This window comes from Eptesicus fuscus, chromosome 17 (genome assembly GCF_027574615.1).
Source record: "Eptesicus fuscus isolate TK198812 chromosome 17, DD_ASM_mEF_20220401, whole genome shotgun sequence".
NCBI classification, from domain to species: Eukaryota; Metazoa; Chordata; class Mammalia; order Chiroptera; family Vespertilionidae; genus Eptesicus; species Eptesicus fuscus.
The window spans coordinates 4,745,373-4,816,205 of record NC_072489.1 but is presented as its reverse complement, the minus strand read 5'-3'; the positions used below and the strand labels follow the sequence as shown (position 1 = coordinate 4,816,205).

Below are 70,833 nucleotides of genomic sequence, written 5' to 3'. Positions count from 1 at the left end.
ATTCTCCTTCATTTAAAGTGGATTTTTCAGGAAAAACATTTGAGGCAAACACGATACGAAAGGTAATATCTTTATTACTCAAAGACTCATGCGGAGTTTGAAGAACATTAAGACCTCACCAGAGGCACAGAGACAGAAAAACTCACAAAGGAAGAATCAGAGATGCAAATGACACAACCCCAGCACCAGTTAAAAAATTAATGCTCACTCCTAATGGTTAGTCTCATATGGTGTAAATTGAGTCTCAGATGGTGTACTATTTTTTGGAAAGCAATTTGGCAAAATGCTTCAAGATTCATAAACATGAGCATGTCTCTGATCCATATTCCACTTCTGAAACGCTTTCCTCGCAAAGAACCCAAGTCGGGAAAAGCATTGCCTGTTTGAGTGCATTGCGTGCAAGCTACAAGTTCAACAACAGGGATGACCTAGTGTGTTATCTGGCTTATGAATTAATATGCATCCACCAACCGGCTAGTTATGTGACTTTGGTAACATGAAAAGCAAAAAAATAGGATTCAAATGGTATATGCATCATTCCAAAGACTAGAAGAGAAAAATACATAAAATAGTATTGTTTTTCAACATACATAAGTTTACCTAAGTTTTCTCCAATTCTAATCCAACACCACAGATTTCATTTCTCCCTCTCACTTTTGATATTTGTAACTCCTGTCTCTAACCAAAATAATAGATTTAACTAACATTACTCACAATATGTTTATTTATTTGGTCCATCAAGGAATTTCAAGTTTTGTCTTCTAATTGTGTGGAGAATATGGGTTTTGTTTAGTTTTATTTTTCTTTCCTACATTCTCTCCATCCCTCGAACCCTCCCTCTTCTTCTCCCTCCTTCCTTTTGCAGGTTATGTTGGGAGATTCGATTTAATAATTACCATCATCTTGGCTACTAACAATAATTTCTTAACATTATCCAATACCCTGTTTGTGTTGAATTTCCTTGGATTTTCTATAAAGCATCTTTGTTTTAATTAGATCCACAGGCATTTCACACTTGTAAACACAAGTCCTTAGTCTAAAGCAATTTAAATACTTTATAATAGCACCCCTTTCCCATGTAATTTATTTTTGGAGGAACTGGTCATCTAGCCTGTGAGCCTCCTTCCACAGTCTGGGTTGGCTGGTTTGATCCTAAAGGTGTCGTTGGATGAATTTCTCTAGCCCTCAGATTTCCTTCCACTGGCAATGAGACCTAGATACGTGCTGATGTTTACACTCGGTGTTGTTCTGTTTTGGAAGAAACCCTTGTAGATGGCATCATGTTCTTCCTATTGCCCTGGGCTGGAAGGGCAGGGCCTGGGCTGGAAGGGCAGGGCCTGGGCTGGAAGGGAAAGGCCTGGGCTGGAAGGGCAGGGCCTGGGCTGGAAGGGCAGGGCCTCGGCTGGAAGGGCTGGCTGTGGGCTGGAAGGGCTGACCCTGAGCTGAAGGGCAGGCCCTGGGCTGGAGGCCTGAACAATCTTATTTAGGGCTCCGCCTATTTGTCCAGGTGGCCCCGTGGCCTTTGACCCAGGGACCTGTGTCCTCACCACCAAACATGCTCACAGAAGAAAGCAACTGCATAATTGGAGATAAACCCCAATTTCCCCTGCGGCCTGGCGGGAGGAAGGGCACCTGGAGGCTGGGGGAGGGCAGTGCATTGAGGGGGTGTCCGCACACCACACCTTCCGGCCGATGGCGTGGGGCTTGTACGCAGGCAGGTTTATTTTTACCCTGAGTTTGGAGAAAGCCTAATGCTGAGAGCGCTCCTCCGAGCGTGAAGTAAAGGGAAGGGAGTGCCCGTAGCATCCCACAGCGGGCGCCGGCTGCCTCCGACCATTAGGTCCCATTAAAGATGTAATATCTGTGGCGTCTCAGGAGAAATCCCCACTTATTTATGCTCAGTATTAGGGCAAGTATTAGTTAGATCCAAACAGGATGCAGTTAAGGCTAAGCTGATGTCACAGCAGAGCTTGCCTGATAAACAAAATAAGCGGCAATGACTTTCGAGCAGGACTCTTAATTTGTTCAAGGCCTCGTTCTGCGCTCATCGCCCGGCCCTGAAGGCAGGTGTCCCGGGAGAAGCGGGCTTCTCCCGCACCTTCTCCCCGAAGAGGAGGCTGGGCTGCTCGCTCCCTCCGGCTCTCCCTCGGGCGGTAACTAGGAAATACAGCCCAACACAGGAAATGAGCTTGGCCACTTTTATGGGATTTTAAACTGAGAGCTTTGCTGGGGGACTGGAGGGGCGGCTCCGCCCAGCAGCTGCCTCCGTGCCACCCCGGGCTTCACCTGCAGGAGGTGCTGCGCCCCCTGGAGAGGCCTCTCCTGAGGGAAAGGTGGGGGCCTGGAGGGGCCTGGCGGCAGGACTGGCTGCAGATGTCACAGGGGTCTGGGGCAGAACACGGCTCTCCCGCGGGACCTTGGTTTCATACTATTTGGTTTCATGCAGTTGCTTTCTTCTGTGAGCAGGCTGGCTCTCCAGGCGGCCCTCCCTCCGCACTGCCCTCTTCCCTGGCAGCTCATGGCTGCACACCTTGCTTCTTTACTCAGACTATGGCAGCTGGGCTTCCAGCACATTCTCCTGAGCCCAGGATCTGAGCCCAGGACTGTTCGCCACGGTCTCTCTCAGGTGCTGCCGTCGCGGGCACTCAGGACTGTCTGTGCCCTGTCCCAGGGGCCCCGGCGGCCTGAGCATATGGAATGGCAGCCAGAGACACTCACGCCACAAGCCTGGGCCTCCCGAGGACAGCACCCAGTCCCCCGCCAGCGCTCTAGCTTCGTCCTGGGAGGAGCAGCTGCCTGGCTCTGTGGTCCCGATGCTGATGCTGGGCTTTCTCTGGAGGAGAGATGGGCCCGCCCTGGAGCGCGCAGGCATCGCAGGCCTGGCACAGGGCTGTGGGTCTGAGTGTGCATGGGGCAGAACACGGCTCTCCTGAGGGACCTTGGTTCCACACTACACCTCTGCCCACTAAGGCCAGGGCTGGCCCATGGCATGAAAACGTCTGCCAGAACTTCCCATTCACTCCCCTCCCAGGCCTCATCCTCTCTCCACACACCTCCATCCCATCTCCTCTCTCCATCCCTTCACACATATTTTATATGCACACTTACTGCATTATCCAGTATTTCAGGATTATAACTATCCTTTCCCACTCCTTTCCACTTCTTCTGCCTATTCCATGTTCCTTTTTCCTCTCCTTTCTTGCCTTCTTTTTGATTAAGTATTTTTTATTTCCTTCTTTCCTCTTTATTAGAAAGTTTCTTACATTTTATTTTACTGATTTTGATGGTTACCCTGAAGACTGTAACATGCATCACTGACTTATTAATATAGAGTAATACCTTGATCACTTCCTGTACAATGTAAGGATGTTATTCTTTAATTACATTTATTTGCCCTGCCTGATGTGTTGTATTGCATGCATTTCAACTGTACACTGTATACCTATTTAAATCCCACAAGGTATCATTATTATTGTTTTACAGAGTCAAGACTCATCTGCATTTACTTATATTTTCTTTTTCTGTTGCTCATTTTTTTTTTTTTTATCTCTCTGCTTCTATCTGGAATTGTTGTGGAGTGGATGCGAGTGAATGACCACTGGAGCCCAGACCAAATTAAAATTTAGGGAGCCTTTATTAGCCAGGCGGCCGGGCGACCCGGCGACTGCTCTGCCATTCTCCACGCAGGGAGACCAGAGAGCAGCAGCGACTCTTTGTGTAGGACCGCTTTTAAGCACATTAACCACATCCGGTTTTTGCAGAACAAGTAACCCAAGACAAAACAGTTTTTTCCCAAGCAACGTCAGGATCATGCCAATGACGACCATGTTATTCACAGGGTCATCCTGTTCTTCAGAAAGCTGACAGTGTTCTGTGAAAGAAGGCCTACGTGCTGGGAAGGGGCCATGAGACCATATCTCAAGGCCTGGCCTGGTGTCAGCACTGACAATTCTATCTGGGGCATAGTCCATGGCCTCTCTGGAAGCATGCTCAAAAATTCCCACTCTATAACAGAATCATTGTCCTCTGTTAAAAGAGGTAAATGACTAGTATTTCCTTTAGTGTTCAGTCTGCTGATGATAAGTTTTATGCTTTTGTTTGCCTGGAAATATCTTTATTTTGCTTCTATTTTTGAAAGATATTTTTGCTGGCCATAGAATTATAAGTCTGCAGTTGATTTTCTTACAGACTTTGAGAATAGAATTCCATTGTTCTCTGGCTGTCATCATTTCTATTGGGAAGTCAGTGTTAATCTTATTGTTGTTGTGGTCCTGAAGATAATGTGTCTTTTTTTCTCCTCCTGGCTTCTTCAAATATTTTCTATTTGTATTTTATTTACTATAGTTCTACTTCGATGTGTATAGCTGTAGGTTTATTGGTATTTATCCTGCTCGAATGAACAACTACTCCTTGAGTCCATCCTCATTATTTCACTTTAGAGATTAAAAAATTGAGCCAGAGCAAGGGTAAGAGATAATGATAATTTAGGCCTTGGATCATTTGATCAGTATTTACCAACCTCTAACTGGCAGCCTCAGACCTTTTTCCTACCTTCACTATCTTCTATCTTACTCCAGAAGTTTTAGTAGATAATGTAAACAGTTTATCAGGTATGGAATAGTTCATGTTGAGGCAAACTTTTCTACACCACTACCATGCTCAGGATGGTGTGATGATATCAGATATGGTACCCCTAGCCATTCTTAGAGAAAGTCTAGATTAGTAATTAAGATCTGGCTTTGCCATCAGACTCTATGGCTCTGCCACCCTTCCCCCACTAGCTGTGACCCTGGCGGGTAAGCCCTCTATCCCTCAGTTTCTTTCCTGTAAAAGAGAAGGCACTAATAGTGCCAGCTCACAGTGGCAGTACATCATACTGTGTGCTTGAAGAAGCAAATCAGTTAATACCAAATAGTCATTTATTATGTGCAACACCCTGTCCCTCTCTTCAGGGTACACACTGTTCCTGGAGCTGGTGAATAAGTATAATGACAGACCATGTAAGGAGTCTAAAGTGGCAAAGGTCCAACCTGGAACATTCCTAGGTTCCCTGTGACCTGAGTCCAGAGCGTGTCCATGTCCCCCAGACCACATGTGTGTGCAGCATGTGTGGAAAACCAGGCCCCTGAGCCAGCTTGTCAGACATGTTGGTGACCCACTTCCAAGGAAAGAGAATTCTGTTGTCCAGACAAGATCAGTGAACCAGAGGTGTGCGTTACTTGTTGGCTCAGCCCTAACAGAGTCTCCTTTCTACATCCACCGGACACTACAACTCTCATTTCGCCCTCCAGCAGTTAATCGAGGAGACATCTAGAGCTTTCCAGGAACATGAAGAGCCACTCACAGTGGCCAAAGTGTTCCAAGTCGCGCTTATAACCACAACATAGAAATAACGCTTCTTTCTAAAGGCAGCCGCCCCTCCTGGAACACCCAGGAAACAGATGGCATCCTCAGTCCAACACTTCTGCTGGTGTTTAAACAATGTGTTTCCTTTGGAACATGATGGTATTGTGCAAGGTCCATGTCTTGGAGACAGACGTGCCCAGATTTGGACTTTGGTTCCTCCTTGTGCTAATCCGGATGAATGCCCCAGCCCTTTCTAGCCCACTCTGAGATCCTCCATCTTTGCCTCCCAGAACTGCTGGTGGGAGTGCAGCTGGGCTGTGTGGGGAAGAGGTGCTCATTGCCACTCAAACTCCAGGCAGGGGGCCTCTTCCCCAATCCCACCGATCGGGAAAGCCTCTCAGGGCGCCAGGGCCTGGCATCTTCTTGACCGTTCTGCCTGGAGGCCTTGACCTCGCTGGGTTGGGGTCTGTCCGTGCACAGCACTGATACGAGGGTGGGACTGAACTCCAGAAAACCCAGTCACACATGCACCGTGGAAATGGGTGTGGGAGGACTCCCATGAACAGCACAGTGCCAACAACTGAAGTCACGCATTGAGTCCCCTTGTGCAGAAGTCCCCACAGGTGGCCTGTCCCCTGAGCCCCCACTGCCTTCTCACGCACTTTGCTTCTGCACCTCCCTCTTCCCATCTGTATTAGGTGACAAAGGGATTTCAAATTGTTCTCCTCATATTCACATCCAAACCACTGGGCGGGTCAGCAGGCCACTTGACCCTTTATTAAACAACTAGGGGCCCGATGCACGAAATTCATGCAAGAGGCTTGGCCCTTGCAGCCCCGGCTTCGTCTGGAAGGTCATTAGGCAGTCTGGTCTAATTAGCATATTACACTTTTATTGTTATAGACATTCACCTTTCTGAGAAGACAGCTGAGAATATAAGTTGCAAAGTTCTTCCTTCTGTTATTTCAGTTGCTTTAGTTTGTATTTCCCCAGAGTGGAGCCCTAGACAAATCCTTGGTGCCAAAAATACATTTGGGAGGAGAGGCCAGGAAGCAGGGTGTAGGGCCAGGTGAGGGTGGGAAGCAGGGGTGTAGTGCCAGGTGAGGGTGGGAAGGAGGGGTGTAGGGCCAGGTGAGGGTGGGAAGGAGGGGTGTAGGGCCAGGTGAGGGTGGGAAGCAGGGGTGTAGGGCCAGGTGAGGGTGGGAAGCAGGGGTGTAGGGCCAGGTGAGGGTGGGAAGCAGGGGTGTAGGGCCAGGTGAGTCCGGGAAGCAGGGGTGTAGGGCCAGGTGAGGGTGGGAAGCAGGGGTGTAGGGCCAGGTGAGTCCGGGAAGCAGGGGTGTAGGGCCAGGTGAGGGTGGGAAGCAGGGGTTTAGGGCCAGGTGAGTCCGGGAAGCAGGGGTGTAGGGCCAGGTGAGTCTGGGAAGCAGGGGTGTAGGGCCAGGTGAGTCCGGGAAGCAGGGGTATAGGGCCAGGTGAGGGTGGGAAGCAGGGGTGTAGGGCCAGGTGAGGGTGGGAAGGAGGGGTGTAGGGCCAGGTGAGGGTGGGAAGCAGGGGTGTAGGGCCAGGTGAGGCAGGGAAGCAGGGGTGTAGGGCCAGGTGAGGCCTGGAAGCAGGGGTGTAGGGCCAGGTGAGTCCGGGAAGCAGGGGTGTAGGGCCAGGTGAGGGTGGGAAGCAGGCGTGTAGGGCCAGGTGAGGGTGGGAAGCAGGGGTGTAGGGCCAGGTGAGGGTGGGAAGCAGGGGTGTAGGGCCAGGTGAGGGTGGGAAGCAGGGGTGTAGGGCCAGGTGAAGGTGGGAAGCAGGGGTGTAGGGCCAGGTGAGGCCGGGAAGCAGGGGTGGGGCACAGGGTGGTTTCTGGAGACAGTGGAAGCTGGGCTCTGCCGTGACCTCTGAGATGCCTGGCCCACAATCGTCTGTTTGGAACTCAAGAGGCTGAGCTTTTGCGTTTTTATTCCCCAGCACTTAGGAGCTGTCCAGGAAGCAATGGCCCCTTTTCTCCAGACTGCCTATGAGCCCAGTGGGCAGTTGTCTTCCAGGAAAGCTCAGAAGCGGAGAAGGGAGAGACCCCAGGCTCGGGCTGAGCGGCGCACACTCCCTGTCCACCTGCTGTGGCTGGACACTGATGGCGGAGCCTGTGGAGGGCCCAGAACAGTGCTCTCCCTGCCTCCCACCTGCTGGCTGTGCCTGGCCGGGCGGGGCTCCAGCCGGGCTGTCTGACTGAATTTTAGCCCCTCTTTTCATGAGCTCAGCGTGTATTTGATTTACGTAGGAGCTGAAGCAAAGCTGTTTCGGTTCACAAATTGTTGGTTTGTGTCTTTGGGAATTAGATATTTGCTAACTCTGGTGAAAGGAGACATGAAACCACAAATCCCGCCAGCTACAGCCTGTGTGTAAGAGAATATCAAGTCAAACCTTTCTCTCTGTAAGCGTGCAATGTTTCGGGAGAGAAAATGGGCAGAAGGCGGAGTCCGGACTGTGCCTGGGAGGGAGGGAGAGGAGAGGGGACGCCTGTCACAGGCAGCTCTGGGAGACAGGCTGATGCTGCCGGGCACACCTCCGACCATCTGGCGCTGGTCATTCCAGGTGCATCAAAGCTTCGGAGAGCGGCCTCCCTGGACGGTGCGGGGCAGGGGCTGACCGGGAGGCCTCAGGAAACACGCCTCTAACTCATGGCCTTTTGCCCTTCACTCTCATACGGTGTTCCAGCTGACTTAGGTGAACATTACTCTTTTCCCAAACCAGGTTCCCTTTTGGAGAGAAGCAGAGGAAGTAACCCAGTCCCGGGCTGGGAGGCCGGGGGCTGAGACAGGAAACCTGAGCCGGCCTGGCCACTGATGTAAGAGCAGGCCCGTCCTGGCTCCAGGCCTCGCGTGCTCAGGTGGGTGGTCTAGGAATTCTCTCAGGTCCTTCCGGCCCGATCAGTCTGTGCTTCTTCCCCTGGGAGGGCTCTCATGGACGCCGGCTGCCGGGGCAGCAGACCCATGGGCAGTGCAGCACTAAGAAGGCCCTCAAGGTGAGGGGACCCGGTGGCAACCAGACTGTAGCAGGAAATGCTTTTGAACGTGGACGATGGAACACATTGCGTGACCCAAAGCGTCTCCCTACCCGCCAGCTCGGGATCCCCGGGTTGTTTTGTCCAGAATCCCTGCTGTGCTAACAGCTCGCACAGGAATCCACTCCTCAGGCGGCCCTCGCTGACGCGGCGCCAGTCCCGCTGCAGTCACCCCGCTGCGCAGTGGCCGCACACACTGCAGAGGTTTTAGATGGTCCCGAGAGAGCGATGGGGCGGCTGCCCGGTGATTCCTTCAGGAACTGCTGTTGAAGAGCTGACTGTCTTCAGCTGTGCTGCCTAATCATTCCGCCTGCACCCAGAGCCGCTCTGAAGATCTCGGCTTATTTGCTCTTTAGTCTAAATCCCATCACACATTTTTAGCTCAAAGCAATGAACCTGACCCCAGCTGAAGCCCTTTAAATAGAGAGATGTACTAGTACATAGACATTCTCCTTGTTTAATGTTGTGTATTCTGAAAAAGAATATGATGGAATAAAATTATCTGAGCTGAGGCTTGTATTAAGTCTATCCTGGAACTGTAACCGACTTCCTTCCCAGCGGAGAAAATGGGTTCTCAGGAAGGTGAGTGAGGCTGGGCCACCTCTGCTCTTGGCCTTGAGAACTGAGCTTGGGTCTCCAGTTTCTCCCAACTTCCTGCCTCGTCTGAGATGACTGACTGCAAAATGCCAGTCTGCCTCCGGCCTTTGAGGTGGAAAGCAGTCTCTGCAGACCTGACTCCAAGTCCGCTGGGTGAAGTGAGAGCTGAGACAATTACAGGGCAAATCCAGCTCCTAACCACCCTCCTGCCCATTAGACAACAGGTTCACAGCCCTTGCTTCTGCACCAACCCTCCCCAGGAGGAAAGGCGAGACAAGTGCACACACAAAACTCCTGGCACAGTTCCCATGCTGCAGGGGACTGGTGTCAGGCCCTGTGCTGAGGGGAATGGTGTAGGCCCTGTGCTGAGGGGAATGGTGTCAGGCCCTGTGCTGAGGGGAATGGTGTAGGCCCTGTGCTGAGGGGAATGGCTGTAGGCCCTGTGCTGAGGGGAATGGCTGTAGGCCCTGTGCTGAGGGGAACGGTGTCAGGCCCTGTGCTGAGGGGAATGGCTGTAGGCCCTGTGCTGAGGGGAATGGTGTTAGGCCCTGTGCTGAGGGGAATGGTGTCAGGCCCTGTGCTGTAGGGGAATGGCTGTAGGCCCTGTGCTGAGGGGAATGGCTGTAGGCCCTGTGCTGAGGGGAATGGTGTCAGGCCCTGTGCTGAGGGGAATGGCTGTAGGCCCTGTGCTGAGGGGAATGGTGTTAGGCCCTGTGCTGAGGGGAATGGTGTCAGGCCCTGTGCTGTAGGGGAATGGCTGTAGGCCCTGTGCTGAGGGGAACGGCTGTAGGCCCTGTGCTGAGGGGAATGGCTGTAGGCCCTGTGCTGTGGGGAATGGCTGTAGGCCCTGTGCTATAGGGGAATGGCCATAGGCCCTATGCTGAGGGGAATGGCTGTAGGCCCTGTGCTGAGGGGAATGGTGTCAGGCCCTGTGCTGAGGGGAATGGTGTCAGGCCCTGTGCTGAGGGGAATGGCTGTAGGCCCTGTGCTGTAGGGGAACGGCTGTAGGCCCTGTGCTGAGGGGAACGGCTGTAGGCCCTGTGCTGTGGGGAATGGCTGTAGGCCCTGTGCTGTGGGGAATGGCTGTAGGCCCTGTGCTGAGGGGAACGGCTGTAGGCCCTGTGCTGTGGGGAATGGCTGTAGGCCCTGTGCTGTGGGGAATGGCTGTAGGCCCTGTGCTGAGGGGAATGGCTCTAGGCCCTGTGCTGTGGGGAATGGTGTCAGGCCCTGTGCTGAGGGGAATGGCTGTAGGCCCTGTGCTGAGGGGAATGGCTGTAGGCCCTGTGCTGAGGGGAATGGTGTCAGGCCCTGTGCTGAGGGGAATGGCTGTAGGCCCTGTGCTGAGGGGAATGGCTGTAGGCCCTGTGCTGAGGGGAATGGTGTAGGCCCTGTGCTGAGGGGAATGGTGTCAGGCCCTGTGCTGAGGGGAATGGTGTAGGCCCTGTGCTGAGGGGAATGGTGTCAGGCCCTGTGCTGAGGGGAACGGCTGTAGGCCCTGTGCTGTGGGGAATGGCTGTAGGCCCTGTGCTGTGGGGAATGGTGTCAGGCCCTGTGCTGTAGGGGAATGGCTGTAGGCCCTGTGCTGAGGGGAATGGTGTCAGGCCCTGTGCTGTGGGGAATGGCTGTAGGCCCTGTGCTGAGGGGAATGGTGTTAGGCCCTGTGCTGAGGGGAATGGTGTCAGGCCCTGTGCTGTAGGGGAATGGCTGTAGGCCCTGTGCTGAGGGGAATGGTGTCAGGCCCTGTGCTGAGGGGAATGGTGTCAGGCCCTGTGCTGAGGGGAATGGCTGTAGGCCCTGTGCTGAGGGGAACGGCTGTAGGCCCTGTGCTGAGGGGAATGGTGTCAGGCCCTGTGCTGTAGGGGAATGGCCGTAGGCCCTGTGCTGAGGGGAATGGCTGTAGGCCCTGTGCTGAGGGGAATGGTGTCAGGCCCTGTGCTGTAGGGGAACGGCTGTAGGCCCTGTGCTGAGGGGAATGGCTGTATGCCCTGTGCTGAGGGGAATGGCTGTAGGCCCTGTGCTGAGGGGAATGGCTGTAGGCCCTGTGCTGTGGGGAACGGCTGTAGGCCCTGTGCTGTGGGGAATGGCTGTAGGCCCTGTGCTGAGGGGAACGGCTGTAGGCCCTGTGCTGAGGGGAACGGCTGTAGGCCCTGTGCTGTGGGGAATGGCTGTAGGCCCTGTGCTATAGGGGACTGGCCATAGGCCCTATGCTGAGGGGAATGGTGTCGGGCCTGGTGCTGAGGGGAATGGTTCCGGGCAGTTCACAGGGGCCAGAGGAGTTCCTGTAGGAATGACACCTCCCAGCACTGCCCCCACCTGGTGTTTCCCACTGCGGACGACCTGGACTATGTCCCGGCACATTAGATCACGGGAGACCTGTCTGTGAGAACCGGGTGGAGGGTGTGAGAGGCGCTCCCGACTGGCTCAGGGCTGGGGTATTAATAAAAGTTTGAAAAATACAGACAAGTTGGGAGGAGTAACGCTGACTCTCTTGTAGGCTTGCAGCCCAAACACAGCTATTCTTGCCATTCTGATATGTTTCATTCGTCTTTTCTTCCAGGCATTTTTGCGATCGTTCTGTGAAAACAAATTTTGTATGTTGTCTTCTCCCCAGATGGGCTTCTCCATGTTGTCACTTTGGAAAAAACATTGTTATGAGTGTGTGTGTCCTGATTTGTTATGCTCCTCTCTGAGCATTTGCTTTATTTCTAACTTTTCATCATTATAGGTAAGTTTGTGCATAGGGCTGTTTTCCATCTTTGCGGTTATTTTCTTAGAGAAATATCCCCAGCAGTACAGCTTGCATGCCAAAAAACACACCCATTTTGGAAAATTTTGTTAAAAATTATCAACTGACTTTCTCAAGGAGGCCCCACCGGCAGCGTTACTGTCCGCGGGCTAACGCTGAGCCTTCATCTGGTTCCACCTTACAGCAGTGGCTTTGGCGTATCTAGGCTACATTCTGATACTGTTCATTCATTCATTCATTCATGCATGTATGCACTCATTCATTCACCCCTGCTGCCACCAGAAATCGCTGTGTGTACTGGAAACAATGAATCTGACACGTCTGCTGCTCAGAGAGCTCGGACCAGAAGAGAGGCAGGTGGTGAACCAGCGTAATTTGTGTGGGTGAAGGCGGGGCCAGGCGCCCTGGCGTTCCGTCTGCCACTGCCCGGAGTCCATCATGGCTGAGCAGCCCTTGTGGAGGGGCTGCCTCTCCTTCCCCTGGAATCCCTCTCTTCTCGCCTCCTTCCCTGCGCCCCCCGAGGCCCTCGTATTCCCGCACAGAAGCTCACTTCTTCTGAGTCCATAACTGTGCCATCCTCTTCCCCCAGGCCGCCGCCCTCTGCGGACTGGCTGTGCCCCTGGCCTGCCTGCCCACTGGACCTTCTGGTGCTCAGCCTCTCTCTGCGGCCAGGCCTCCCGGAGCCGCGGGCTGGGCTCTCCGTGCACCTGTCCATCCTGCTTCGAGCCCCGGCCTGGGAGGAGGTTTGGGCAGAGGCAGCAGCGGCGTGGCCGAGGCAGCCGGACGCCCCTTGGAGCAGCCCCGCCCTGGCCGTGCCTCTCGGGCAGGCCTGGGGAAAGACGTGGGCAATGCCCCTTCAGAGACTTAAACAGACGCGGCTGTTTCAGGGCCCAGAGGACTGGTGCCTCGCAGCTTCCTTAGGTCCAAGCTGTTGGCTTGGGGTTGGAATGTTTTTTATGTATTTTTTGTCTCTGACTCTGTTTTGAGGTAGAAACTGCTCATTCCGTTGGTTCCTGTCCCCCAGCTCTGGCACTTCAGGAGAAGTTGCTCAGAAGGAAGTAGCTTCCCCAGTCCCCGGGCACGGCAGCAGTAACACTTCGGCTCGCCTCTAATTACACCACCATGACAGTTCATATGTTGCAGCAATAAAAATAACCATAAACCTCACATAATCATCAAAGTTAAGCAAACAGCTCCTCACTGCATCATAATGCACAGGTAGCTGCTAATAATCCGGGAACAGCGTTGGGGCATTCAAGGAACATCTTTCCTATCTTCACAGTTTCTTAAACAACTTCAGAGACATATTTTTATTAAGTATATGCAAGGCAGATGATCTTAAACCTCACGAAGAGTGTGCATAATAACTGTGTGCTCTTCTAATGCTCTCCGAAGACCTATTCAGAGTCCATTCTGAAAGACAATAATATATCAAGAAGTTCTGCAAACTTCCTCCTAATGAAGACGTGCCAATTTGAGACCAAGAATGCGGCCTCCGAGGACGAAGCAACCACCGCGCTCGGTCTCCCGGTGTTTTGCTACTTTATTTCAGAGTGATTCAAAATCTAATTAAATTTCTAAACTCTAATGAAATTACAGAAGAAAAATCATTTAGGATTATATTATGTACAATTACTCACAGCTAAAAATTACAGTTACCCTCTTTCACCATGACGGAGTCTCCTGGGAAAACCCTTGTTATTTATCCACCATATAAATCTGACATTTCTCCACTATTTACAGGTTGGAGGTAAAGCTGAATTAATTAAATGTATATATTCTGAACTGCAACAGATAAGTGCAGAGAGAGAAGGCATGTGGGCTGATGTTACCTATGCAAGAAAGTCTGGGGTTGGGCGAGGAAAGACGGACCCTAGCTTTCTTCTAATCGGGAAGACGCTCAGAGTCTCGGACCTCTTGGTAGCAGATAGAGTGCACATGTGAGAGGGGCCAAACCTTAGCTCACATGAGCTCAGGGTGTGGGATGTCCATTCCAAACTCCATTAGCCTTTGAGAATCTTAGTTCATTTTCCTGAAGGTATGACAAGACTGAGCCCCCAGAACTCAGCTTAGGGATGGGATCTGAATGTCCATTTTTAAAGGATTCAACAACTTCCTCAAGCATATAAATATATGCTAATATAAATAATCAGACTATTTTGAGTCTTTAGCAGCTGGTTAACTACTTCATTAAGGCCCTTCTGCTCAAAGGCCTTAATTTCTATAAATGGAGAGTTTTGAGGGTGCCTGCGTACTCACAGGGATTGCTTTGCATTGCACTCAGTTTGACTGTGAGGACCCGGACAAAATATATTTGTAAACATCTGTTTAAAGTTATCAGAGAGATAATGAGGCAATGAAGAAACATGGAAACAAGACCTGGGAGAAGAAATGAGTTTTGAAGAGCTTTTTAGGCACCTCTCAGTCCTCGTGGAGAAGGCTGTGAGGCTGAGAAATGAGAAAAGCTTTGGGCACATGGAACTCAGACCCTGCTAAGGAAGAGGACCCTGGGAACCTTCCCAACTTTGGGTCAGGATTTCTCCCTAGGAGAAATGCTGAGCCAGAACTAATCCAGCTCTCAAAAGGACCAAAGTCCCGCTTCAGTTCATCTTTACCTCTGACATTGCACTTAGGTGTTGCAGTTTTTACTAGCGAAACCTAAAAAGCTGTCAAAAGCAACACTAGCATAAATCCATCTGAAGAAAGATAACATTATCCTAGGATTTAATTACTTTATTCTTCTAATTTTTCACCTACAATATCAATGAGTCAATAAAAAAAAAGTATATGAAAAGATTAAAAAACACACTAGAAAGAAAAAATACACAAGAAAAATAATAGTCAATTGAAACAAACCCTTATTCAACCCAGGAAATTGAGCTATTAGAATATAAGTGTTCAAAAAATTATACCTACCCTGTTTAAAGATTAAAAAGATAAGATTGTTTTGGCACAGAATTGGAAAATATAAAAAAGTTTCAAGTGAAAATTGTGGAACTGAAAATTACAATGACTAAAATGAACTCAATAGATGGTTAAACATCAGATTATATGCCCCTGAAGAAAGGATTAGTAAACTGGAAGATAGTTTAGAAGAAAATATCTATACAGAAGCATGGGAGACAAATGGATGAAAAACACAGACGATAAAGTGACAGAGTCTAACATATGTGTAATCAGAGTATAGAAGGAGGGGATGAAACAGAAACAGTATTTGAAGAGATCATGGCCAACGATTTTCTAAAACTAATGAAAAATCCTAAGCCACATACTTAAAAGAAATCCTAAAAAGTCGAAGCAAAATAAATCAAAAGAAAACCAGACACATCAGAGTAAAACTGGTGGAAGTGAAAGACAAAGAAAAACTTATAAGCAGCAAGAAAATAAAAAAGACCTTCAAAAGAGCTGAATATTGCATCTTAGCATAAGAATGTTCTGGAGTCCACACTGGAGAACTGTGAGTAGTAGAAAAAAATAAGCAGGCAAGCAAGCAAACAGCATGAAGCATACAGAAGCTGGGAACAAGTCTATAAAGAACTCTTCCAAATCTTATAGCTCACACAGAAAAGAAAATTGATGTAAATTTTTCCAATTTTGACAGTAATCATAAATTTTATAAAATCCTATACAATAAAAGCTTAATATGCTAAGTGTCTAGTCACCCAGTTGGCCTTTCAACCAATCAAAGAGTATTATGCTAATGATATGCTAAGGCCACTCAACTGCTCGCTGTGACGTGGGGGCAGATGCTCCGACTGGTAGGTTAGCTTGCTTCTGGGGTCTAGCTGATTAGGACTGAACAAGATGGGCCGGGCATGCTCTGGAGCCCTCCCGTGGTCCCTCCCCAGCTGGCCAACCTCCCATGTCCCTCTCTGACCCGGATTGCGCACCAGTGGGGCCCCTCAGCCTGGCCTGCACCTTCTCGCAATCTGGGACCCCTTGGGGGATGTCAGAGAGCCAGATTCGGCCTGATCCTGCAGGCCAGGCCGAGGGACCCTACTGGTGTATGAATTCGTGCACCGGGCCTCTAGTTGCTAATAAAGTATGATGCTAAAGAAACATTTAAAAACAATTAACAACAAAATTAGATCTCAAATACGTTAGAGAAAACTTTCTCTTTACTCTTTAAAAAAAATGTTTTTATTGAGGGAGCGGGAGATAGAAACATCAATGATGAGAGAGAATCATGGATCGGCTGCCTCCTGAATGACCCCTACTGAGAATGGAACTGTCAAACTGGGCATGTGCCCTGACTGGGAATCTATCTGTGACCTCTTGGTTCATGGTTGATGCCCAACCACTGAGCAACACCAGTTGTGCTCTCTTTACTTTTAAAAATATTTAACATATGAAGAAACACAAAAAATATATTGCAAAAATTAAAGAAAAAAGTATCACACAGTTTTGTGTGGTAGTTAGGTAATACAAATATTTTCTCTTTCTAGGTTTTTGACTATGTAGTATTTTAACTTTTTATAAATTTGTAATTTTTAACCTAATTTTGTATTTATAATTTTGTATTTTTTTTTAGATAAGAATTACTAAATATTATAAGCTTCAGACTACATAAAACTTGGTTCTTCTGCTAAAGCTGACTTTTAAACAAAACTAATGAAAGTCAATGAAATAATATTTTTAAATGGTAAAGGAAAGTATTACTTATCTTAAATTCCAGCAATATCCAGCAAAAAAATCCAATAAAAATGAAATAAAGACTTTTTCAGAAAAAAAAGAGCATTTGTCATCAGTAGATTCACATTGAAAAGTAAACAGTGGATGTTCTTCAAGGAGGAAAGTGTCCCCAGATGAAAGCTGAGAGATGCAGTGAGGAGTGAAGAACAATGGATTTGTAGAAATCATCATCATCATCATCATCATCATCATCATCATCATCACCGTTGTCGCTATCACCTACATCATCATGTTTTCATCACTACAATATCATGTCACTTAGTAAGTAGAAGTATCTGTTAGGCCAAGTTCCTCTCCACCAAAACCATCATCCCTGCCCTGTCCGCATGCTCTCTTCAAAATCCTCTAACTATTCTTGGTTTTCTATTTTTCTACATAAGTATGTGAAGCTTCTAAGAATTCACCTGGAGTTTTTATCATTTTATTGAATCTATACATTAGTTTGCAGACAACTGTCATTTTTATAATGTTAACTTATTCCACATATAAAGTGGTGTTCTCTGCATTTATTGTCTTTTTTAATGTGCTTCACCAGAGATTTATCTCCAAAAGTGATTTGTGCATTCTTCATTGAATAAATTCTAGATAACTTATCAGTTATGTTACCATTGTGAATAGATATTAATATTTGAATATATTTAATTTTTTTGTTATTGTATTAAAAAAGCTATTGCTTTATATAGTTGCTTTGAATTCAAATTAGTGGCTTTGTTGCTTTATTAATTCTCACAATTGTATATTCTCTTGAGGTTTCTATTTAGGTAATCATTTCATTTGGAAATAATGACAGTTTTATTTCTTCCTGTTTGACACAAAGCAATAAAAAAAACATAACCAAGTGTTGAATTTTATTTAAATGTATTTTCTGTATCAGATGATCGATGTGGGGAAGCACAGGACTTGGTTGGAAAGTCTGTAAGGAGGATTCTCTGAAAGGTCGGGGGCCTCTAGGGGGACCTGACTGAAGGTGGCAGCCCCTGCCTTGACTTTTCCAAGCAAGTCTGAGCCCCCGGGTGTTTACTGGAATCTCTATGTTTAGACTTCAAAACGTCCTTGCTTAAAGGACACTGCAGATGCATGTGTCTTCTCAAGGATGCTTACCCTGCCGATAGTATCCAATAGTTAATGTTAGTTCAAGCTGTTGTTACCATAAAAGCCTAAGGAGGCAGGCAACAGGGCTGCTTGGTCCCTATAGCCAAGCAGCCCCTTAGCCTCTCTTTCACAGAAACGTGTGTCAGAGTTATCATTCATCCATTGCTCAGGGTCTGCTGGTCAGCCCCAGCAGATCATGTAATTTTTCTCCTTTGATTCACAAATATAGTCACTTATATTGATAATTTTTTAAATTTTAAATCATTTTTGAATCCTTTGAATAACGCTATTTGGTCATAGTTTTTATTAGTTTTTTAAGTAAGCAGTTAAATTTAACTTATTAATATTTTACATAAAACTATTTATGTTTATATTATTTATATTTATATTATCTAGATGTATATTTATAATCTTTATCTTCATCATCTTTTTTCTACTGCCATTCTTTGGGTTTTGGCATCCAAAAAATACAAGCTTTTATGAATTTAATTCCATTTTTTCTGTAAAAATTTGTAGAAGATTGATTTGTTCCTACAAAATTTGGTAGAACTCACTTATAATGGAATGTAAACATGGGCCTTTAAAAGGAAGCATGCCTTTAATTATCTATTTTATTTTTTTGATGGCTATTGGTACATTTGTTTATTTCTTCTTGTGTTAAATTTGGCATTTTATGGTTTTACCAATTTTTGTCTAATCTTTGAGGTTTTTATTTTTATTTATGTAAATATTGATAAAATTATTTTTAAAAACTCTCAATTATGCCACAGTATCTTATTTATGTTATTTCTCTTTCCCTCCTTGATAAATCTTGCTGGAGGTCTATTGTATTAGTATTTGAAACAGTGTTTTGTTAATCATTTGTAACATAGCCCTCACTTTTATGCAGGGCTCATGGATGCAAGACTATTTTCTGGCCTCTTTGAAGTTAATCTGGTCAAGAACATGACTAAGTTTTTGCCCATCTATCTATACTAATAAAAGGGTAATATGCAAGTTGGTCAGGACGCCCTCACAGTAACAACCTAATAGCAGGCTGCATGGGGCGACAAGGCCAGCAGGGGGGTTAGTGAGGGATGACCAAACGACTGACCAGCAGGCTGTGTGGGGTGACCAGGCCGGCAGGGGGGTTAGTGAGGGATGACCAAATGACTGAACAGCAGGCTGCGTGGGGTGACCAGGCCGGCAGGGGGGTTAGTGAGGGACAACCAAACGACTGAACAAGCAGGCTGCATGGGGCGACTAGGCTGGCAAAGGGGCAGTGAGGGGTGACCAGGCTGACAGAGGGGGACAATGAGGGGTGACCAGGCCGGCAGGGAGGGGGGGCATGAGGGGTGAACAGGCCAGTAGGGGGGACAGTTGGGGGTGACCAGGCCAGCAGGGGGGGCAGTTGGGGGTGACCAGGCTGGCAGGGGGGGGCAGTAAGGGGTGACCAGACCAGCAGGGGGGGGGCAGTAAGGGGTGATCAGGCTGGCAGGTGGGGCAGTTAGTGGTGACCAGGCCAGCGGGGTGGGGGGGCAGTTAGGGGCGATCAGGCAGGCAGGCAGATGAGCAGTTAGGAGCAAGCAGTCCAGGATTATGAGAGGGATGTCCGATTGCTTAAGACATCCCCCAAGGGGTCCCAGATTGGAGAGAGTACAGGCTGGGCTGAGGGACAACCCTCCTCTGTGCACGAATTTCGTGCCCCGGGCCTCTAGTCTATATATATAAGGCTAAGTGTCTGTCTGTCCAACTGGTAGCTATGATGCGCACTGACCACCAGGGGGCAGACACTCAACACAGGAGCTGCCATGATGTGCCCTGGCCACTTAAAAATAAATGGCACCATGACCTTGGCGCCAACAAACCAACACTCGGCTTCCCACAAGTGGGACCCAGGCCCTGCCACCACCCCAGAGCGACACCCCACCAAATCACAGCCCATGCTGCCAAGACTTCATGGCACAAAATGTGACCCACAGCCCAGACCAGCCTGGAAATGTTCACTGTCAGCGTTGGATAATGATGTCACGTAGTAACTCCCAGCTTCCTCTCTCTAGCAACTAGTGTCCTTGGAGTTTCTTTAGCCCAGGGATACGACTTGCTTTATAGCCAGGTTCAAACATTTTACAATTTAACCAAATGTTTGTGAAGTGTTTTCCTGTGCCTCATCTCATTTGATCCTCACAGAAGTCCTAGAGTAGCTAGATAGGAGACTCGGTAGAATCCTTTCTTTTCATTAGCCAGAAAATGGAGATTTAGAAAGTTTAGCAACTTGACCCGACTGAAAAGAAGTAAGAAATGGTGGAACTTTAAAATGACTTCAGGTTTTCTCACTGTGCAGAATATAGTCAAACACTGCTATAGCTAAATATTTTACCCTTTGTTCTCCCTGAGTGATCTACAATAATAATCGGCTTTGTGTTGATATTTACTGCTGTGTTGCTGACAATTACCTGAAAGAAATGTTGGGGTGCTTCACTGGGCTGGAAAAAGTTTAGTTAAATCAGAAAGCAGGTCTAATTAAGCAAGTTCATTCTATATTTATAATTCTGGGCTTTGCTGCTTTATTAATTCTCACAATTGTAAAAGGCTAAGTTGACTGCACATGCGTGATACCTATAAAGCTCTTGCTGGCACCAATTGCATGCGTGTGTTTCGATCTGTCATTGTCGATTGTGAATTTGGTTGACACTTCTATTACAGAGAAAGGGCAAATAGCTACATTAAAATATTTCTTCTAATTAATTTCATTTCAATGTGTACAAATCTGTGAACCAGGACACTAGTGAGATATAAGAGGAAATGATGTGTCACAAAATTCTCTCCTTGTTGAACTTAAATATTTTAGTACAAATTTATTTATGATGATATTCAACCAGTCTACTTCGTGCTTATTTTTGTCTAACTGATATCTGTTTCCAAAATAGATGTGTGACACCCTTCAACGATAATTGTTTATTTCTGCCTGTAATTATTTCAGTTGTCAAATTTTATATTTTGAGATTATATCTTTAGGTGTCTACTGTATATTATTATAATATTTTCTTTGTTTTTTAGTAGTATAACACAACTGTTTCCCTTCATGTTATTTTGCACTTTAAATTCTGTTTTATTCAATATTAAAATGACTTCTCTGTATTTTGTATTTGTCTGCTATTTTTTTTTATTTTCAATATTTATGATTTAAAAAATATATATCTTTTTAACAATATATGGCCAACATATGCAGAATTTTAAAAATCCAATATTAGGGTTTCTGTCTTATAATTAGTGAGTTACCCATATCTACATATTTAATTTTTATTGAAGTTCAATATACATACTGCATTGTATATGTTAAAATACAGAGCTCAAAGACTTTCCACAAAGAGAAAGCACCCCTTTTCCCCTCAGTCTAGTATCAGCACCTCTGAAGTCTCCCTGTGCCCCACTCAGTTAATTTGGCTTGTTTTCATACTTTACATAAATGTACCTGACTTCCTGTGCTTATGTTATGTTTATGAGATCAGTCCATATTGTTGTGTGAAGATGCTGGTGGGTCATGCTCATTACACTATAGGATCCATTTGGACGATGTCCTGGGTTTTGTTGTTGCTAATTGGGCTGCTGTGACCATTTTGCAGTGCATGTCTGGTGGCGCGTGCACGTTTCCCCATACACGTCTGTCTTGGGTACACCCCTGGAAGCAGAAGTGCTGGATCGTTGTGTGGGTATATGTTTAACCTTAGTGCAGACTGCCAAGCGTTGTTCAGTAGTGTCTGAAGAATCTGGCAGCTCTACATTTTTACTAACTATTGGTATTTTCTGTTTTTAGCATTTTAACTATTTTGGTGGGTATGTAGTGGAATTGTGTTGATATTTTAATTTGTATATCTCCGCTAACAAATGTAACTGAGTGCCTTCCCATATATTTCTTACCATTTACATAGCCTTCGTTTGGAGAAGTGCCTCCTCAAGTCTTTTTTCCATTTTTCTATTGAGAATTGTCTTGTGTTATAGAAAGATGAAGACCTAGAAATGAGGGCTGGGTCAAATACATGTATTATCAATATCTTCTTCCATTTTATGAGTTAATGATGTCTTTTGCTGCACAGAAGTTCTTAATTTCAATGAAGTATAATTTGTCAATTTTTACTATTATAATTTTTGTCTTAAGAAATTTTTGTTTATGCCCAAATCACAATATTTTCCCACTTACATTTACTTATTTCATAATTATTTTGTTATAATTTACTTCCACCATATTCTTTTACCTTCTCCTTCCAGTTTACTTTTTGTTGTTGTTTATTATTTTTATCCTGTTACAAAACTGATTTTTCTTCTGTTTATTTAAAATTTAAATAGTCGAGGTTTGTTATTCTGAAGTCTATCCCTAACCTCTCCTGATCCATCCCTATGATTTTCTCCCCATAAATTTCTTGAGCTCACCAATACCTCTGTCTTCCTTGCAATAGGCTTTGACGTGCGTACTTCCACCTGATGTGTTCTCAGTCTTTATGTTCATCCCACTTCCCACTGCATGTTGGAATATCTAGAATTTTAATCCTGAAAATGTCTGCTTGTGTGTATATCCAGCATTATTTTAAAAACCAAAAGAGAAAGAAAATGAAGAATGGAAAAAGAAGCAATTTTAGAAAAGAAATATATTTCTCTTTATTCTTTGGATATTCCACATTTGAGTAATAGACTTAAAAACATTTTTTAACACTAACTTCCATTATCTTTCATTGGTTTTTTAGATTTCTCTTTTTGCTGATGTATTTCTTGTGCGTGTTTTGAAAGAGATTCTGAAATTTTGCATGACTGGGAATATTTTTGTCTTTGCATTTAAATGAGTTTAGCTGGATATAAAATTCTTAGTTTATAGTTTCTTTTATTCAGTACTTCATTTTATGATTACTTCCATTGTATCTGTTGAGATATTGGATATAACTTGATTCTTTTTCCTTTGTCAGTGATATATATTGTCTCTCTTGAAGCTCTTAGAAAATTTTCTTTTTCTATGACATTATTTAATTTCAATAAAATATCCTATATAACAAAAGCATAGTATGCAAATTGTCCCCTAGACCAGTGGTCGGCAAACTGTGGCTCATGAGCCACATGCGAGTCTTTGGCCCCTTGAGTGTGGCTCTTCCACAAAATACCATGTGCGGGCGCGTACGTACAGTGCGATTGAAACTTCTTGGCCCATGCGCAGAAGTCGGTTTTTGGCTCTCAAAAAAAAATTTCAATCGTTGTACTGTTGATATTTGGTTCTGTTGACTAATGAGTTTGCTGACTACTGCCCTAGACTGAAGTTCTTTTGGGAGTTCAACCAGGGTGTGGGCTGGCAGGGGGAAGGGAAGGAGGCCCTGGCTGGCAGCCCCAAGCCACTAGGGACCCTTCCAGTGCATGAATTTCATGCACTGGGCCTCTAGTACTTAAATAAAATATACTGCCCCACCCTAATATATAATTCTTAACATTCCTGAGCCATTTCAGTCTGAAATCATTAATCTTTAATTCTGAGAAACTTAATTTATTATTTCTCCAGATACTCTTTTTCATTTTTTCTCTTCTTCTAGTATTCCAATTATATTGATGCTGATACTTTTACTTCTGCCCTCCAAGCTTCTAAACATTTATCATTCTTTTTCTTCTTTATGCTGTTTTCAGAGGGAGTTACTAAACCTTTAAAATCATGCTAATTAATTTTTCTGCTATATTTTTCTTCTAATCATGTCCTCTATAGTGTTTCTTACTTATACACTTTTATACTCAGTGACTCCATTTCTCCCCCCCCACCCCCCCCACCCCCCGCCCCCATTACTGCTTGTTTCTGTTTTCCACTATCCTCTCTTACTTCTCTGGGTATATTTTTTTATGCTTATGTTAAATTATTGTGTGTGTTTTTTTTTTCTGCTCCATTAACTTTAATTCCTCTGTCATCATACGTTTGGCTTTTCTACTTTTCATATTTAGCACTTACGCTTTTCAGATATCTTGTTACTTTTCCCTGTGAACTCGTATTATTTTAGGATGATCTGTTGCCTTGGTTAGTGATATAGACTGGAGGATTAGCAAAATCCTAGCTCCAATTGTGTCGTACTGAGAGGGTTGTGGACGTAATGGGTGGAGATTCCTTTGGCTTTATGATCTGGGTTCAAGCATTGCTTATTTGCATGCTTCCTCTACTCCTTAGCCATAAACTTTGGAGCCCTCATGGGACTGCTCAGTAATTTGGCCCTCCTCTCAGTTCTAGATACATCTGGCTTCCATGCTGTAGGCACCTGTGTATTGAGAGTGGAGAAGGGGCCGAGGCAGTATTGGAATGTGCTCAGGGGCAGGCCAGTCAACATCCACTTGTCATTGGTCAATTCCCTCCAGTGCTGCCCTGATGATAATGCACCCCCTCCAGCTAGCCTGCTGTATTTTTGCTTCATCCAGTTGATTTACGTGAGGGGAAGTCAGGCAGAGCACTTTCCCTGATCCTAACCTGGTGTGTGGTTCCTGGCTGCCATTTTCTACACGCACATGTTGAGACCCAACCACCTTCTGCCTCCACACAATTTCTCACAATTTTCAGTATAGACCTTAGGGATTCACCAGTTTTCTTCTGTGAAGCCCTGTGCTGGTCCCCAGGGGGCCTAATCTATGAGGGAATGTGTGGGAAGTCCCCACTTATTTTAGTCACCCTTGTATCTGTCAGTATAGATTTGTAGTATTCATTTTATAGGCCACTCACAATTGGGTTCACTTTTTGTAAATCAACATCACAAAAAATTACAACATCAACCACTTACACTTATATTTACAATGCACCAATCATTGTTTTAGGAGGAACATATGTATTTATTCACTTACTCCTCAAAACAACCCTATGAGTATGTTTTTATTTCTCTTTTACAAATAAAGAAACTAAGAAGCAGAGAGGTTAAGTTTGGGTCAAGACCATCTGGCCCCCGACTCTGTGCTCTTAATCACTACATTATAACTGACTCTAAATTTCTTTTTAAAAAGCCTGACTCAACCCCAACACTGGTTCTCTCTCCAACATTTTTGTCTTGTTTTTCTGCTTTAGTAAGCAATACCGTTTTGGGGTATTTCCCAAGCAGTTAGATTTGGGGATTTGTTTGGGTAAGAAGAGATTTTTCATGTAGGTTCATTTTTAGAATCTTTATTTAAATTATAACATTTGTTAATACAAAGGAAATTAATATTTGTACCAAATTCTTGTGATTCTGGGCAGAAACCCATCTGCAAATTGAGAATTTGTAAATGACTCAAGCCTCGTTTCCTAGGCAGAGAGCCAGGAAAGATTGTGATCCCTCCTGGCCAGATGAGGTAGAATGTGAGAGCTCCCAACATTTGCAGCCTTCTCTTAGAAGCTTCCTGATGCCCAGATAACAGACAATCCATTACCCAAGGTTGAAGTCAAGACACAGGGCATCTGCATGGTTTGCATTTTTGCTGGTCTTCAAATTTGATAAATGCTAGCTTTTGCAACCTTCTAAGAGATATGGGCTAAGAATGAAGTTCCCCTTTTCAATAGTGAGGGAAATATTGCATACACCAGAGTTTCCTGTTTCTCACACAGCCTGCAGGTGGCCAAGTGTGGGTAAAATGGAATGCCCACCGGAGAAAGATGCTCTGTCCCCCAAGCTCCCCTGAAGTGGGCTCTTAGCAGCCAGGCCGAGGTTTCTTTGGCTAAGAGCCCCTGAGCCAAAGGAGCTTTGAGCTGTTGAACTTGGCGTTAGTCCATGGCTTCCCCAAAGTCACATTAACGACCGCCCTGTTCCTCAGCTCCCATGAAGCACTGGGAAAAAATTGAAAATGAAAGTTGCTTTTGGGTTTTGCTGCTTTCATTACTTCAGGATTAATTACTTTAATAATGAAATTTGCATTAGTACCTTAATGGATTTTATACTTTTTATCATGACCTGGACATATTTGAGAAAATTTAGAATCACAATATTATTCTTGGGTCAGCAACAGAACTGTGTACAGTTATGCAGAGATAAGGAAAGAAATTAAGCTGTATGTAAAGGCATAAGTATAACTTTTATAATGAGGAAATAATAGTGAAACAACACCACATATATATGTATTTATGGTGAGACTGGATCACATTTATCTATATGATTCCCTGTGGTCTGCCCTAAATGCCCACATTTCTTTCCTTTACCTTCTTACTTCTGCTAACCATAGTCCAAGGTTGCACTGTCTTTTAATTGCAAAAGGTTTGAGGCAAGTGGGCCGCACCACTGACCACGTTTGCCTACAGCTTTACCTTCTCCTTTCCCTGGACACAGTACCTGCACCGATTTGCTTAAGCACTTACTGATGTGTGCTCCCCGCCTGCTTACTCGTTCAGTTTAGGCTGGTTCCTGACTTTTGCGTGCCATTTGGATTTTTAACTTTTAGCAGTTGAGTGATGAGCATCCTTATATTCATCCTAACACATTCAATTATTTCCTTAAACTACATTTCCTAAATTGCAATAAATAGGTCAAAGCTTGTGTAAACCTTTAAAGCTGTTGATGGTACTTATGAGTAGAATGATTGGAACAATTTAAATTTCTATTAACACAACCTTGCTGGTATTAATATTTGTTTTAATTACTTTTTAATTATGCAACCTTTAATATCAAATTCTTCATAACATATGTGGGTTACAAATAAGGAGACTACATAATTCATTATACAAACCTTCAGGCCTTTGTCAAATCTTCGAGAGTGAAAGGAGATGTTATCATAATTACACTAAGTTAATGGACATAAACCAGGACTTTTCTGGAAAAACTCAGCATACTCCCTTCCTTCTAATGAAGCATCATAGTAACACAAACACCCACGCCCCCCTCACAATCGGAGAGTTAGAACATGATCTCTGCATTTTATCTGTCTGCTCCTTCCCTTCCCCTTTGCTCTCCTGAATGTTGTGTTCGTTATCCTAATGATTTTAAAAAATGTTATTCAATGAAAAATATATATGTATTGCCTAGAGCTTTTATTGTTTAGTTTTACTTGTTTCTATGCTTCACGAAAATGATATCATTCTGTTTATCTCTTGCAATTTGATTTTTTACACAATATTATGTTTCTAAGATTTACCCAAGTTGTCTATGTTACTGAGTTCATTCATTTTTATAGCTATGTAGTATTTATCATCAATTATTTATCCTTTCTCTTGTTAATGGGTTTCAGGGTCCTTCAAGGTCTTTAGCTTTACAAATCATGTTCTATAAACACTCCCCTCGGTACATGAGCGTGCATGTCTGAGGTGTCCCCGTCCCTGACTGTCCAGGAGGGGCACTGTTGGCTCACGTGACCGAGACCTTCAGTGTCACCAGAGGACAGAAAGTTGCTTTCAGAGACGCTGTGCCCTACGTTTTCACATTCTCAACTTCCACTTAGTATAACTTAAGATTTCCCATTTTTATTCAAGTATAATTATTGAGTCTTTCAATTGTATCTGATTTCTGGTTTACAGTTGTTCATATGGAAAATAATACAAGAATAAATTCTGTTCTCATACTCACAATTGTAAACCTACTTTTGTCCCACCCTGCACATTGAAGTTAAATGTTGGTTTGATATATGTATACATTGCTAAATAATCCCCACAATCATGCTAATTAACCTTCCTATCAACTCCTAGAATGATCATTTTCTTCTTGGGTGTGTGGTGAGAACACAGTGTCTCCTTCCTAGCAAATTTCAAATACACAATACGGTATTATTAACTGTGGTCATCATGCTATACGTTAGAGCTCCAGAATGTGTTCATCTTGTGTAACTGAAACTTTGTACCCATTGACCATCCTCAGTCCTGGCAACCACCAATCTACTCTCTGCTTCTCCAAGTTTCACTATTTTAGATTCTGCATGTAAGTGAGACCATGCAGTATTTGTTCTTTTTAGTTTGGCTTAGCTCACGTGCATGATGTCCTTTGGATTTATTCACGTGTCACAAATGTACTACCTGAGATTTTTACCTAAAAATTGTAGGCTGATATTTCGCCTTGGTCCTGATTTTCTGATTAGCAATACAGCTAAATATAAAACTGCACTGACACTATAGATCAATTCGAGAAAACTTGATGTCTTTAAGATTTGAGTTTGTTTTGGTCTCCTTTAATGGTGCTAACTAAAGTTTTCTCCATGTGAGTCTTGAGTGAACTTTGTTAGATCCATTCTGTTCTAGTCTATATAATAGTCTGTTATATTACACATATATGTCTGCATACGCACATACATATTGTTGGTGATGGTAATTTAAAATTTTTTAATGTTTTCTGTTTGTTGCTGGTGTATAAAAATCCAATTAATTTTCAAAAATATATTTTTATTGATTTCAGAGATGACGGGAAAGGGAGAGAGATTGAAACATCAGACAGAGAATCATTGATCGGCTGCCTCCTGTACGCTCCATACTGGGGATTGAGCCTGGAGCCCGCAACTGGGGAATGTGCCCTAGACCAGAAATGAACCTGGGACCTTTCAGTCCACAGGCCGACATTCTATCAACTGAGCCAAACTGGCTAGGGCCCAATTAAGTTTTAAAATATTGACCTACTATTCAGCCATATTATTATTGTTATTTTTTAAAATATATTTTTATTGATTTCAGAGAGGAAGGGAGAGGGAGAGAGAGATAGAAACATCAATGATGAGAGAGAATCATTGATCAGCTGCCTCCTGCTCTCCTCCTACTGGGGATCGAGCCCACAACCCAGGCACATGCCCCTGACTGGAATTGAACCTAGGACCCTTCAGTCCACAGGCCAACGCTCTATCCACTGAGCCAAACCAGCCAGGGCCATATTATTATTTTTAACAAAGAGTGTTTGAGTCTTTGAAGTTTTCCAGATAGACTAACAAATCATCTGAGAGTATCATTTTTCTTTCTTCCCAGTTTTTATTCCTTGTATTCCCCCCTTTGAAGAAAATCTGTACTAACTAGCTCTCCAGACAATATTGGCTAAAAATAGTGATGAGGACATTCTGTCCTGTCCTTAATTTAAAGGGCATTGTATATATGTGGTTCCCCATAACCATGATGTTTGTTTGGTTTTGTGGTAAATACCTTTTATTAAGTGAAGGTATTTACCATTCCTAGTTTATTGGATTCTCTTTATTATGAACAGGAAATGGATTTTATCAAATACTTTTCTGTGCCTATTAAGATAATTGTATATTTTTCTATTTTGACTAATTAAAATGATGCTTATATCCCTTTGTATTAATACTATTATTTCTGTCTTCTCTCTCTCTCTTTTTCTTATCCTGTGAGAAGTTTGTCATATTATTAGCTTTTTACAAACAAAGTTTAAGATGTCTAGTCTTTCAGTTGTATCTGATTTCTGGTCACTCCTTTCTGCTCTCACGTTTCTCCCCGCACCCCCTGTCTCACTTTTAGGTTTATTCTTCTCCAGGCTTCTCTGACCCTCAGCTGGTCTTTGGGACCCGGGCTGCCGGCCACTGGCCTGTTTCTGCCCTGTCCACGCGAGCAGGCGGCAGGGAGGCTGTGCAGGGTGGAGAGCACCGGGAGCAGAACTCTTCGTCCTGGGACTGTGTACCCAGGTCCAGCCCCGGAGAGGTTGCGGGAGGTGTGGCCTGTTAAAATCTCTTCAAGTTAGCTGCCAACCTTCGAAAACCGGAGATTTCACGCAGACACGAGGCTTCTTTGCACCCCGGGCTGCCTCTGCCTGAGGGGCCCGTTCCCCGGGCCCAGCCCCTGCGCCCAGCGCGGCCTCCCCACAGATTCTCAGCTCGCTGGGGGGCGCGGAACACTGTTCTCCCAACGGGGTCCACGGGGCGGGGTACACGTGTGAAGGTGCACGCTTCGGGAGAAGCACGAGACGTGTTCCCTGGGGCACGTGGACACTGGCCCCGAGAGTAAGGCGACCAGATTTTAACATTGGTAAAGCGGGACACCATTGATGGGGGGGGGGGAGGGTTTCCTTGATTAAAAATTTGGTCTATATGGAGCAACAAAAATTTTCATAGAATGCAAACATAGTATTGTAATATATTTTTTTAAATTTCAACGTAAGTACAATTTACAAATATAATAAATAAAAATTATGTATAGTATTATTTTATTCTTTGGCATATTTCTCATTTGAGTGAATTTTTTTTAGTAGATTGCTGTCGTTGTTTAAAAGGTCATGAATTTGCCGTAACGTAAGTCGTAAGTGTCACTTTCAAGGCCGGCGCTAGACTTTTTGCCGCCGCTATAAAATATAAATAATACGAGTACTGTCTGCTAAATTCAAGAAAATTTATGTATTTATGAAATAAATAAATAAATTACTTACCTAAATGATCTGAATAGCTGATTTGTAATGACATCACTTGTTTAACTAGCTTACTAGCACGCAGTACGATGTGTATCGTCTGAGAGACAGTTACAAAATGTTTTCGTCGTTGCCAATCCCAAAAAATGCCATTGTTCATTAAGTCCAAACAAGGGTGGTCGAATTCTAACAACTGATCAACAATGCGAACTTCGATAAGCAGTTCTCGATAATCAGTTCTCAACAATTATTTGTTATTATTAAAGTTTAACATTATAAAATTAACAAAAATAATATAAAACTCATATCCTGGCTAAATAGCCACATGGCCACCGAAAACCGTATATTCCCTTCCCGTTCTCCCGCCGTTCCCTAGCTTGTCGTGCGTTCTTTCCAAAAATCGGGACTTTTTTAAAACGCCGCGGGACGCGGGACAAATTGTTAAAAATTGGGACTGTCCCGCCAAAAGCGGGACGTCTGGCCACCTTACTCTAGGGCTCTGCATGGAATGAAGTGGGTCTGTGTGCGTGTGTGTCTGTGTGTGTATGTGTCTGTGTGTGAGTGTCTGGGTGTGTGTGTCTGTGTGTGTGTGTCTGTGCGTGTGTGTGTCTGGGTGTGTGTGTCCGGGTGTGTGTGTCTGTGCGTGTGTGTCTGTGCGTGTGTGTGTCTGGTTGTGTGTGTCTGTGTGTGTGTGTCTGTGCGTGTGTGTGTCTGTGTGTGTGTGTCTGGGTGTGTGTGTGTGGGTGGGGTGTGTGAGTGTCTGTGTGTGTGTGTGGGGTGTGTGTGTGTCTGGGTGTGTGTGTCTGGGAATGTGTGTGTGTCTGGGAGTGTGTATCTGTGTGTGGGGTGTGTGTGTGTGTGGGGTGTGTGTGTGTGTGTGTGTGTGTGTGTCTAGGTGTGTGTGTGTGTGTGTAGGTGTGTGTGTGTGTCTGTGTGTGTGTGTGTGTCTGGGTGTGTGTGTGTCTGTGTGTGTGTGTCTAGTTGTGTGTGTGTGTCTGTGTGTGTGTGTATGTGTGTGTATGCATGTGTGTGTGTGTGTGTGAGTCTAGGTGTGTGTGTGTGTGTGTGTGTCTGGGTGTGTGTGTCTGTGTGTGTGTGTGTCTAGGGGTGTGTGTGTGTGTGTGTGTGTATGTCTGGGGGTGTGTGTGTGTGTGTGCATGTGTGTCTGGGTGTGTGTGTGTCTGTGTGTGTGTGTCTGGGGGTGTGTGTGTCTGGGGGTGTGTGTGTCTGGGGGTGTGTGTGTGGGGGGAGCGGGGGGATGGACTCTCAAGGCAGCAAAATGAAGCAACTACATTCCCCCTGAACAGCCCGCTCCCTCGCGCGCGCCCCCCCCCCCCCCCCCCCCCCCCCCCCGTTCCTGTGAGCCCCGGAGGAGCAGACGCGGCCACCAGGCGACCGGACCGCCGCACGGGGCACGGCACAGGGCACAGTGCGAGGAGCACGGGCGGCACAGCCCCGCTCTGGCGCTCACCGCTGGGCACTGCGGGTGCCACACACCGACTCAGACTCAGGGTTGTGATGGAGGTCAAGTGAAGGTCATCGGGAGAACGCTGTGTCGGCCCGCGGCGGGACGCGCTGGGAGCGCTGCTGTGGGAGGTGGCGGAGGGAGCCGCGGACGAAAGGCTTGAGTTTGGCAGCTCAGCGGGACGGGCCCGACAGCTGCCACTGCGCTGACTTCCATGTAAACAGTGGCCTTTCTCACACACTTGAGCTCGTGGCTGGGCGGGTGTCTAAAAGGACAGACGCCTGGGCCTCCATGTGTGGGGAGCACGGGGCCGGGGCTGGCGCCGCGGGTCTGGGTCTGTGGGCTTGGAGGGAAGGCCCGTCTGTCCGCAGCCTCCCCGGAAAGTCCGCCTTCCGCCCGCCCCTGAGCGTGTCCCCGCCCGTGTCAGCGCGTGGTAGCTGTCGCCCTGCCTCTTCCCGGGTGGAAATAGAGGGACACACATTTCCATGTCATAAGCGTTTCCTAAGTATTTTTATAATTGCATTTCAGTATTAGCTGGTTTCCTTTATCATCCTACACACTTTATTTGAGGGATTTAAAATAAAGCGGCCCATGGCACACACACGCTGTGGGCCGGGGAGGGCGGCTTTCTGACCTCCCCAAGGCGGGACTGACCCCTGCAGGAGCTGGGCGCCAGGCAGAGCGCCTTTGCCCACATCCACGACCCCGCCCCCAGGCCTGGGTCCCTGAGCAGGAATGTGCACCCAGCTGTGTTTCTGTCTGTGCTGTGTGGGAGGGTTACAGGAGGCCGTGCTGGTTCAAACCAGCGCCCAACGTGTCCCAGGGGCCCTGACTGTGGGCCACAGCCCTCCACCCCTGGCAGAGGCCGGGCGGGGCCTTGGCAGCCCTGTCCGCAGACAGGCCTTGCCGGGGAGGAACTAAGCAGCGTGGGCGTGGCAGTGGCTTCCTCCCCTTCCGTCCGTGGGCCTGGCTGCGTCCCCAGCAGCTCGGGCCACACAGCCTGCCGGCTGCTCTGCAGGGCCTGGAGCAGCCAGCATGGGCTGGGCGGCCGGCCTGCTGAGATCCCTCCTCCTCCTCCTGAGTAAGTGAGGGTGGGGTGAGGGGGGACGTTACCCTTGGGGGGGGTGGGGGGGGAGGGGACTGGGTGAGCCTTTGCCCACTGGGGCCCAGTCCCTGAAGCATGTGTGGGACAGATGGCTTTGCTCACTTTGATGGACAGTGAGCATTGCTCTTGTCTGGTTCATTCCAGCTGCAGCTCACAAATGCTGCCGGGCCTGGGAGAACCGGAAAGGGTCATGTGGCAGAAAGCGCTCTGGGCTTGGGACCCGGACACCTCTGCCTGGGACCGTGGGTGGCTCCACCTCCCACAGACAGCAGCAAACCTCAGGCCCGCTGACCATCAGTTTCTGAGCCAATAGAACAGGTGACAGTGCTTATCTTTAGGATAGCGTGCACATTAAGTTGAATTTAATCAAGTCAAATCAAAATAATTCCACAAGATGAGGAAATGCAGGCCTGTGGATGCCCCTCTGCAGCTGCAGCTGGTGGGAGAGTCTGTGTGTGTGTGTGTGGGGGGGGGGGGGGGGGAGGGGAAGCGGCGCCGGACTCAGACACCTTTGCTCCTAAAGTCACCTCTGACCCTGTGCATCAGAGAAGGACCAGGGCAGAGGCAGCGGCCAGTGAAAAGCGCAGCCAGATGTGGAGGGAGAAGTGGACGGCCAGCGACACAGGCAGAAGCCGAGAGAGGCAGGGGCGGAGGCACAGAGGGCGTTAGAAACATGCTAGAGGGCGGCAGCCAGACGAGGCCAGAGCCACGCAACTTGGCCAAATCCCCTTTGCCAGCAACTGTTCTCTCTTAAAAAGGCAATGGGCACCCTCATGCCGACAAGGATGCTCTTTCCCAGAGCTCGCCCTGGGCCAAGACTCGGAGGCAAGCGGGCGGCCTAAAGTGACTCACAGGGTGGGACTCTGAAGCTGGCAGCAAGCCCAAGGGAAAACTGACAGACAGACAGTCACAGCATCTACCACATTCACACGTGGGAACACTCCCCGACAGTGGCAACGAGGGACGGTGAGGCCCAGCGAGCAAGACTGGGGCCTGCAGGGCAGCTCGTGCCCAGTGCGCTCAGTAAAGTGGCAGAAGATGGCAGAGGTGCTAACCTGCTCCTGCTTTTGACCTATTTAGATCATCTGTCCTGCGGGAAAAGGACGTTAGGTTTAAGAAGCCCAACCAGAAAATGTGCAGATTATACAAAGAACTACTAACAAATAGTAAGCCTTTACCCTGCTCGAGCTCACCAGTAAGCAAAGAAGTAAACACACCTGAAGTTTTAGTGCTTCCCCGGTCTGCCGGACTGCTGTCCCCGGTAAACGCTGCCTGCGCTCGCTCAGCGCCCGCGGCAGCTGTGCAGCAGGCCCCACTCTTGCCTGCATTTACGGGTGAGGCTGCTAGGACTTGGCCGCGGTATCCCAGCTAGTGGTGCTTTCAAAACTCCTAGCCGAGATATGCTTAGGAGTGAGCCTCTGCTCTAAACCTCCCTGAGCACCCACCCTCGCCTGACTCAGCAGCTCAGAGGGGCAGGTTACTCATCTCCGCGGGGTGCAGCTTGCTCCTCTGTGGCTTGGGGATGCTCACAGCAGCACTCCCAGGGCCCGGCAGGGAATTCGCTCTGTCCCGCCTGTCGAGCACCCAGCACGCAGCCAGCATCTGACACGAGCTGCACACTCACCACTGGATGCTCAGGGAACTCATTGATCCAACCTTCCCCGAGGCAATTTGGCAATAACCCAGAAATCGCAACTTCAGGGTTTATCTTAATGAAATAATAGGGCGAAGCTCCCCAAATATTTAATAGGCTGTTACCCAGCACTGCTGACCTCAGAGAAAAGCAAAACAAGTGATGAGCAGCAGGAATCTGGCTCGATCCCTTGTGCTCTATGGTTTCAAACACAACCCAGGATGTTGAGTGAAAGACAGCTCTCCCGGGACCCACGCGCACAGGGAGGAGGGCCACGGCCACCGCTCGGCAGGCACAATGATGCGTTGTGTTTCGCGATTGTTTGCTCACCTAACCAAAACCTGACTGGCCAATGGTTAATAGCACCCTTTATTCTTTTCAGGAAATAGGATGATCAGGCATTTTTTTAGTTTCTCTGTGTTGAAATTTTTTCATAATGAACATATATATTCATAATTCCAATACATAAATTTCTGTGAACAAAATAAAATAACGCCCTAACCGGTTTGGCTCAGTGAATAGAGTGTCGGCCTGCGGACTCAAGGGTCCCAGGTTCGATTCCGGTCAAGGGCATGTACCTTGGTTGCGGGCACATCCCCAGTAGGGGGCGTGCAGGAGGCAGCTGATCGATGTTTCTCTCTCATCGATGTTTCTAGCTCTCTAGCCCTCTCCCTTCCTCTCTGTAAAAAATCAATAAAATATATATTTAAAAAAATAAAATAAAATAACAAGGCAGTCTATTGAAAGCAGCAAGGGAAAGGGTTTTCCGTTTGTGGGCTGGTGGGAGGGACCTAGGGGGTTACCCCGTACAACTTACTAATGAGTGACCTGGGAGGACAGGTGCCAGCCGGTGTCCCCGGGGCAGAGTGAGCAGTGGGCAAGGCCTCAGGGACCATCTCTGCCTGTCACCCCAATGACATCAGGGGACTCCACACACAGCAATTGGAGAGTTTTGAAAACACGGTTTTTGAATATCCTGAAAGTATTTTTTGTTATTAATCCTCACCTGGGGATATTTTTTCCATTGATCTTTAGAGAGAGTGGAAGGGAGAGAGGAAGGGGGAGAGGGAGAGAGAGAGAAACATCCGTGTGAGAGAGACTCATGATTTGCCTTGACTGGGAATTGAACCTGTGACCCTGTAACACAGGCCAGGGCTAAAATTATTTTAAAAACATAACAAACATTCATGGGCCCAACATCATGAATTAACACATTTAAAGCTTTGGTTGTTTTAAAGGTAAATGTATTTAAAAGTATCTAGATGATAAGTTGACATATTCAGCAAAGAAACCACGTCAGAGATGGAGTTGAAGCCTTTTGGCTCCCTCCTCGGTCTTGCTTCCCCCATCCCCCGCGCCGGCCCCCCGCGCCTGGGTTTGGCTGTACTTCCTTCCTGTGCCACCTTCTAGGTGGTAAAGACGTGACCAGGGTGCACACAGCACACTCCACATGCGGCAGCGGCCGCCGCGTTCTGACCACATGAACCAGCCGTGGCTGCAGCTGCCTGTGTCGTCTGTCCCGACACTGCATGTAGCTGGGCTGTCCATTCCGCTGCCAGTGGGGTTGAGGTGGTTCCTAGCTCCCCCTGAGCCCTCCGGGTCCTGCCCCGGGACTCGGTGCAGTGTGTTCCAGGAGGCGCACCTGGGAGCGGAGGCGCTGAGTCCTGGTGTGCACGGCTCCTGGTATTGGTTATTGCCAGTTGCTTCCCGCCGGAGGGCCGGCTCTGTCCCCTGCAGACCCAGCCACACTTGGTGTGATCAGACTTCTCCTTTTTGCCAGTGCGAGGACTGTGAAATGCTATTGCCAAGTTTCCAGGTTATGTGTTCCTGATTCCTAATGAGAATAACCATTTTCCTATGTTTACCACACAGTTAGGTTCCCTTTTCTGGATATTTCATTTTAGTTATATTTGGTTATTGGTCTTCAGTGTATTTTTTTTCTGGATATTAATTATTTGTCTGTGCCATGTGTTGCGAATATTTGCAAATATCTTCTCTCAGTATGTTTTTTATCTTTTATCTTTGTGGCATCCTTTACTCTGCAGAAGTCTCTAAATGTGATATAATCAAATCTATCAGAGAGAGAGAGAGAGAGAGAGAGAGAGAGAGAGAACTTTCTTTCTGAGCCATTTGATAGTAAGTTGTGCACACATTTTTTTTTTTTTAATTTTAGCCCCTAACTACACTCATGTGTGTTTCTCGGGAGATACTCTCTTATGTAACCACAGCACAGCGACCAGCTCAGGAAATGTAACCGTGACAAGTGCTGTTACAGAACCTGCCATGGCCCCGGCTGACCCGGCGCCCTGTGCAGCTTTCGCTGTGCCTGAGCCAAAGCCCGTGGAGGCTGGGCACCCCGCAGCCCCGCCCTCCGCCTCCGGTAACCTCACATCGCGGCCTTTGCTCTTCCACGACGTTGGTGTTTGAGACGCTCCCATCCCTTCCTCTCACAGGACATTTTCACAGAACCTTGGGGCTGCACGAAATCCTATGGTTAGATTCTGTTTCCCTTCCCCACCCGAGAACGGCACGCCTGCCCGTGCCCTGCAGGGGCACACGGGGAGCCGCAGGACGCCAGTCTGAGAAAGGCCGGGTGCTTTGGGCATAATGACAGGAGACTTACAACTAGGTTTTGGCTTGTGCTTGTCACAATGCTAAATAAATTATTTGCGACTTAACCATCAACCGATCAATATTTTTAAAGTTTGCTAAAATATTGCTTTAAGAATAGCGATTGAAAACATCTGATAAAGTTTCTAGACATTTTATTAGAGGTTGCACCTTCCTTTTTATTTTTATTTTATATTTTTATTGATTTCAGAGCAGAAAGGAGAGGGCTAGAGAGATCAAAACATCAGTGATGAAAGAGAATCATAGATTGACTGCCTCCTGCACACCCCACACTGGGGATGTGCCCTGACTGGGAATTGAACCATGACCTCCTAGTTCATAGGTCGATGCTTAACCACTGAGCCACACAGGCTGGGCCGCACCTTCCTTTTAAAAAGCTGGCATGTAATATATTTCTATGGACTCTAATCCAACCCATCTGTCTCCATTTGAACCCCGTTGGAAAGCACCCGCTGAAATCTATGCATTACTATAATCACGTTAATAAAAGAAATACAATATCACTTTAATTATGTTCCAGTTGCCTAAAACATCCTTCATTAAAGGAGCCAGAGTTATTGAAGAGAACAGCCTTTTCCCTCCCCTTAATTTATAATGAAAAGATGGCAGAGGCAGGGTAAAGAGAATTAAATTCGTTTTTATCTTACAAGTCAAAGTCATCACTTTATGCCTTGGCTCAGAGGTCCCTGAGATCTTTGTAAAAATCTTTCCTGACAGCTTTCCCCGGCTCCAGGCTCCTGCCAAGAGGATGGCTCAGATGGTGTGGGATTCCAGCGAGAGAGAACTCTTGATGAATTGTTTCTTTTTCTGTGTAACAAATCTCCACAAACGTGCCACAAGGAAACGGGTACCCTCAGGAAGGCAGCCTGGGGAAGGAAGAGCTGGGGCCTCAGGAAGCGGGGCGAGATCTCCTGATAGAGGGAGAATTTTCTTCATGGCTTTGCTCATTTTCTAATTGGATTGCTTTTGTGTTTGTTTTGTTTTATTTTGTGTTGTCTTTTTTTAAGTACCGAATTTTAAGAGTTCTTAATATATTCCACATGAGTCCTTAATCAAATATATGATCTGCAAATATGTCCTCCCAGTCCCTTAGCTTGTCTTTCATTCTCTTCACAGGGTCTTTCGCAGCAAAATGTTTCATTTTAATTAAGTCTAATTTATTGATATTTTTATGGATCATGCTTTTGACATTATGTCTGAGAAATTTTCACCAAGCCCTAAGTCATTAAGATTTTATCTTACATTTTCTTCTAACAGCAATATGGTTTTACACTTTTCATTTAAATCTCTTACCCACTTTAAGTGCCTTTGTGAATTTAGGTCAAGGTATTATTCCCCGTAAACGCCCAGCTGCTCCAGAACGCTGGGCTGAAAGTCCACCTTCCTCGATTGAACTGACGTGGCTCCCCGGTCTAAATTCAGGTGGTCATACTTGTGTGGACGATTTCTGAGTTACCTTTTCCTTTTTGTTTATGTACTAGAGGCCCAGTGCACGGATTCGTGCACCAGTGGGGTTCCTCGGCCTGGCCTGTGCCCTCTTGCATTCCGGGACCCCTCAGGGGATGTCAGACTGCCAGTTTTGGCCCGATCCCCGCAGGCCAGTGAGCGTCATAAGTACCGGTCAAACAGTCAAATAGTCAAATGGTCACTTAGACTTTTATATATATAGACTAGAGGCCCAGTGCATGATTGAATCATGCATGTGTAGGGTCCCCTACACACTTTTGCTTTCGCGGTGGAGCTAGGTGCCTGTCCGCTGGTGCACCAGGCCTTTTAGAAGCCTCCGGTTCGAGGAGGCTTCTGAAAGGCCTGGTGCCGGAGCAGACAGGCACCCAGCTCCCCCACTTTTGATGGTCCGCAGCCACTGAGGGGGGCTACCCTGCTGTTGAGAGGCACAGGGGGCAGGACTCCCACCCCCTGTGCCTCTCAACGGCCACTGAGAGGGGCTGCCGCGGACACCTGGCTACCCTGCGGTTGAGAGGCGCAGCTGGGTGTCCGTGGCAGGCCCCCTCAGCGGCCGCACCTCTCAACAGCAGGGTAGCCCCCCTCAGTGGCAGCGGATCCGTGCCTCTCAATGGCCGGATAGGCCACCCCGAGTCCCGCCCCTCAGCCTCCCGCCACCCAATCGTGGGCGTAGAGGAGTGATGGTAATTTACATGTTACTCTATTATTAGATAGGACTAGAGGCCCAGTGCACAAATTCATGCACGGGTTGGGTCCCTTGGCCTGCCCAGTGATTAGGGCAGAGTGGGGCCAGCCAGCCAGAGGGGAGGGACCGTGAAGGTTGGCCAGCTGCAAGAGGTTGGCTGTGGGAGCATACTGACCACCAGGGGGCAGCTCCTGCATTGAGTGTCTGCCCCCTGGTGGTCAGTGCACGTCATAGCTACCAGCCAGTTATCTGGTCTGGTCATCCGGTTGTAACCATCATTTAGGCTTTTATATTTATAGACTAGAGGCCCGGTGCACGAAATTCGTGCACTGGGGAGGGTGTCCCTCAGCCCAGCTTGCACCCTCTCTAATATGGGACCCCTCGGGGGATGTCCAACTGCAGGTTTAGGCCCGATTCCTGTGGAATCGGGCCTAAACCTGCAGTTGGACATTCTTCTCACAATCCGGGACTGCTGGCTCCTAACCGCTTACCTACCTGCCTGATTGCCCCCTAACTGCTTCCTTGCTGGCCTGATTGACCCCTAACTGCTCCTCTGCGGGCCTGATTGCCCCCAAATACCCTCCCCTGCTGGCCTGATCACCCCCATGGCTTTTATTAGTATAGATATGACCCTGCACAGAAAATTTTACTAACCCTGCTTTACAATAAGGGCTTGAGGATTGAATCATTAGGACCAGACACCAAGATTTCCTTTCTTTGAATAGTGGAGGGAATACTTATCTTGTCTTTAAGTTGCCCGGAAATTAAAATGAGATAATGACTTAGAAAAGTATAAAAGCATCACATAAAGACAACTGTCTTTTTAATGAAGTGGCAAAATGAAAAACACTTTTTATTCTCCCCTTCCTTCCTTTACAGCTTTTATTTAAACTTTGAAATTTATAAAAATTTCACTCCAATTTTCATTTCTTTATATTCAACATTATTTTGTATTGGTTTCAGGTTTTATATTAGTTACAGAATAGTGGTTAGACAATCATATACTTTACAAAGTGTTCCCCGATATTTCTAGTACCCACCTGGCATCATACCATCATTACAACACTACTGACTATATTCCCTATTTAAGTGACAATGGGTTTACAGGTTCCTTTCAATCTTTCTTTTGTGTTGCTTGTCCTTCCTTTTCTTTCTCACTTCTTCCCTCATTTTCTTTATATAGTATCTCAATTGGCCATCAAAGATCAGTGAAGGCACTGGGACACGCTTCATCCATTTTACAGACCAGGAAACTGAGGCCAATTCCAGTTGGCTGTGGAACTTGACTCAGGAAGCCCTCAGAGCACACAGGAAGCCCTCAGAGCCATGCTCTTTGCGCTTCCTAAGGGGCAGCGGCCCAGCAAACAGAACAAACCTTCCAGTCAGGCTTCCGAGCCTCTTTCTCAAGCACCTCTTCATTGCGGATGCTCCACATTCTTTCCTCTTCCCCCATTCTTTACTGCCCCCGCCGCCCTTCTCCGAAGCAGGTGGAAGGCTTCCCACTCACTGCCTAGGCATGCTCTGCTATGGGGCAGGGTGTAGCAAGCTTGCTTTTGGGTGAAGGCAGGAGCAGTAGTCACTGCCTCTGAAGTGTGAAGGCCGCCTGAGCGAGGCCCATTAGCACTGGGAGCTTCTCTGAATCACATCAGTCAGTCCAGTACCCTGCAGTGCAGCACCCCTTCACTGAGGTGGCTCCACCCCTCAACCCCCGCCTCAGGGGTGAGGGTCCTTGCCCCTCTGCCAGGAGTCCTTCCATGCCCCTTGACCCCTGGCTGGGCCCACCCACATCTTGGGGGCACTGCAGAACCTCTGTCTCTCTGCAGATGAAGCAGATCCCTGCCCTAGGTCTCCGCAAAGCTATGAATCTGTGGCCAGAGGCCTGGTCTGGGTCTCAGCAACCACATGCCTGCAATGTTCCCAGGGACCCTGGGAGGGGCTGGGCGAGTCCTGCCATGCCCCACCCAGGGTGGCGATGGCCCCCGGATCCCCCAGAGCGCCTGGCTCGGCCGAACTCGCCCCCCCAGGGTGGCGATTGCCTGGCTCAGAATGCACACGCCCCATCAGGGTGGCCATCACCTGGCTCCGGACCCCCATATGTGCCTGGCTCGAACTGCACAAACCCCCGCAAGTGGCGATCGCCTGGCTCAGACCCCCAGCAGCGCCTGGCTCGGACCGGACACGCCCCCCAGGGTGGCGATCGCAGCCCCAGACCCCCGGCAGCGCCTGGCTCGGACCGGACACGCCCCCCAGGGTGGCGATCGCAGCCCCAGACCCCCGGCAGCGCCTGGCTCGGACCGGACACGCCCACCAGGGTGGCGATCGCAGCCCCAGACCCCCGGCAGCGCCTGGCTCGGACCGGACACGCCCCCCAGGGTGGCGATCGCAGCCCCAGACCCCCGGCAGCGCCTGGCTCGGACCGGACACGCCCGCCCGGGTGGCGATCGCCTGGCTCGGACCCTCGGCAGCCCCTGGCTCGGACCGGACAAACCCCCAGGGTGGCGATCGCCTGGCTCGGACCCCGGCAGCGCCTGGCTCCGACCGGACACACCCCCCAGGGTGGCGATCGCAGCCCCTGACCCCCGGCAGCGCCTGGCTCGGACCGGACACGCCCCCCAGGGTGGCGATCGCAGCCCCAGACCCCCGGCAGCGCCTGGCTCGGACCGGACACGCCCCCCAGGGTGGCGATCGCAGCCCCAGACCCCTGGCAGCGCCTGGCTCGGACCGGACACGCCCCCCCGGGTGGCGATCGCCTGGCTCAGACCCCCGGCAGCGCCTGGCTCGGACCGGACACGCCCCCCAGGGTGGCGATCGCCTGGCTTAGACCCCCGGCAGCGCCTGGCTCGGACCGGACACGCCCCCCAGGTGGCGATCGCAGCCCCAGACCCCCGGCAGCGCCTGGCTCGGACCGGACACGCCCCCCAGGGTGGCGATCGCCTGGCTCGGACCCTCGGCAGCGCCTGGCTCGGACCGGACACGCCCCCCCGGGTGGCGATCGCCTGGCTCAGACCCCCGGCAGCGCCTGGCTCGGACCGGACACGCCCCCCAGGGTGGCGATCGCCTGGCTCGGACCCTCGGCAGCGCCTGGCTCGGACCGGACACGCCCCCCCGGGTGGCGATCGCAGCCCCTGACCCCCGGCAGCGCCTGGCTCGGACCGGACACGCCCGCCAGGGTGGCGATCGCCTGGCTCGGACCCCCGGCAGCGCCTGGCTCGGACCGGACACGCCCCCCCGGGTGACGATCGCCTGGCTCGGACCCTCGGCAGCGCCTGGCTCGGACCGGACACGCCCCCCAGGGTGGCGATCGCCTGGCTCGGACCCTTGGCAGCGCCTGGCTTGGACCGGACACGCCCCCCCGGGTGGCGATCGCCTGGCTCAGACCCCCGGCAGCGCCTGGCTGGGACCGGAACGCCCCCCAGGGTGGCGATCGCCGCCCCTGACCCCTGGCAGCGCCTGGCTCGGACCCTTGGCAGCGCCTGGCTGGGACCGGACACGCCCCCCCGGGTGGCGATCGCCTGGCTCAGACCCCCGGCAGCGCCTGGCTCGGACCGGACACGCCCCCCAGGGTGTAGATCGCCTGGCTCAGACCCCCGGCAGCGCCCGGCTCGGACCGGACACGACCCCCAGGGTGGCGATCGCCGCCCCTGACCCCTGGCAGCGCCTGGCTCGGACCCTTGGCAGCGCCTGGCTTGGACCGGACACGCCCCCCCGGGTGGCGATCGCCTGGCTCAGACACCCGGCAGCGCCTGGCTCGGACCGGACACGCCCCTCAGGTGGCGATCGCAGCCCCAGACCCCCGGCAGCGCCTGGCTCGGACCGGACACGCCCCCCAGGGTGGCGATCGCAGCCCCAGACCCCCGGCAGCGCCTGGCTCGGACCGGACACGCCCACCAGGGTGGCGATCGCAGCCCCAGACCCCGGGCAGCGCCTGGCTGGGACCGGACACGCCCGCCAGGGTGGCGATCGCCTGGCTCGGACCCTCGGCAGCGCCTGGCTCGGACCGGCCATGCCCCCCAGGGTGGCGATCGCCTGGCTCGGACCCTTGGCAGCGCCTGGCTTGGACCGGACACGCCCCCCCGGGTGGCGATCAGCTGGCTCAGACCCCCGGCAGCGCCTGGCTCGGACCGGACACGCCCCTCAGGGTGGCGATCGCTGCCCCTGACCCCTGGCAGCGCCTGGCTCGGACCGGCCACGCCCCCCAGGGTGGCGATCGCCTGGCTCGGACCCTTGGCAGCGCCTGTGCTTGGACCGGACACGCCCCCCAGGGTGGCGATCGCAGCCCCAGACCCCCGGCAGCGCCTGGCTCGGACCGGACACGCCCGCCAGGGTGGCGATCGCCTGGCTCGGACCCCCGGCAGCGCCTGGCTCGGACCGGACACGCCCCCCCGGGTGGCGATCGCCTGGCTCGGACCCTTGGCAGCGCCTGGCTCGGACCGGACACGCCCCCCAGGGTGGCGATCGCCTGGCTCAGACCCCCGGCAGCGCCTGGCTGGGACCGGACACGCCCCCCCGGGTGGCGATCGCCTGGCTCAGACCCTCGGCAGCGCCTGGCTCTGACCGGACACGCCCCCCAGGGTAGCGATCAGCTGGCTCAGACCCCCGGCAGCGCCTGGCTCGGACCGGACTCGCCCGCCAGGGTGGCGATCGCCTGGCTCGGACCCTTGGCAGCGCCTGGCTTGGACCGGACACGCCCCCCCGGGTGGTGATCGCAGCCCCAGACCCCCGGAACTAAGAGGATTGGGCACCGCCATCTTGCTCTTCTCAACGGCCGGATAGGCCACCTGGAGTCCCGCCCCCAGCCTCTCGCAGGCCCAATCATGGGCATAGCGGAGGTGCGGTCAATTTGCATATTTCTCTATTATAATGTAGGATGTGTCAGGTACTTTGCCAATAACACACAGTCTTGATTTCTGTAGGTATATGTGTTTTAAGATGGGAGAGTAACTCATACATTATTCTTCTTTTCAAAAAAGTTTTTAACAATTCTAGTTCCTTTACCCTTCAATAATCTTATCTATAACAACAAAAAATTTGCTTGGATTTTGATAGAATTACATTAATTCTTTATCAATTTGGGAATAGTTGACATATTTGCCATACTGAGTTTCCATGAATTTCATAAGTATTTCCATTTGTTAAGTTTTTTAAATTTCTCTTATCAGCCTCATAGAGTTTCCATATGAAACCTGTACATGTATTATTAGACTTGCACCCAAGCATTTCTAAGTGACTGTGAATTGTACTGTATTTACGTTTTCTCTTTCAATGTGTGATTGTTAGTACACAGAAGTGCAATCGACGTGTGTGTCAGTCTTGCACCTGGCTCTTTGCTGAACCAACTTATGGTTCTCAGAGTTATTTTTTAGATGTCTTGGGATTTTCTACACAGACCATGGTGTCATCTGCACCCAGGGACAGTGTGTCTTCCTTTCTAAATGGCATGCCTTTTCTTTCCTTTTCTTCACTCATTGGGTTGGCAGGACCTTCCTGTACTACGTTGAAGAGGCTTGGTGATGGCTGATATCTTTGCCTTGCTCTTGAACTTAGTGAGAAATCATCTTGGTTCTCACTATTAAGTATGATACTAGCTCTGGTTTGTGTGTTTTCTTTTTAGAAGTTGAAGAAGTTTTCCTCTATTTCTAGTTTTCTGAGAGTTTTTGTTATGAATGGTGTGGAATTCTGTCAAAGGCCATTGCTGCTTCACTAAATATGACTGTGCGGTGTGTATCTTATTTAGTGGGTTACTAGGGTGGAGTGCATTGCTGGGTTCTTAATATTGAACAGGTCTTGCATCCCTGAATAGACTCCACTGGCCACACGTATAATCCTTTCACCATGTTGGTTCTATTTGGTAATGTTTTGGTAAGGGTTTTGGCTTTGTATTCATGAGAGACAGTGGTCTACAGTTTTCTTTTTTGCATTGTTTTTGTCTGGTTTTAAGGTTACAATAATGCTGTTGTTATAAAAGGAATTAGGGAGTGTTCCCTCCTCTTCTCTTTTCTGGATGGGATTGTAGAGTGTTGGTGCTAATTTTTCTTTAAACATTTGTTAGAATTCTCCCACAAAATGCTCTAGGGATGCAGGTTTCCTTTGGGGGAATTTGTAGATTATGAATTCAATTTCCTAAATTTGAAGTATCTATTTCATATTGGGTGGGTTAGTATAACTTGTATTTTTTTCTTTTCTTTCTTAAAATCCTCATCCAATGATATGTTTTTTATTGATTTTAGAGAGAGGAAAGGGGAGAGAGAAACATCGATGTAAGAGAGAAACATCGAAACATCAATTGGTTGCCTCCCATATGCGCTGGGACCAGGGATGCAGCCCGCAACCTAGGTATGTACCCTGACTGGGAATCGAACCTGCAACCCTTTGGTGTACCAGATGACCCTCCGACCCACTGAACCACCAGCCAGGGCTGTGATAGTTTGTAATTTTTGAGGAATTTTATATAAGTCATCAGGTTTTTATGTATATAGAGTTGTTCATGGTATTTCCTTATTTCCATTTCTGTTGTCTGCAGGGTCTGTGGTAATACCCCTGCTTCATTCTGATCTTGGTAATTGATGTCTTCTCCCTTTTTCCTTGGTTAATCTTGCCACAGGTCTGTCACTTTGACTAAGCTCTCAAAGAACCAGTTTTTTGTTTCACTGATTTTCTCTATTATTTTTGCTTTCAATCTTCATTGATTTCTGCTCTTGTTTTATTAGTTCCTTCTGCTTGCTCTGGCTTTATTTGATATTCTTCTGGTTTCTTCAAGTGGAATATTAGATTATTAATTTAAGATTTCCTCTTTTCTAATGTAAAAAGTGGCACTCAGTGCTATAAATTGCCCTCTCAGCACTGCGTTAGCTGCGTCTCACAAATGTTGATATGTGTGTTTTCATTGTTCTCTAGTTAGTAAATCTTTTGATTCTCTTGGGACTTCTTTGACCCATGCATTATTTAGGAGTATTGTTAGTTTCCCAGCGTTTGGAAAATTTCATGTAATCTTTCTATTATTTATTTCCAGTTGAATCAATTGTGATCAGAGCACACACTTTGTATGATTTAAATCCTTCCAAATTTGTTGAGGTTTGACCCATAGTATTGTCTATCTTAACACATCCTACAGGAGTGTTTAAAGGGAACGTGTATTCTGCTGGTGTTGGGTCCTGTTGTTTGACAGGGTGGTTGAATTTGTTTAATACAGTGGGACCTTGGTTCTTGAACTTAATTCATTCTGGGAGGCTGTTGGAGAAGCGACTTGTTTGAAAACCGAATCATTTTTTTCCCATTAGAGACAATGTAAACTGAATTAATCCTTCCCAGACCCTATATGATCCCTGTTTCAACCTCTCTTATACACAGTGCACGTCTCATGTGCTGTTTAACCTATAAACACTTCTTTTCTTACGTTTATCGAACCGCCCCCTCCCAGCCATAAAGGGAGCACTGCCGGCACTGGTTCCAGGGTGTCTCTCTGGAGGTCAGTACGCAGCATCTTTGCTTTTTACGTTTCATTCCTCCAAAAGGCTGTCACCAGCTAACTGTCCTAGGAGGTGAAGGCGGGAGGGGCGCCTGGCAGAGTGCCTGCCAGGAAATCCCTGTGGCCCTGGCACCCTGGGTGGGGCCACAGCTGAGAGGCTGAGAGGCCAGCGCTGGCCTGGCCGACACAAATCCGCGCACTTTCACTCACTTCCCAGTCAGACCGTGTGCGTCCCCTTTAGAGTGGCTGTTCCAGTAAGCACCCGTCACACCCAGACCCTCATTTACCCACCAGCATTGCTTGAACCGCTTCTTTTATTAAATCTGATTCCACGAAATGACCAGCTAATGGCTCTCAGGAAGATGAGCTGTGCTCGCGCTCTCCTGCTTGTCTGAACGGAACAGACGCTGGAGCAGCCGGGAATTCCTGCCTGGACTGCCTGTGCCCCGCGGAGCCTTTGCAGGCCTCGGGCCTCGAGGTCAGGGAGTGGGTGTCCGGGGAAGAGTGAAGGCTGTCCCAGAGCCCGGGACTGTGGACACGGGGCTTTCTCCTACATGAAGCAAGTACTGACTTTTTTACCAGGTGTTTCTGGGGCCCAAAGATGAGTGAGTCAGGCCCCAACTCGGAAGGGCAGAGAGTCTGTCAGGAGGACAGAGGAAGGTGGTGTGTTCAGCCCAGAAGGAAACAGAGAAACAGAGGAGGCTCCTTAATCCAATCCAGGTGTCCGGTAGGGCTTCCTGGAGGAGGAGTTCTGCTGAGAGCGGGTTGATTATGTCTCAGCCTCGCTGCGATCCTTCAGCAGCTGCTCACCGTGTCACTGCGTGCACAGGCCCAGCTCCGTCAGGCGGCCCAGCCCTGCTCCTGCTCCCAGCCCCACCAATACCCTCCCGCCCTGTGGCCTCCTCCTCACATCACCGCCCGCCCCGGTGCGGACTGTGTGCCATCCCCAGGGTCAGGGGTGCTGGCTCCGTGCTCCTCCGGATCCCAGGAGCACCGGTTTCACACCCCTCTGCTGGGCTCTCCTTCCCCCTGCACGGTGGCCTCCTTCAGGGCAGGGATCTGCCCTGGCTCAGCCACCACTAGGCTCTGCCCTGACTGGCTCTTGTTTGCGAGTGGATGCGCATGAAGGGGGGTCCCCACACCAAGTCTGGTTGGGACCAGGGGGCAGGAGGGGTGGGCGGGCCGCATGGGTGGAGGGCCTGAGTTGAGGGTGAGAGGTGAGCCTGCTTGGTGGAGGGAGCTCGGTGAGCCACGTGGAGGGAGGTGAGCAGCCAGGAGGCAGGGTAGCTGCAGGGCAGGAGGGTGGCCTGGGACATTTGGGGCCTGGCATCCTGCGCCCCACGTCCCCATGGAGGCAGCACATGGCTGAGACCTGGACTTGGCTGAGATGCCCTGTCGGTCACAGTTTTCGGCCGACCGTGCTCCGTTCCACAGACTTCAGTGATGGACAGGCAGCTGCACGGGCCCCGAAGGCTCCGTGACCTTCAGAGAGGGCTCCCGAGGGGACCTGGGGCCACGGAGAGCAGAGACCTCCTAGGCTCCACCTGAGCCACAGGACTCAGTGTGACCTGCAGGCAGCCTGGGATCACTGTGCCCCCCCTGTCCCCCCTCCCCATGCCCATGTGAGACTCCTGTGGAGACAATCGGGCCGGGTTCAACCACCCATTCGGGTGTGGGACCCTGAGAGGCCACAGTACCTGCTAGTGCTCCCCCAGAAATGAGGGGTATGGTCCCCAGGAGGCAGCCCTGCCCTCCCCTTCCCCTTTCCATGTCCTTCCCCTTCCCCTGTCCTCCCCCTTCCCCTTCCCCTTCCCCTTCCCCTTCCCCTTCCCCTGTTCTTCCCCTTCCCCTGTCCTTCCCCTGTCCTTCCCCTTCCCCTGTCCTTCCCCTTCCCCTGTCCTTCTCCTGTCCTTCCCCTGTGCCTTCCCCTTCCCCTGTCCTTCCCCTGTGCTTCCCCTTCCCCTGTCCTTCCCCTGTCCTTCCCCTTCCCCTTCCCCTTCCCTTCCCCTGTCCTTCCCCTTCCCCTGTCCTTCCCCTTCCCCTTCCCCTGTCCTTCCCCTTCCCCTGTCCTTCCCCTTCCCTTCCCCTGTCCTTCCCCTTCTCCTTCCCCTTCCCCTGTCCTTCCCCTTCCCCCTCCCCTTCCCCAGTCCTTCCCCTGTCCTTCCCCTTCCCCTGTCCTTCCCCTTCCCCTGTCCTTCCCCTTCCCCTTCCCCTTCCCCTGTCCTTCCCCTTCCCCCTCCCCTTCCCCAGTCCTTCCTCTGTCCTTCCCCTTCCCCTGTCCTTCCCCTGTCCTTCCCCTTCCCCTGTCCTTTCCCTTCCCCTGTCCATCCCCTTCCCCTGTCCTTCCCCTGTCCTTCCCCTTCCCCTTCCCCTGTCCTTCCCCTTCCCTTCCCCTGTCCTTCCCCTTCCCCTGTCCTTCCCCTTCCCCTTCCCCTGTCCTTCCCCTTCCCCTGTCCTTCCCCTTCCCCTTCCCCTGTCCTTCCCCTTCCCCTGTCCTTCCCCTTCCCCTGTCCTTCCCCTTCCCCTTCCCCTGTCCTTCCCCTTCCCCTGTCCTTCCCCTTCCCCTGTCCTTCCCCTTCCCCTGTCCTTCCCCTTCCCCTGTCCTTCCCCTTCCCCTGTCCTTCCCCTGTCCTTCCCCTTCCCCTGTCCTTCCCCTGTCCTTCCCCTTCCCCTGTCCTTCCCCTGTCCTTCCCCTTCCCCTGTCCTTCCCCTTCCCCTGTCCTTCCCCTTTTCCTGTCCTTCCCTTGCCCTCCCCCTCCCTCTGCCCCTGCCCTGCCTCTGAGCTGCCTGTAGAGGCCCCATCTCTCTCTCTCTCTCTCTCTCTCTCTCTCTCTCTCTCTCTCTCTCTCACACACACACACACACACACACACACACACACACACACACACACACTCACACACAAACTCAGATCTTGTTTCTTGTTTGTGGAAAATTCTTTAGGAAGTTTAGGCACAGGGTGGGCACAGGACATAGGGGAACGGGGCTTGTGTGGGCCTGGGCGGCTGAGAGAGGTGGTGTATCCCAGAGGGGACACCAAGCCTGCCTGGCCATGGAAACCGGAGAGATCAGGAGGAGGTTTTATTCCAGTGACCAGCAGGCATTCCTGGGCAGACCCAATTTCGGAACCGGAACCCGTTGTAGGTGAGAGAACCTGTGGGGAGTGACTGGCTGGGCCGCATTCCCAGTCCTGGAGACCCCATCCTGGAGGGCCGTCCCTCCAGCAGCCCCAGCAGCCCCAGCAGCCCTAGCAGGCCCGCCTCCTCCTGCTCTGCCCGGAAGACCCTGCCCACCCTGGGGGCCTTGGCAGCACTGAGCTGCCCCTGGGGAAAGTGCCCCTGGGGAAGGTGGCCCTGGGGAAGGTGGCCCCTGGGGAAGGTGGCCCTGGGGAAGGTGGGGGCTGGGGAAGGTGGCCCTGGGGAAGGTGGCCTTGGGGAAGGTGGCCCTGGGGAAGGTGGCCCTGGGGAAGGTGGCCTTGGGGAAGGTGGCCCTGGGGAAGGTGGCCCTGGGGAAGGTGGCCCTGGGGAAGGTGGCCCTGGGGAAGGTGGCCCCTGGGGAAGGTGGCCCTGGGGAAGGTGGCCCCTGGCGAGTGGACCTCAGGGTCTGAGGGGAGTGAGCTGGCCTGTGTGGGCTTGGCTGACAACTTGTAAACATGTGAACATGCAGCAAGCCCTGGGCTCTGCCTCCATAGGAGCTGCCTTAGGGAAGGTGGCAAGGAAGGAGACGCGGGCACAGATGCGCCCCGCGGCCTCAGCTACCCCAGCGACTGCTTCCTCGGTTGAAGGCAAATGGCGGCGCTGCCAGGTCTCTGCCAGGTCCTGCTCTCCGTGGCTGGTGGCTGGTATTACCACTTCCTCTGTAGTGCCCTGCCCCTTCCCCATGGCCCGGCCCTGCCAGCTGTCTGCCCACAGCCTGCCCCTGGCATAGGCTTCCCCTGCCAGCCCTGGATTCCTGAGTGATGCCTCCCAGAGGCAGGGGGCACAGTATGAATGTCTCATCTATACTAATAAAAGGCTAATATGCTAATTAGGCCAGGAGACCTTCCGGGCGTCTTTCCGGACAAAGCTAAGGTGGTGGGGCTGAGGCAGAGGCAATTAGGGGCGATCAGACCAGGAGGGGAGGGCAGTTGGGGGTGACCAGGCAGGGGAGGGCAGTTGGTGGGTGATCAGGCTGGCTGGGGGGAGCAGTTGGGGGCAAGAAGGTTGGCAGGCAGAGTGGTTAGGGGCGATCAGGTAGGCAGGCAGTTGAGCAGTTAGGAGCCAGTGGTCTCAGATTGTGAGAGGGATGTCCCAGATTGGAGAGGGTGCAGGCCGGGCTGAGGGACACTCCCCATGCACGAATTTCGTGCACCGGGCCACTAGTGAATAATAATAACCCCACCACTTGGTGGTGTGCAGTGCTTCCCATCCTTACTCACAGCGCTGCTCCAGGCCCTGTTCTCTGCATCTCAGTCCCCATCTCTCGCCTTCTCCCACCTGCAGGCCTCAGCCCTCTGGAGGCCTCTGCTGGGCTCTGCGCCTCATCCTGACATCCAGGCCAGCCCTGGATGGGGGGCCTGTCTCCTCTCTGCCTCGCCCATCTCCCCAGAGCTGCCCTCCCTCTGTGCTGCTCTCCACATCTCCATGCCTCCAGCATGGAGGACCCCTCTGTCTGTGCCCACCCGTCAGGGGGTCTCATAGCCATTGGGCTGGGCAGGCTCGGTGGCAGCCAGGGCAGGGCCCCATGCTGGGAGCCCTGGGTCTGCTGGATAGTGAGGGACCCGATCAGATGTTCTGGCTCCAGGCACCATCCTCCGCCCACAGTGGGGTCCTGGGGAGGCTTCAGTCCCTGCAGAGACGGGCACAGAGGAGCGAACCCCCGCCAGTGAGTGTAGCTGGTATTTGGCTGTGGCCCCCTCAGGGCGTCTCAAGCTCCCCTGGCAGCCAGCACCTCTGGCCCCTCCAATGTTCAGCATCTCCCCAGCCAGGTGAGGCCTGTGGGCTCTCTGCAGGTGTGACACGTTTGCATGTCACCGCCTCCCAGCCAGCATGGCCACCCCAGGGGCGTGCTCCCGCAGAGTACCCGGTCTGGGTCTGCCCCTCCACAGCCTGGGAAAGGACCGATCCTTCTGGCTTCTGAAGCTGAGTACTTAAGCCCAGGGTGTGAGTCTTTAAGAATTAATTAGCAAAGATTGCTCAGGAAAAACAAAGTTGGCACAGGATTTGGTGCTGATGGTTTTTCCGTAATTACGAAGCTGTTTCTGGGAGCTGGAGGCTTTTACCTGTGCTTCCTGCCCGGGGTGGGCCCTCCATCTCCCTGGCGTCCACTTCCTCCCCGGGGCCTGTCCTGGCTGGCTGCACCCCCTTCTCTGAAAAGCCCCCAAAGCCTCATTTCCCCGTGTCCCCCAGCTCTGCTGACCCTGGAGCTGCCCCTTTATCCCCACGTCCTGGTGCCCCCCAGGCCTCCTGGCCTTGGCTCCTGCCCCTCCTCTGCTGGACTCCTTCCCTTCCCTGCCTGTCCCCGTTCTCCCCTCCCCCACTGTCATCACCAGATCCTACCTGTCCTTTCAATTTTAACCTAAATAACACTCCAGGTGACCTCTGACCCCTCAGGCTGGGTGGCTAATGGCTGTGCATTTGCCAGTGTTAGCAGGCCCATGCGTGGCCTTCCTTACTCCCTGCCCATCTGCTGGGCGCCCCTGCTGCTGGCCAGGGCAACCGGAGCTGAGCTGGGGTGGGAGGATGCTCTGGCTGGTGCAGTGTCCTCTTTACATCCATGGCAACAGGGACGTATCCCAGGACGCCACAGCCTCCTTGGAGCATCTCTGCTTTGCTATTCTCCTTCCTTTGCTTTCCTTTGCTTTCTGTCTCAAGACTGTGCAGCTCGGGCAGCCGTGGCTCTCCCCAGGCCTCCGTGCCTTCAGAGGAAGCAAGGACAGCAGAGCGGATGGGCGACCCGCTCATCTGAGGTTTGGCAGCTGCAGTCTCTAACGAGACGGCAGAGCATTGAGGAAGAGCGACTCCGGGTGGTTTCTGGGCTGTGAACAGGGAGCCGGTGGTGTCTGCAAGGCGAAGCCGCGTCAGAGGAAGGCTCTGTGCACACCCGGCAGCCACGGGAGCGGGAGCGCTGCGGAGCCCAGGCCTGCTCGCGGGTCCAGCATCCTGCTCTGCGGCCTCCGGCGCCTCCAGGCCACAGCTGCCACATCTGGGCTTCGTGTGCCTAATCTCCAGCCTCAAAGAGCCCACGCGGCCGGGGGGGCAGGGACACTGACCTGGCTTTTCTGAGAAGAGTACCTGCAATGAGAGAAGCAGGCCTGTGGGCCTCTGGGACCCCCGGGCCAGCGGAGGTCTCAGGGGGGCTCGAAGCAAATGGCAGAGAGAAGGGAACTGCCTTGGGGAGTCCTGTCTTATGTCAGGGGCTTATACCCCATCTTCAGATGAGAAAAGTGAGGCCGGGGTCAAACTGTGTGTGAAGCATAACTGTGCTGCCCCCTTTCACTGGGCACTCCACTTCCCTTTCCTGCTCTCCAGCGGGACCCTGGCTTGGGACCTGGACCCTGGCCTCCCGTGCAGCCCAGTGGCTGCAGGAGTGTTCATGTGTGTCCCACCCGGGTGCATGGGTATTCCATTCTCGGACGGGGTGGCCGGGTGATCCTGGACCAACAGAGAGCACGGGACTTTAGAGGAGAAGCAAGAGCTTCCCAAGGACAGGAGGCATCGCACAGAAGGGCAGCCGGTGAAGGCGCCGAGCGGCGGGCGGCGCTCAGCTGGGGTCCTCCGGGCCACGTGAGGCTGTGCAGCAAAACCCTTGTCTGCAGCCCGCGTCCTCTGTCCCATGCCTGCTTTGCCAACCCGAGTTCCGGGGGCGCCCTGGGAAGGACCTGCCACCTACGTCATGGGACTCTTAGGATCCAGTCACTTAGCTCAGACAAGATCAAGATGCAGAAGGTGTTTTCTTACTGAGGTGCTTTAGGCACAGCTGGATTCAAGGGCTCAAAACTATCTTTAGGACTTGCTCTCGGTCTGACCCTCTTCTGAGGGCGCTTCCATCCCGCAGGGTCCCTCCCCCCGGGGGCCTCTCTGAGCCCACAGTGACCAATTCTGGAAGATGCTCCTATTTCTTAATATTTTCCCTGAAGTCCCAGAGTTGAGTCTTACTGACCTGAAGTCCCAGAGTTGAATTGGATCACTTGCCCTGCCCCTTGACCAATTACTGCTGACAGGAAGAAGGAATATGCTAATTAATCAGCTATGGGTCACAGGTCCATCCTGGAGCCAGCCCCGGGCAATCACATGCAGGTGAGTCCCCAAAGGAAAACCCAGGTGCTGCCAGTAGCTGAGGGCCAAGGTCCAGGGCGGTGGGCAAGCCGCACAGCAAGGGTCCACCGCACACGGCCGCTCAGACTCCCTTCAGGTTGTGGGGCGTGGTTTGCAGGCAGGTGTCGGACATCACCAACGGCACTGGCCTTCTCTTCAGGGCAGCCCTGTCTTCCCTGTCAGGCCACTCGGAGCACTCTGCAGTGCTCGCTTCTAGCGGGCTCAGCTAGGAGGTGACGGAGGCCTCTTCTGGACACTGGAACTCTCCTCTAGCTGAGAATGTTGGGATTTGTGAGATATGAAGTTAGAAGTCATTCTGCAATATTTAAGTTCCAAGATGAGGATGGCCAGGCCTCAGTTGACAAACACTCCGGGCCACCCTTCCCTATTTGTAGTTCAGCTACACATGGAACAACATCCGAGCGCTGTGCACACCACTGCCCCACTGCGCCACTGCGCCACTGCACCATTGCGTCACTGCACCATTGCGTCACTGCACCACTGCATCACTACCCCACTGCACCACTGCCCCACTGCCCCACTGCCCCACTGCCCCACTGCCCCACTGCCCCACTGCGCCACTGCGCCACTGCCCCACTACACCATTGCGTCACTACCCCACTGCGCCACTGCCCCACTGCCCCACTGCCCCACTGCCCCACTGCCCCACTGCACCACTGCCCCACTGCCCCACTGCCTCACTGCCCCACTGCGCCACTGCCCCTCTGCGCCACTGCCCCACTGCGCCACTGCGCTACTGCCCCACTGCACCACTGCCCCACTGCCCCACTGCCCCACTGCCCCACTGCGCCACTGCCCCTCTGCGCCACTGCCCCACTACCCCACTGCCCCACTGCGCCACTGCGCCATCCACTGCCCCACTGCCCCACTGCGCCACTGCGCCATCCACTGCCCCACTGTGCCACTGCCCCACTGCGCCACTGCCCCACTGCGCCACTGCCCTACTGCGCCACTGCCCCACTGCCCCACTGCGCCACTGCACCACTGCGCCACTGCCCCACTGCGCCACTGCCCCACTGCCCCACTGCGCCACTGCGCCACTGCCCCACTGCGCCACTGCCCCACTGCGCCACTGCGCCACTGCGCCACTGCCCCACTGCCCCACTGCCCCACTGCCCCATTGCGCCACTGCACCACTGCCCCACTGCCCCACTGCGCCACTGCGCCACGCTCCAACCACACAGCTGATTCTGCCCAAATGGGGTGTCGCAGAGTGCGCCCCCACTGTGAGCGGGCCCAATGGGTGCACAGCACGGGATCTAGATGTCAGGGATGGCTCTGCGAGGGTCAGATTCCAAGTGAGATGGGCCAAGGCCTCGCTGCGCCTTCCGCTCGCTCTCAGGAGCAGGGAGCAGGCCTGCTGGCTGCCTTCCTCTGCTGGCCGCCCTTCCATGGGGGAGCCGGACACAGGGAGCCACTGGCCCTCCCCCACTCACTCTTGCAGGAGGCTCCTTCCTGTGGGGAAGCACTTGCAGAGAGCGGGCTGTGCTCAGCAGGACTGAGGTGGGAGGGTCTGCAGAGAGGGGGCTGGAAACCAGCTGTTTTTTTGGAGAGGGGAGAGAGGGAGGAGTGGTGGTAGAGTATCAGGTCCTCTGGCAACAGCATGTCCCAAGGGGCATGAGGAAGAAGCAGAGACCCTAGCCTCAGCCACAAGTGCCGTTGTGCACCTTAGCAAAAGGACGCAGCCTCTGGCAGGCATAGCCTCAGGTGTGTGCCCGGCGAGAGCTCCTGGGTCCAGGGCCTGACCTGGGCACATGCAGACACTGTGTGGGCGAGGCCACCCTGGAACCTGAGCCGTCGTCCCCCCCTCCCCCCGCCCCGCTCCGGGGAGAGGCAGCCCCTGCGCTCTGCTCCAGGCAGCAGCCAGGCAGTGCTCGCCCGGCTCCCCTCTGCTCCTGGCTCAGTGCGGACAGTGCAGGGAGCGCGGCAGCCAGGGCAGACTTGGTCAGCGCTGTGCCACTACCATGGCCCTGTGCGTCTGCCGGCCGGCTCATTCCTCCTGCCCCCAGGGAGACCAGCCTTGGGACAGCCAGCTCCAGCTCAGCCGGGGGCCTCTCCCTGGTTTGAGAGCCTGTCCTCTGAATGCTGAGCTCCCTCTTCCTGTTTGCAGAGAACCCAGAGACTCCCAAGGGCAGTGGCTCTGGCTTCCTCCTGTGTCTCTCACAGATCTGACCGTGGGAGCCCTGAGAGCCCTGGCTGTGCTTGCGGGCCAGCCCCTCGAGGACCCTCCATCCTCCGTCCACTTGCAGAGCCTGGGAGAATCAGCACTTGGTCTAAGGCCCAGGAGGCAGAGTGGGGTCGGCAGGCTAGTGAGCTCAGGATGGACCTCACACAGGGGCTCCTTAGAGCTCAGGGCAGAGACCGAGTGCAGGGGGAGGGCTGCCTGCAGGATCTCCTCCCCGAGGAGGGCAAGGCGCCTCCAGCAGCCGGCCAGCAGGATTCCTGGGGAGGGATGTGGCCTGCCTGAGTGCCTGCAGCTGTCAGGGCAGTGGCCGGGGAGGGCGCTCACTCAGTCCCTGACCCTGGACTGGAGGCAGGACACCCTGGAGAGCCTGTTTGGGCCCAGGCTGCAGGGGCGGCCTCGGGGCTTGGGGTGGACACAGGGTGGAGCATGGGGGTGGGGTGAGGAATAGGGGTTGAACTGAACCCCAGCCATGGGCTCCCTGCTAGAGAGGGCCAGGCACTGAGAGCTCAGGATCACTGGTGGGCGAGGTTGAGGAAGGGTGCTGGGTGCCAGGCCTTGCGACACTAGACATTCTCCCTCCTCTGCCTCCCTGGCTCCGGCCTGCAGCGAGCTGGGCGCAGCCTCCGCATGTCCCGTGCGCACATTTCCTTGCGTCTCTCTGTGTTCCTAGCTCTCCGGCTCTTTTCACCTCCCTCACTCTGACCTGTGTCCTGTCTTCTTTCTCTGTCCCAGCTTCAGCCTGGCTGCACTGCACTAGCGGACCCTCTCTCCGGGCCTGGGTGCTGAGGGGCTCTGACATTCCAGCAGGACTCCAAGACGCTAGGAGGCAACCAGGGCCGCCTCTGCCCGGAGGGTGCGGCTGCGCAGGAGCGGTCCCTGCAGCAGGCTCTCCCGCCGTGTGTGCGGGAGCGGGTGCTGGGGACAGGCTCTGGCCCCCAGCCCGTCCTGGCCTGCTTTAACAGACTCGGGGTTTTCTTTCTTTGCAGATGTTGGAGGAGCTCAGGTGATGGCAACGGGCAAGTCCACTGGGGCGGAAGCTGGTAGGTGCCTGCCCAGCGGATTCTGCCTGGGAGGCGAGGCGGGTGGGGCTGCGGGTTGGCCTCTTAGCAGCTGTCACACACAGGAAGGGCGGCACTCACCGCCAGGCCTGCCGAGTGGCTAGTACAGCTTTCTCCCCGGACATTGTCCTGCCCAAGGGCCTGTCCTCAAAGGGAACGTGAGTCCTCAGGCCACCTTTGTCCACACTCTGATGTGCAGCGCCAGCACCCAGCGCCCTGCCCGCAGCCGGGTCCCCACAGCAGGCTCGGCCCTGCTCTGTGCCCAGGGCCCTCTCTCCCGCACAATCAGCTCACTGGGCAGGCAGTGACCTGCATGGGAGCGGCCTCCTGTCAGCCCAGCCCCGTCACTGGCACTAGAGGGAGCCCTGAGCTCCCCAGCGGCCAGCAGGTTCCCGGGCCAGGCCTCCTCCCTCTGCCTTCAGCGCTCATCAGAGAGCAGGCGATTAACACAGCTCGCAAAGGGCTTAGTGGACGTGTAAGCGAGGAAGGCCTGCAGGAGGCCAGGGAAATGAGCCGCTGTCCCCCGGGAGAGGTTCCCCAGCAGAGGTGCCCCGGGCGGAGTTCCGAGAGGAGGGTCTGGGTCGAGGAGCAGGAGCCGATGAGCCCTCCGGAGAGTGGACGTCAGGTCGGCCCCAGTGGGTCATGACCTTGGGCTCCGTCCAGAATGTGACGTTGCCTGGAAGCCTTTGACCCCTCGGAGCCATCGCTCAATGTCTCCTTGCCCTGCAGACATCAAATACGGCCTCATCGGGACGGCGCTGGGGGTGGCCATCTCGGCGGGCTTCCTGGCGCTGAAGATCTGCATGATCAGGAAGCACTTGCTTGATTATGACTCCGCAGACCTGAGGAGCGCCAACGTGGGAGTCGATGGTAAGGACTCGAGCGCTCAGCCCGGGCTCTGGACGGGCTCCCGGCAGCCACCAGGAGGCACCCAGGGCCACTGCAGAGCACTTGGGAGAGAAAAACTAAAGACCACGGGCTGCAGAGAAATATGGTGACCCCACCCCGTCTGCCTTTCCGTCTGTCTCCGGCTTTTCTCCTTAGTGGCTTCCGATGTTCCTGAGAATCAGGTTTCCTGGAGGAAGGTGGGAAAGATGAACTTGATCCCGGGGCAGTGAGGCTGGCGGGTGGGAAGGGGACTGTGTGGCCAGTTGCATTTTTTCAGAAACGGGGACCCTCGGTCCAGGAGCCCGTGGTTCTCAGTGTCCTGCGGCTCCTGCGGGGCACACAGCACACAGGCGTCAGTTTGTGTGTGGTTTTTTGAAAATATTTTTTTAGAGAGAGAGGAAGAGAGAGGGAGAGAGAAATGTCCTTGTGAGAGAGAACATTGATCGCCTGCCTCCTGCACTCCGCCTACCAGGGATCAAGTCCGAAACCCGGGCATGTGCCCTGACCGGAATCAACCGGCAAACTTTTGGTGCACGGGGCACAACCAAGCCACACCAGCCAGGGCAGTTTGTGACTTTTGATGGCAAAATGCAGCAGTGATTGACACCCTTTTTCTCAGGGCGGGGCCTGCAAAAGCTCGCCCGTGTCAGGGATAATGGCATGACGAGGCAGTTTGCCATGAGGCTTTCCTGAGGGTGAGGAAGAAGATGCCTCAACTTGTCTCCAGAAAATCCGATGATCATCTGTGAAGATATGCAGAAGGCATGGGGGGAGCGGGGTGTCTGGGCCAGGAAGCGGGGGAGCAGCAGCTCTCGGGGCCTTCCTGAGGTGCTAGCGTGGCGAATTGCACGAGGGGCTCAATTTGCCATAGGAGTCTGTTTACCATTGAATTTGTATCCCTGCAAACAAGGAAGGAGGGAGAGCGAACAGAACAGCCTCTTCATCACAGAGCAGGCGCATGTCAGACCCCTGAGGGCCAAAGCTCCAGGGGCCGCAGGTGGAGAAGAGGCAAGGGCGGGATGCTTAGGGAAGGCGCCACCTCACCTGCCTGCTAAGCTACGAGCTCTCAGGGGCAGGAGCTGGACAGAGAGGCTCTGAAAGTGCCGGCGGGGGTGAAGGGGGGGGGGCGGGGGCGCGCGCACAGAGCCCTTAGCCCAAAACCACTGCCCCAGTAGCCCTGCCCGAGTCCCGTTGGCTCTGGCCCCTCCGCGTTGCCTGGACTGAGCGAGCTGCACGCGGACCACAGCGCCTCCTTCCTAACGCCTGCCCTCTCTGTTTAGATACCATCGCGCCAAGGAAGAGAGCCCCAAGGTAAGGTCGCCGCTGCGGGACCGCTTCCCTCCTGCTCTGTCTGTTCTCCGTCTGTCCTCTCCCTGCCTGGCAGCCCAGCCCTTTTCTGAAACGCTTCCTGGGGACTAGGACGCACCCATGGCCCCCTCCCACTCTGCTCCTCTGGCTGGGGGCAGGTGTCATGAGAGGGTGTAGTAGCCAAATGGGCTCGCCCGCCCCTGGGCACTGGGCACGTGCTGCAGCCCATGGGCCACTCCGCCCTGTGTCCGGACGATAGAGCGAATGCTCAGACGGAGAGTCGGGCAGAGGTCTCGCCGCCGTGGGTGAGCCAGGCGCCCTTGGCCAGCCAGACGCCCGCACACCCAGAGGGGCTCTCTGAGTTAAGGAAACGTAGTTTTGGAAACTCCAGGCCCCTGGAAGTCTCCAGAGCTTGTCGCAGACTCTGCTTCAGGGACATCTTAGAACTGGAATCACAGGAATGTCAGGTTTCACCACGCCCGCTGCTTACCCCGTGGTGTGTCTGCACGCCGGCCGCCAGCGGGTGGGCGGCAGAGGCTGTGAGGATGTGACGAATGACGGACACGTCTGAGTTTGGGGAGATCTGCTGTGGACAGTGCAACACAAGCAAGAAGTCACGGTTTCCTGTGGCTGTGTGTGACCTGTCAGAGGGAACGCTCCATCTTGCGTGTGTGTGAGTTCTGGATCATTCTGACATGCCGGAGCCGGGGGAGGCGAGTCCCACGATGCAGGCCAGGTGGCTGATGGTCACTGCGGTTCAGGGAAAGGGACTCCAGGCAGCAGGAGGCAGCAGGTGGCGGAGGGAGGAAGGAAGAACCGAACCGAGGAGGAGAGGTGGGTGGCTGGGCCTCGCTGGGCGCCGAGCTTCCGCGGGACAGGCCTCACCTTGTGCGGGAACTGCTCCTGGCCTGGGTCCTATGGGAGCCCCCCACCAGCACAGGGATTTTTGGAGCGAAGGGAGGCACAACTCAGATTTCTGAAACTGACACTAGATGGAGTCAGGCTGGGTCGGGAGAAGTTAGACCAAAGGACAGAAGTCAGTCTCTTACAGCAAAACTGCAGGTGCTTTCTGTCGCCCAGGACGATGTAATAAATCGTCCAGAACTTATCACAAATAGGATAAGTGATGTCTACCCTACTCTTCTGCTTTGCAGGTCAAACCTCAACTCCTCCGAAAGGTGAGTTGGTTGCAGGTCAGCACTGACGGAAGGAGACAGACAGGCCCGGCCCGCGGTGGCTCGCCTCACGCCACGAGAGCGCAGCGGCCACTGGCCAATGGCACGTGTCCTGGGCCAGGGAGGCTGTGAGACCAGGAACCAGCATCTTTTAGGGACACTTTCAGAAAATCCTAGCAGGTGGAACTTTGGCAAGATGTAAAATGAAACCGTGGGGCATTTGCCCGATTAGAGCTGAGAAAACTGGGTTTTAACAGCAAGATAGTTCATTTTTAAAAATATATTTTTATTGATTTCAGAGAGGAAGGGAGAGGGAGAGAAAGATAGAAACATCAATGATGAGAGAGAATCATTGATTGGCTGCCTCCTGCACACCCCCCAGTGGGGATCGAGCCCGCAACCCAGGCATATGCCCTGATCAGAAATTGAACCTTGACCTCCTGGTTCATAGGTCAACATTCAACCACTGAGCCACACTGCTCAGGTCGTTGATTTTTAAATTTTATTTACCAAGGCTTGTCAAGCAGTTAGCCAATTTACTCCATTTGATGAAAAAAAAATTCCAAACGTTTCTCTGTGTCATCAAGCTATCAGTTTGGCTAGGCATCGGATTGTCACCTCTGCTTTGGGGTCTCAGTGGACAAGGCCTGCACGTGCAGGCGGGGCCCGCAGAGGGGCACCTGCTCCCCAGGAAGGAGGCGCCTCCTCCGGGTTTATCCGAGCCCTTGGTTCAGGCTCACACTCCCTGGGCCTGCTGGCCGGCCCTCATGCACTGCCCACATGCTCTCACCCTCCTTCATGGGGAAACATGGGAAACATATAGCAAAGCTGGAAGAACTGAGTAATAAAAACAGACACACACACCCTTCATCTGGATTCGAGAGTTAGCATTTGCCGTTTGTGTTTTCTCTGTATACATCTACTTCTTCTGCTCCACTTAACAGCTGGCACAGACACAGGGTATTTCATTCCTCAATGCCCCATCATGTCACCTCCCACATGATCACCATACAATGACCGTGTTTAGAAAAATGAATGAGAATTCAGTATCATCTACTACGTAGCCCATACGCAAAGTTCTCTGATGGTTTAAAGAAGCATCTTGTATAGCTCTGCTTTCCTAAGCCAGGGTCATTGTGTTTTATTTTGTCTCTTTTTATTTTCTCTCAGTATTGGACAACCCCTCTGCTTCCCTCCCATGCCAGCAATTTTCAGCCTTTTTCATCTCATGGCACATAAATCATTACTAAAATTCTGTGGCACACCAAAATATATATCTTTGCAGATCTGACACAAAATAGCTGTCATTTTAATTCATTCACACCAGACAGCTGTTGTGGTGTCGGCTGCTGTCATTTTTTTATGTGACAGTCGCAGGGAAGAGGGCGGCGCCCTGAGTAAATGTCGGGCAGTCCCTGTTTTAAACATTCTCGCGGAGAACCAGTCGAAAGTCGCTGCCCTAAGGCGCTGTCACCTGGAAGTACCCACGCCTGTCCCCATCTGATGTCCCATTTTCTGGTTTGTTGGGTTCTGTCCTCCTGAGTAAATCCAGATTGAGAATTCTGTCGAGACTGCCGCAGAGGTGACACTTGTATCGTCCGTGGTGCCGCCTCAGGGGCACCCACGCCAGGCCCCTCTGTGGGTGGGGCTGTTTGCTCACTGGTCAAGGAAGCACCTGCTGGACTCCACAGAGCGGAGGGCAGATTCCCCTGGTGGCCAGTGAACAGTCCAAGGGTGGTCCTTGGAGTCCTGCCTCCCAACAGTTCTTCACCCAGTGATTTAATGTATCTTCACGATTTACGTTTGAATCACTTATTGCATAGGAATTACAAAATACCGAGTTTCTAATTCTAGCGTTCCTTCCACACTGAATAGCTGGCATTCCACAAAGAAGGACTTTTTCTCCCCAACCCATTTTCTTTCACTTAGTTGTTGAACGTTATTCCTATGAACTTCATTGCATTTTAATTCATTGCCATCATGAATCTTTTTTATGCTCTAATCATCCCAAGTTTATCCAGTACAAGTCACTTCGTGGCTTTCACAGGACCCCATGAGCATTTCCTAGACTTGGACACAACACAGTATCCCCAGTTCACCTTGTATGTCCCTGCTCAGACTGGAATCACATTTCCCCCAGGGTCCGTCCCTCCCTCCCTCCCTCCCTCCCTCCCTCCCTCCCTCCCTCCCTCCCTCTTTCCCTCCCTCCCTCTCTCCCTCCCTTTCTTCCTTCCTCCCTCCCTCCCTCCCTCCCTCCCTTCCTTCCTCCCTCCCTCCCTCCCTTTCTTCCTTCCTCCCTCCCTCCCTCCCTCCCTCTCTCCCCCTCTCTGCCCTTCCTTTTCTTGATGTGGAATAGTTTTTCAGAAACCAAGGTCTAGGCACAATGTGTGCTCATAGCTACTGAGGCATTATCGCTTCTACACCCTCTCAATGGACAGGCAGGAAATGTTTATTAAAATCACAAACTCAATACCTTAAGGTTCTTCCTAAGCTCTTCTTATTTTATATTGACCCCTGGCCTCCTCCAAAGTGAGAACCCTGCTTCTCAACCATACGAAGGCTTTTACTCATTTGCTGTATCATATAATACTCCCACTGCCAGAGTTACAACAGTGCACAGCTACACACTTGCTTAGTAACGTGAACATTCCTTTAAGCTCCTTTTTTTTTTTTTTTTTTTAATTCAGCCTCTGTGTGTACAGAGTATTGTGTCCAAACTGAGCTTATTCCTCTTTGTGGTCACATTACCAATTTGACACAGTGAGAGACATTTGATTGAGTCTGTCTGCCGTGTTCATGTTTTCTTTCTTAATCCTTCGGTTTAATTGTGTTTTGAGTATGAGGAGCACGCACACCCCGAGGTCTTGTACCCCCCCCGTCCACTCCGCCAACCTTGGGCAACTGGTGCCAACAGTTTCTACCTCATCCTTTCTGTGTTCATCTCACAAATTACATTTAATTAAAATTTTACATCCATACCATATTTTATAAAATTAAAGAAATGTTTTATATATACAAAATATGAATTTTTCCAGTCCTTGAGTGGGTTTATGTTTTTATTTGTCCCCTTGGCATTTGTTGTGGTGTGTAGTATTAGACAGACATTTCGTTTCCTCTTTTTCCCATATGGCGACCCAGTTATTTCAATATCATTTTTTAAACCACCGTACTTCCCCCAGTGTTGTTTTTATTTATCTTTATTGTTGAAGGTATTACAGATGTCCCCTATTGACCCCTCCTCCCCACTCCCAAGTCCTCTCCAGGCCTTCACCACACCACTGTCTGTCCATGGTCTATGCATACAGGTTCTTTGGTTAATCTCTTCCCCCACCTTCCCTCTGAGATTCATCAGTCTGCTGCATGTTTCCATTTCTCTGCATCTGTTTTGTTCGCCAGTTCATTTTGTTCATCAGATTCCACAAATAAGTGAGATAATGTGATATCTGTCTTTCTCTGACTGGCTTATTTCACTCAGCATAATACTGTCCAGGTCCCTCCATGTGGTTCCAAAGGTTAAAAGATCCTTCTTTTTTACAGCTGCTTAGTATTCCATGGTGTAAATGTACCACAGCTTTTTATCCACTCATCTGCTGATGGGCCTATGGGCTGTTTCCAGATCTTAGTTATTATAAACTAGAGGCCTGGTGCATGAAATTCGTGCACTGGTAGGGTCCCTAGGCCTGGCCAGTGAACAGGGCCAATCAGGTTCCCTGCCTCCCTGCCTCCTCCTTCCCTCGCTCCCTCAGTGCCCTGCCACCACCACTGGTCACCCACCATGTTCTGTGCTGTCCCCTGATGGTCAGTGCACATCATAGCGAGCGATTGAACTCCCGGTCACATGGTCAAACTTCTGAAGGGACACTTTGCATATTAGCCTTTTATATATATAGACTAGAGGCCCGGCGCATGAAATTCATGCATGGGTGGGGTCCCTAGGCCTGGCCGGCGATCAGGGCCAATCGGGGCCTTCTGGCTACTGGCCAGGGCCTTCCTTCCCTGGCTGCCGATTGCTGGCTGCTGGCCGGGGCCTTCTTTCCCTGCTGGCCTAGGCCTTTGTTCTGTGTCGCCCCCTGGTGGTCAGCGCACGTCATAGTGAGCGATTGAACTCCTGGTCTCCCAGTCGAACTCCCGAGGGGACAACTTGCATATTGGGCTTATATATATATATAGATAATGCTGCTATGAACATAGGGTGCATATATTCTTTCTGATTGGTGTTTCAGGTCTCTTAGGATATATTCCTAGAAGTGGGATCACTGAGTCAAATGGAAGTTCCATATTTAATTTTTGAAGAAACTCCACACTATTCTATAGTGGTTGCACCAGTCTGCATTTCTACCATCAGTGCATGACGGTTCCCTTTTCTCCACATCCTCACCAGCACTTGTTTGTTGATTTGTTGATGGTAGCCATTCTGGCAGTTGTGAGGTGATACCTCATTGTGGTTTTAATTTGCATTTCTCTGATGATTAGTGACATTGAGCATTTTTTCATATGTCTCTTGGCCATTTGTATGACCACTTTGGAGAAATGTCTATTCAGGTCCTCTGCCCATTTTTAATTGGATTGTTTGTCTTCCTTTTGTTGTATGAGCTGTATGAGTACTTTATCTATTTTGGAAATTAACTCCTTATCAGATGTATCATTGGCAAATATGTTCTCCCATACAGTGGGTTTCTTTTTCATTTTGATGCTGGTTTGCTTTGCTGTGCAGAAGCTTTTTAGTTTGATGTAGTCCCTTTTGTTTATATTTTCTTTTGTTTCTCTTGCCCTAGATGATGTATCGGTGAAAATTCTGCTCTGTGAGATGTCTGAGATTTTGCTGCCTAGGTTTCTTCTAGGATTTTTATGGTTTCACGACTTACATTTAAGTCTTTTATTCATTTTGAATTTTTCTTATGTATAGGGTAAGTTTGTGGTCTAGTTTCATTTTTTTTGCATGTATCTGTCCAATTTCCCCAACACCACTTATTGAATAGACTGTCTTGACTCCATGGTATGCTCTTGCCTCCTTTGTCAAATATTAATTGAGCATAATGGCGTGGATCTGGCTTCTCAGTTCTGTTCCATTGGTCTATATGTCTGTTCTTGTGCCAGTACCAAGCTGTTTTGATTACAGTGGCTTTGTAGTATAACTTGATATCTTGTATTGAAATTCCCTCCAACTTTGTTCTTTTTTCTTAAGATTTCTGCAGATATTTGGAATCTTTCTGGGTTCTATATAAATGTTTGGAGTATTTGTTCTAGATCTATAAAATATGCTTTTGGTATTTTAATAGGGATTGCATAGAATCTATAGATTGCTTTGAGTAGCATGGACATTTTAATGATGTTAATTCTACCAATCCATAAACATGGTATACTCTTACACTTTTTTATATCTTCCCATCACTTTTTTCGATGTCCTGTTGTTTTCTGAGTACAGGTCTTTTACCTCCTTGATTAAGTTTATTCCTAAGTGTCTTATTTTTTTGTTGCAATGGTAACTGGGACTTTTTTTAGTTTCTCTTTCTGAGAGGTCATTATTGGTGTATAAAAAAAGCCATAGATTTCTGGGTGTTAACTTTGCATCCTGCTACATCACCGAATTCATTTTTTAAATCTAGTAGTTTTTAGGTGAAGTCTTTAGGGTTTTCTATGTACAATATCATGTCATCTGTGAATAATGACAGTTCTACTTCCTCCTTTCTAATTTAGATGCCTTTTATGTTTTCTTTTTGTCTGATTACTATGGCTAGTACATCCAATACTATGTTGAATAAGAGTAGTGAAAGTGGACATCCTTATTTTGTTCCTGTTTTTAGGGAAAATGGTTTTAGTTTTTGCACATTGAGTATGATGTTGGCTGTAGGTTTTTTATATACGGCCTTTATTATGTTGAGGTATGATCCTTCTATTCCCACTTTGCTTAGAGTTTTTATAAAAATAGGTGTTGGATTTTGTTGAATGTTTTTTCTGCATCTATTGATATGATCATGTGATTTTTGTCTTTCAATTTGTTTATGTGATGTATCACGTTTATTGATTTGAGAATATTGTATCATTCTTGCATCTCTGGAATAAATCCTACTTAGTCATGGTGTATGATCTTTTTAATATGTTGCTGGATCCAATTTGCCTATATTTTGTTGAGGATTTTAGCATCTATGTTCATCAGGGATATTGGTGTGTAATTACAAGTCTGTTTTTGTGTATCCCAGAAGAATTTTCAGATTTTACTCTCATGGGTTTTTCACATTTCCGTTTCTGTTTATTCCTAAATATTTGATTTTTGTTGCTTTTGTAAGTGGAGTTTCCTAGTTCTCTCCTCCTTCGTGATTGATTGCTTTGGATGGGTTTTGCAGGTTAATATTGTAGCAGTTGTCTTATTGGATACTGTTATTGTTTGCATTAGTTTCCTTCTTGCTATTTTATTTGTCACCTTTATCATGTTCTAAATTTTATGATGGCATGTCAAACTGTAGATCTTTCCAATTCTATGCCTGTAATTGCTTTTTCCTCTCTGATTGTATCTGCTACGACCGTCAATGCTAAACAACAGTGGAAACAGTGTGCAGACTCGTTTTGTGCCTGGTCTTGGTGGGAAACCCACGAGTGCTTTCCAGGAAGTCAGAGCTGGCCTGAGGGCTGAGGTACGCGCGTTTGGTCACATTAAGGAGGTACCATCCATTCTTATCTTACTGAGTTTTTTAAATCAGAAATGTGTGTTGGATTTGGTCAAGAGTCCTTTCAGCATGAGCAGGCATTAGCTTACCGGGGACTCTCCTGAGCAAACCAGGATGTAGAGATAGACCCCTTTGTTATTCGTGTTTTTGTTTCTTTCCCTCCTCGCCTTGCTGATCTGCATACTTGTTGTAGGATGTGGCAGAAGACTCGGGTTTATGCCGCCACTATAATCCTACAGTCTCCAAAAGACTTTCTCCTTCTCTTCATACCCAGGCTAGGTCTGCAGCCTAATTTACCTGCTAATCCAGCCAGCGATGCTCTCCCAGCTCCTGCCCAGCTTTTCCTTTCCTGCGGGCTGTGGCTGGCTCTCCAGGGCTGGTGACATAGCCTCCTGAAGAGGAACATAGCCACCTGTCGGAGAACAGCTTCCTCCGGGAGGTGCTCACAGGTGCCTGTCCCCAGCTCTGGGCCATCAGGGGTGGGAGGAGATGGTCTCGTGGCCTGCCCATCTTCTTTGGCATCAGGAATTCAAGCGCAAGTGCTGGCTAGGGACAGCCACGTAGATCTTCCTCTTTATAACCCCTAAAGGGCCCTTTCAACTCAGGACTCCTTAAAGACAAAAGGAAGAATGAGCTTTCTGCTGAGCCTGGGCCTCTAGACCAACTTAAACTCTACGTCCTTCTGGCCCATCATACCAGTCCTTTCAAGAAGAAGCACTTCACCTGACTGCAGTGAGGCCCACTCTCAGAACCCTTTCTCCACTTGTCTTCCTTACGATCCTTGCTCATTTCCAACTGCTTATTTTCCATCAGCTCTGCTGCCATCCAGCTCGTAACCCCAACCCCTCCCTTGCTCTCCCACACATGGGCAGGTAAGTACCTGCCTCCCCTCTTATGGCCTTGGACTTGGCTTGTCCTTTGGTGTGTTACTCTGCCCCATCCTTCTGCCATTGTTGCTTCTTGCCCCAAGGGGAGATGTTAATTAAACATCAAGATATTAAGACTAAACACACACAATGGAATGGCATAAACAAGTATGAAATGTAGGCATAAATATGTTTTTCTTACAGCTATAGATAATATTTATGTGAAACTAAGTGTCGAGGTGAGTTCAGTCACAAAATGGAGGTGTTGGGGAGGCTCTGAGCTGGGAGGAGCCACCGCAGGGGCTCGGCCCTACTTTCTACTGTACCGCGTTCTGGTCTGGTGAGCTCATCTTTTCTTCTCTGTTCCTGGTGTTTAATATACACTGAGTGGACAGATTATTATGATCTCTGAACACATAATAATCTGGCCACTCTGTGTATGTGTGTGTGTGTATGTGTATACATATATATATATATATATATATATATATATATATATATATATATATTAGAGGCCTGGTGCATGAATTCGTGCATGGGTGGGGTCTGGCCAGCCTGGCCAGGGGGAGGAGACATGGGCAGTTGGCCGGCCTGCCTGCTGGTCGAACTCCTGGTCAAGGGGACAATTTGCATATTAGCCTTTTATTATATAGGATATACACTGAGTGGCCAGATTATTATGCGTTCAGAGATCATAATAATCTGGCCACTCAGTGTATATCTATGCTGCTGTTCCCTCCTGTCAAAGCCGATGCACTAAGTACAGCATAGCCTCACCCTCTGTTACAGCGTGTGGTTCAGACTTGAAGGTATTGCTTTCCAGTTACATTCCCGCAGGTCTGTCCTCCTGCTCCTCTTGGTATCTGCCCAGATCTTACGAACTCTTCAAGTTCACAAAGTGGCTCTTTCCCTTCGATGTGCCTATCACCCTTGGGGAATGGCTTCTTCCCTTTTTGTCATCAAGGTGGGTGGGGTGTGTGGTCTTGGTTTGGTGGGCAGAAACAGCCTCAGGTGGAGCCCCACCGAAAACACGCCTCACCGTGCTGCAAGAGGAAATGCCCCTTGCTGAATCTGCTGATGACCCTTTCACACTGTGTAATTGTGTGTCACATAAGCATATGCCACATTAGTTATAGCATAGTCACTCTGTCAGTAAGTCTTCCATGGTTCTCTCCCTTCCCAGAGAGGCACAAGTGATTGAACTCTAAATGCGCAGCCACTTCAGGCGGGGCTTGGCAGTCTAGACAGCCGCCCACGGCAGCGTGGGAATGTCTTGAATTTGAATGTCAACCTGGTGATAGACTTCAATATCCGGGCAAATAATAGCACGAACAGACTCCATCGCGCCCGTGTCCTGGAGGAGAGCATCACTTCTCTTCGGCAAGAAGCCTTAGAGGGAGGCATGAGCACTGTGTCCAGGAGTGAGGAAGGATGGAAGCCAGTCAGCCCTCTCTGCCTGCCGTGGTGCCCACGCTGAGCTGCTCATGCTTCCATGGTGGCGTTGACTCCACGTCGATGGGACCTCCCCACAGAACGTGCTCAGGGAATAAGAACCAAACTCAAGACACAGCCTCTTAAGCACCAGTATCTTGGCCACCGGAAAGCAGCTTTTTCCAGAATTGTTGGCCTCACCTTCGCAGCTGCCAGGAGACGCCCCCAGGAACATCCAGGCGCCCTGATGCACGGAGACTGTGGGGCAGTCTCTCTTCCTACAGGCGAAACAATGATCTTCCAGAGGAGAGATGGCAGGCTGGGCTGGAGTGGGAGGACAGGTCGCCGGCCACAGGCTGACCGGCCGCCCTGCAGCCTCATGGTGGGCCAGCAAAGGATTGCGTGGGAAAGCTGACGCTGTGCCTGGGAGAATGCTATTCCAGTGTATGCGATTACTGTTACACTCACAGGATTACTGCCTGGTTATTGTTTCCGTGTGCATACCTTGTCATGGAGAGGCTCAGGAAACATCTTCTCACTGTTCCCATCAACAGAAGGCTGGGGCCCAGCCCTGGCCACACGGCTCTGCCCTGTCCACGCGGCTCTGCCTGTGAGGTTGAGCTGTGTTGGTGGGGCTGCAGCGGGAGCCCGCTGTGCCTTGCACTCGGCAGAGACCGGGTGGTTCTGTGGACTGGCGCTCCTCGGATTGGGCCACTCTGCTCGTGTGTGATGACAGATGAGCTACATCACAACGAAGTGCTGTGTTATGACAATCTGCCTGCATTCCCAGGGCATCTTTCATCTGACTTGATAACAACGTAGCTCATTAGCAGCCTTTGTTAACTGGTAACCTAGAGCAGTAATGCGATAATCATATGCAATTTTCTGTGTGTAAGAGAATAAACCATCGTGCAAGCCCTCTGCTCACTGATTTGTTTCTTTGGCAGCATTTTAATGAAGATAGCTGCTGTGAAAGGCAGAGACACCTGTGAACTGAAGGGGATGCCTCTGAATGTCCAGTAACCCTTTCATTTTCTGTGGACTTGACAGAACTGTGGGGTCCGCTCCCGTCCTCACATCTGCCATCTTTCCCAGCTCCTCTTCTGGGCTCTGGTTTTGTTTACCTCCCACAGGCCTCCCGTGGAGAGTCAGAGAAGTGTGTGGGGACCAGTGCTCTCTCCTCGGGTTATAGAGGCTAACCTGCCCGGAGGCAAAAGGGGCTGGGGGCCCTTAGCAATGGGTCTCCTGGGCTTATATCCAAATCCACGCTCAGTGGCTCCCTTCTGTGGCAGTCCTACAGCCCCCCTGTCCATCCCTCCCACAGCCATGGGACCAGCTCCTGGGGATGGAGGTGCTGGAGGGCAGGCCTTCTGGGCCTGCTTGGGCGCAGCCTCGGAAGTGATTGTGTCTGTGGGTGCAATGTCTTCAGTGAGGCCATTTCGATGGCCTCGGGCTGTGCTTGGGGAGCATGCTAGCAGAGGCCAGGGGCCAGAATAAGCCAGGAGGCCCTGGGCTCCCAGAACACATGCGGGTCCCAGGCAGTCTATCTCGGTGGGCAGGGCCCCTGCCCAAAGCAGAAGGGGCAGATGACACGGGAGCACCAGAGTAAGAGCCACCCTGCACAGGGGAGGCGGCTGCAGATGGCTTTGCTGATGCCAGAACCTAGTACCTGGGCGGGAAGAAGGTGAGCTGGGGAAGGTTATCT

The 70,833-nt window shown here is 50.7% G+C and overlaps 1 protein-coding gene across 1 annotated transcript; it reads left to right on the top strand.

Annotated features, from left to right (window-relative positions):
* The first annotated feature begins 32,236 nt into the window (after positions 1-32,236).
* Positions 32,237-70,051, top strand: TMEM273 (transmembrane protein 273). Its single transcript, XM_028156844.2, has 6 exons — positions 32,237-32,334; positions 56,724-56,777; positions 57,525-57,665; positions 58,964-58,994; positions 60,146-60,169; positions 68,881-70,051. The coding sequence occupies exons 1-6, from the start codon at positions 32,289-32,291 to the stop codon at positions 68,903-68,905; spliced, it is 321 nt and encodes a 106-aa protein (XP_028012645.2). The 5' UTR covers positions 32,237-32,288; the 3' UTR covers positions 68,906-70,051.
* Positions 70,052-70,833: the final 782 nt, after the last annotated feature.

Excerpts from the sequence above, each read along its gene's own strand:
- TMEM273 (XM_028156844.2), top strand. The coding sequence starts at position 32,289 with ATGGGCTGGGCGGCCGGCCTGCTGAGATCCCTCCTCCTCCTCCTGA. Across the intron at positions 32,335-56,723 it reads ATCCCTCCTCCTCCTCCTGA|ATGTTGGAGGAGCTCAGGTG; the intron begins GTAAGTGAGGGT and ends CTTTCTTTGCAG. Across the intron at positions 58,995-60,145 it reads CCAAGGAAGAGAGCCCCAAG|GTCAAACCTCAACTCCTCCG; the intron begins GTAAGGTCGCCG and ends TCTGCTTTGCAG.